Source organism: Taudactylus pleione, unplaced genomic scaffold (assembly GCF_031769625.1).
Source record: "Taudactylus pleione unplaced genomic scaffold, aTauple2 ptg000055l, whole genome shotgun sequence".
Taxonomy (NCBI): domain Eukaryota; kingdom Metazoa; phylum Chordata; class Amphibia; order Anura; family Myobatrachidae; genus Taudactylus; species Taudactylus pleione.
The window spans coordinates 5,669,635-5,741,723 of record NW_028284457.1 but is presented as its reverse complement, the minus strand read 5'-3'; positions in this window follow the sequence as shown (position 1 = coordinate 5,741,723).

Here is a 72,089-nt window from a genome sequence, read left to right as displayed (position 1 = left end):
CATACATCATAACTGGCAACAAGGACAAAACCGCATCCATCACTGCACAAATAAATAAATTATCAGGTGGCTAGCAGTGAATTGAGTAAAGTGGGGTTATGCAGTGATTTTTATAGACCCAAGGCACAGCCAGGACACGCCAGTGAATCGCTTATTACTCAGCTGTACAGATTATGTGTCACAGTTCGTGGACTTGGACCCGGAGTGAAATCAGGAGTGGATTTAAGAACAGACTTCTGATATTGGAAGGACCCTGGCTTGAGAGGAGTGCTGCTCAAGAGTGGCTCTTATATATTAGCTAGTGACTCAGACGGCCGTTTACCCAGAAAGGCATGTAGATACTGATGATAGGTAACTGAATAGCTGGAGGGGACACTGATGTCTTGGACCTTTAGCAGGGATCCCAACTGGGAAATGGAAGCCAGGAGGAGTGCTGCTGACACATAGGGGTATAACGAGGATAACTGGAGCCTGGAAACAGCAGAGTCGTAACAGCAAGCTTAGAACTGGAAACACAGCAAGGAGCACAGAGAAATAGAACTGGGAATAATGTTGCACTGGCAAAGAAAGGGCTGCAGGTCAGCCCTTAAATACCCAGAGGAAGTGCATAATGGTTGCTAGGACTCCCGAGATGCTCTACCTGGATTGGCTGGAATATGTCACATGATGAAATCCAAGATAGTAGCACCCGTGTCACGCTGCAGTGCTGCCAGACCTGTCCCAGACTCACAACGAGCACTCGGGACAGTGCGCCTCCGGAACCCCCTGGCATGCAGCGCAGACCTCCAAGTGCCAGCACCACCACCAGCGAGACCCCACCATAGTGTTCGGACAGGTAAGGTCCACTGCCCCTGAGCGCACACAGTCCTGTCACACAGTGACAGAACTACCTCCTTTATGAGTGACCTCTGGGCACCTCTTGGGTTTTTCTGGGTTTTCGGAATGAAATTTATTGATGAGACGGGGTGCGTTGACATCACCTTATTTCACCCAACATCTTTCTTCTGGACCATAGCCCTTCCAGTCCAACAGGTACTGAAGTTGACCATAACAAAATGAGGAGTTCAAGACCTGCTTAATCTCAAATTCACCTCTCTCAGTTTGGACTTTGGGATATGGTGGCATGACTTGTAAGAATCGATTAAGAACAAGTGGTTTGAGCAGAGAGACGTGGAAGGAGTTTGGAATTTTTAGGTAAGTAGGTAGTTTTAGCTTGTAAGCAACAGGATTGATTACCTCTGTGATGGTAAATGGACCAATAAAGCGGGGGGCAAACTTCATGGAAGGGAGAAGCAAATGTAGGTTATGGGTGGAGAGCCATACTTGGTCCCCTGCTTTCATACTAGGAACAACTCTTTATTTCCTATCCGCCCCTAAATTATAGCAATGGGATGTTTTCAGCAGCGAAAAAACGGATCTGGGACCAAATTTGGGAAAAGTTTCATAAAGAAGTAGTCACTGCAGGTATGTCGAAGGCTGGCAGACTTTTGAAATCAGGAATCCTGGGGTGGTAGCCATAGACCACGAGGAATGGGGTTTGTCCAGTAGAAGAATGATTTGAGTTATTATGTGCAAACTCCGCCCATGGTAAGGAATATGCCAGTTGTCTTGAGAGGAAGACATGTAAATCCTCAAGAATGTCTCAAAGTCTTGGTTCACTCTCTCCATACTCCCGTTACTTTGGGGGTGATAAGCTGTGGTGAAATTTAACTTGACCTACAGGGCTGTACATGAGGCTCTCCAAAATTTTGCCATGAACTGGACTCCGCGGTCGGACACAATTTCAGTCGGTAGTCCATGCAGACAGATAATATGGGAAACAAAAAGTTGAGCCAACTCAGGAGCGGAAGACAATTTCTTGAGGGATAAGTAATGTACCATCTTTGAGAAACGGTCGATCACCACCCAAATGGTGGTATAACCTTTTGAGATGGGCAGGTCAGTCACAAAATCCATGGACAAGTGGAACCAGGGACAAGTTGGAATGGAAAGGAGTCTGATCTCCAGCTGGTGCTTGTCGAGAAGCCTTGTGTCAAGCGCACTGGATGCAGGAGGCAATAAACTCAGTTCTCATGGCAGGCCACCAATATGATTGTTGGAGGCATTCCAGCAATTTATTAGTGCCGGCGTGTCTGTAAAAACAAAATGAATGGGCCCAGGTTAAGAGTTGTTTCCTTAGGTCTGGAACTACAAAGATCTTCCCCAGAGGGGGTTGAATACTGGTAGCTGCAAACACCTTGGACTCCAGAACAGGTGCCTCTTGAAGATCTCGTGAAAGTGCGTCAGCTTTTACATTTTGTGATCCTGGGCGGAAGGTTAAATTGAACTCAAAACGAGAGAAGAAAATTGCCCATCAGGCTAAGAGAGGACTGATGCATTGGATAGTCTTCAAAAAGAGCAAATTCCTGTGATCAGTGTACACAGTGATGGGGTATTTGGCACCTTCAAGCAAATATCGCCACTCTTTAAAAGCAAGCTTAACCGCTATCAGTTCCTGTTCTCCAATAGGGTAGTTCCATTCAGCAGACAAAAATTTCTTGGAAAAATACCCACAGGGATGTACTCTGTTATCCTCAAATCTATGAAGGATCAGAGGAGGCATCCACCTTCAGCAAAAAAGGATTCTCCACATTAGGTTGCCTCAGAATGGGCGCTGTGATGAAGGCTTGTTTCAGTAGTTGAAAGTCTGTTTTGGCTTCAGGTGGCCACTGGGAGGGAATTGCTCCCTTTCGGGTCAATGCGGATATTGGTGCCACCAAGGTGTAAAAGCCCTTGATAAATCATCTATAATAGTTAGCAAAACCTAAGAACCTCTGAATGGCTTTCAGGGAAGTAGGATGATACCAGTCGAGGATGGCCTGTATCTTCTTTGGATCCATCTCCAATCTAGACCCTGAAATGATGTAACCTAGGAAAGGGATGGAAGGCACCTCAAAGACGCATTTCTCAAGTTTGCAGTATAACTGATTTCTTCTTAAACAGGATAAGACCTCCTTCACATGATCTCGATGTTTTTCAAGGGAAGAAGAGAAAATTAAAATATCATCGAGATATACTATGACTGATAAAGCAAATCTCATTCATAAATCCCTGGAAGACCACGGGGGCATTGCATAACTCAAAGGCCATCACCAGATACTCGAAATTTCCATCCCGGGTATTGAATGCGGTCTTCCATTCGTCCCCTGAACGCACTCCGATGAGGTTATATGCCCCTCTCAAGTCTAGTTTCGTAAAAACTGTAGCCCCATTGACCCTGTCAAATAACTCTGTAATAAGAGGCAAAGGGTAATGATTCTTCACTGTGATATCATTTAATCCTTGATAGTCAATATAGGGTCGGAGGCCTCCATCTTTTTTTGGCACAAAGAAGAATCCCACACTAGCTGGAGAGGTGGAAGGTCTGATGAAGCCTTTCTTTAGATTCTCCTGAATATATTCAGACATGGCCATGATTTCAAGCAGAGACAAAGGATGCGTGCAACCCCGAGGAGGAGACTTGCCCGGAATTAGCTCAATAAGACAGTCCCAGTACCGGTGCAGTGGTAGAGAGTCTGCTCCCGCTTTACAGAACACATCACTAAACAAAACATACTGACAAGGGATTTGCGGGTTCTCAGATATTTGTATTTTCTTTGCGGGTTTGACACAGGGTAGACAGGAGACACGACAATTCTCACCCCAGGACAGAATATGCATAGAGTCCCAATCAATTTTTGGGTTATGGCTACATAACCAGGGGTATCCCAAGATGGACCCATGTGAGGCTTTGAGAATAACTAGAAACTGGATAAGCTCGGAATGGAGAGCCCCTACTCAGACTCGTACAGGTTGAGTTATGGAAGTCACAGTCCCATTACGGATTCAGCTGCCATCAACTGCCGATAGGGTGATGTCATGATCGAGTGTCGTAATGGGTATCTGTAATCAGGAGATGAGTTTGGAGGTATTGAAGTCTTCCGCTGCCCTTGAATCTAGGAGAGAAAGCACAATTTTAGAACCCTGTGTAAGTTCAAGGGAACGGGACAAAGTAGATTCTTTGGTGGATGGAGACTGAGATATGTCTCTGAACCTGGTGTCTCCAGTGCCAGTTAGGAGCGGATGTTTCTTGGATGATGAGGACAGGAAGCCACTAGATGACCAGTCCCTCCGCAATACATGCGCAAATTTTTGTGGTGACGACGCCAGCTCGGGCGTGGGCGAACTAGGGAGGTTGGCAGGATGAAACCGGTAGCAGTCTCCTTTAGTCTTTTCTACTTGTCGCTCTCGATATCTAAGATCCACTTTATAACAGAGTGAGATAACTTGATTCAATGAAGTGGGAAGGTCTCTTCTGGCAAGGTAATCCTTAATACAGTCCGGCAGCCCACTCCAAAAGGCCACGATCAAAGCGTCCTCATTCAATCTCAACTCAGAGGCAATGTCTGGAACTGAACAACGTACTGGCTCACAGGACAGCTCCCTTGGCGGAGTCGTAGTATCTCAGCAGCAGCTGCTCAGGTCGTTCTTCCAGGTTCATCAAAAATCCACCTGAAGGAGGCCAGTAAGTCAGGATAGTTCTCTAATAATGGATCAGATCTCTCCCAGAGTGGTGACACCCAGTCCAGAGCGGAGCCGTATAAGAGGGACACTATATAGGCCAACTTGGATTTTGCGGTGGAAAATTTGTGGGTTGGAGGGTGAAGTGTACATAGAGAGTGAAGTGTACATCATACACAAAAAACAGAGTTGCAGATGCACGATGCGATCATTACTGTTCACATTTAAATTTATTAAACAGAATTTCAGAGGTAGTTTGCATATCAATGGCCAATGATACAGGCCTGTCCACCAGCGTCAGGGTCACCTCATTGAGTATGTCCCTAACACTCTGGGGTTCACATCTGGGACACCGGGCACCCCAAAAGACAGCCCAGCCAAAGACCTCCCCAGGGCATCACACGAAAAAAAGGGGTGACAGTGAAGTGTTAAAGTATCAGGTGTGTAAAAGTAGCTAATAAGTGTTAAAATAATAATAAAGGTAGACTATGTGTGAAAAGATACATGAATAGTAAACAAACATGACGGTGATATACAAAGTGACTATGTGTATTAAATGGTGATGCCCTGAAGAGGTCCAGCCAGAACAGCTCAGGGGGCCCCAGGCCCAAATGCTCACCCCAAATAAACTGACACTAACAATATAAATAGGACTTACTTAAGATTATGCCTGTTGCCTGGTGCAGTCAAATGCTATGTCCCTGCTTAAAAACATATATGAGGGGGTGTGGGGAGGGGTGCAAATCTAGACTGGAGCAATCTCAAGCTTCAGATGTGTGTATAAATACACATAAAATGTAGTATAAGAAGGGGCTCTATACTGCACACCCTAATAGTAATGAAAGGTGCCATCATGCTAAGATTTTAAAGTAACATACACAAAAAACAGAGTTGCAGATGCACGATGCGATCATTACTGTTCACATTTAAATTTATTAAATAGAATTTCAGAGGTAGTTTGCATATCAATGGCCAATGATACAGGCCTGCCCACCTGTGTCAAGGTCACCTCATTGAGCAGGTCCCTAACATTCTGGGGTTCACACCTGGGACACAGGGCACCCTAAAAGACAGCCCAGCCAAAGACCTCCCGAGGGTATCACACGAAAAAAAGGGGTGACAGTGAAGTGTTAAAGTATCATGTGTGTAAAAGTAGCTAATAAGTGTTAAAATAATAATAAAGGTAGAATATATGTGAAAAAATACATGGATAATAAACAAACATGAAGGTGATATACAAAGTGACTATGGGCCTGATTCAGACCCGCTTGCAAGCGCATAGTGATGTCAATGGGGCAGCCCCCAAATGGCAGGCGTTCCTTTGGGAACACCTCCGTTTGGCCAGCCACCCCCCCTGACCCGCCTACCAAACGCGGCAAGCTGTCGATCAACATCGATCAACATTGACAGCCGCCCCTTTTGGATGCGAGCGCCAGAGCGAGTGATTTCTCGCTTGCTGCGGGGCTCGTGCACGTGCAGTGCACACCCCGCACGTGCGCACTGCCCGGCCATTGACCCGCTTGCGAGTGCATAGCGCTTGTGAGCGGGTCTGAATCAGGCCCTATGTGTATTAAATGGTGATGCCCTGAAGAGGTCCAGCCAGAACAGCTCAGGGGGCCCCATGCCCAAACACTCACCCCACACTTAACATTTATTAGCTACTTTTACACACCTGATACTTTAACACTTCACTGTCACCCCTTTTTTTCATGTGATGCCCTGGGGAGGTCTTTGGCTTGGCTTTCTTTTTGGGGTGCCCCTGTGTCCCAGATGTGAACCCCATGACGTCACCCACAATGTGAAGAGCTTGTGCAGCTGTGCGTGCTTGAACGAGTTAGATCCAGTAAGCACGGCAGCAGGAGCAACAGACAGTCTGGACAACAGCCGCGAGAAGTAAGGTAAGTACTTGGATCATGTACTTTAAGTACTGGCGGTGGGGAACAACTACAGGGGCACTACTTTAAGGGGCATAACTACAAGGTGCACAGCATATGGGCTCAACTACAGGGGGCACTGCATATGGGCACAACTATAGAGAGCACTGAATATGGGCACAGCTACAGTGGGCACTGCATATGGGCACAGCTACAGGGGGCACCTCATATGGGCTCAACTACAGGGGGCACTGTATATGGGCACAACTAAAGGGGGCACTGTATATGCGCACTACTACAGAGGGCCCTGCATAAAGGGCACTACTACAGAGGGCACTACAACAGGTGGCATTACAAAAGGAGCACTGCTACTGCATTGCATAAGGGGCACTACAACAGAGGGCATTGCATAAGAGGCACTGCTACAGGGGGTTTTGAATAAGGGCCACTGTTACAGAGGGCATTGCATAAGAGATGCTGCTAAAGGGGGCATTGCATAAGAGGACCTGCTACAGGGGGCATTGCATAAGGGGCACTGCTATAGGGGGGCATTGCATAAGGAGCACTGCTACAGGGGGCCTGCAAAATGGGCACTGCTACAGGGGGAATTGCATAAGGGGCACTGCTACAGGGGCATTGAATAAGGAGCATTGCATAAGGGGCACTGCTACAGAGGACACTGTACCCTGCATAAGGGGCACAACTACAGGGGGACTACTACTGGGGGCACTGTATAAGTGACACTAACTTGATACACATAGTTTACAGGTTATATGCTTTGTTACCAATAATCTGGTTCTATACGGACATAGAAACTGTGCAACCAATCTTGAGCTGAGGTGACAGACTGGCAAAAGTGGAGAGGAGGGTTGGTGAAGTAGATCTTTCAGGGTGGGATGTAATGGGCATTACTATGTGGCATAATGTGTAAGGGGCATTACTGTGTGGCACAGTGTGCTATTAGGGGTATTACTTAGTGTGACAATGTGTTATAAAGGGCATTACTGTGTGGCATTGTGTTATAAGAGGAATAATGTACAAGGGGCATTATTGTGTGGCATGTGTTGTAAGGGGAATTACGGTGTGGCATAATGTGTTATGGGGCATTACGGCATGGCACAATTTGATATCAGGGCATTACTGTGTGTCATTAACTCATTATGTGTTATACGTGGCATTATTGTGTGGCATAATGTGTAAGGGGCATTACTGTGTGGCATAATGTGTTGTAAGGGGCATTACGGTGTGGCATAATGTGTTATAGGGGCATTAAGGTCTGGCATAATTTGTTTTATAAGGGCAGTACTTAGTGTGTCATAATGTGTAAGGGACATTACTGTATCATGAAACCACACACCTTAAACGTCATCTTTGGGTGTGTTTGTTTTATGGGTGGGCGTCTGAGACTTTATTAGCAGGGGGGAGCAAAATTTATAGTTATGCCACTATGTAGAAAGCTGCAACTTCTCCTGTGAAACCCCTGACAATGAGCATGAAACCCCTGGCAACAAGCATGAGTCCCCTGATAACAAGCATGAGACCCCTGATAATGAGCATGAGACCCCTGGAAATGAGCATGAGATTTTTTTTAATTCCACAATACTGTAATTGGCATAATGTTAAACCACCATTGTACAGGCTGCTGCTCATGGGCTTGCCCCCCGGTCTTAAGTTTGCCAGCCAGCCCCTGGAGACAGGCAAAAGAAAACATAATCAGAGCAGCTGGCAGAATTTTCTGTCTGTCTCCTGGCTGCTAGTCACAAACATGCAGAATGAGTCCAGGTATGGCTGTTTTGTGTTTGGCTGCTTGAATGCTGATTGGAGTATGGCTCTGGTCATCCACCAATCACAGTGGTTGGATATCTCCACTCAATCAATTATCCATCAATCAGAGTTCAGAAAATCTGCAGGGAGACACAGCATGGAAATGATGGCAGCAGTGTGTGTAATATGATTGTGTTGCCCCATTCGGATCTTAGGTCTCTTTTATTAAAAGTAGAGGGAACTTTTAAAATCTGTGGCATGATTTTCAATTAGGGATGGAAGAGTGGCAGGTTTGGGGTCTATTTCAGATCTGGGCTATAATTTTATTAAAGAGGGAGAGATTGAAATTTGAGCTATGACTAATGATAGAGCATGGAGTCATATTCTCCGGATCCGGCATAGGGAAGGCCATTGACCATCAAGAGTTAAGAATCTTTGATGGTTAACTACCAATGGCTCTGCCTCCCAATGACTCGCTAAGCTCAGTCCCCTATTCTGATTGGCCCGAAGGCCACCATGCACTCCAGCATCTGTGGCCATCGAGTGGTGCAAACCATTGATGGTTCACCATAGATGGTTTTGTGCCTTTGATGGTAATCGTCAATGGAACCATCATTGGACTGCCCCCGATGGCCATTCTTAGTCTTGCACATTTCTTTATATCCAGTTCATTAGGCTGTAACGCTTCTCTGGGCTCCTGGGTGCTGAGTAGCACTGATCCCTTGGTGACAGCCAGCCATCAGGGATATTTGCCCTGCAACCCAGCCTCCAATCACATAGGGGTCAATCTTTGCGCCATATCGCTGTTACTGGACAGAAAAGCCCAGTCAGCCATTGCTGCACAGGCTCACTATGCTGCTAGCTGGTGGGAGTCAAGTAAAGTTCAGCCCAACACTGCAATAGGGTTCTCTTAAAAGTCTCCCTATTTTCTTAAAAAAAAGGGTCTGCTTACTTCTCTATAGAAACCCCTGTCCATACATTACAGTCTCATCCCCTAGTGGCAACAGTGTTGTATGTGGAGGACAAAATAGTAACCCTACTTATCTAAAGGGATGTCACTATACTTATGGAGTACCACAATAGGATTCAGATCGGGGTATGATTTTTGGAGAGGGAAATTAGATCAGGAGTATGATTTTGAAATAAGCGAGGTGTGGGCCATTGAGAGAATATCAGATTTGGGTTCTGATTTTAGGTCAGATTATTTTATAGATTATTGTATAGAGGTCACTGTTATGCTCTCTTGGCTAGTAGGAATTGCATTTGTGTATAGTTCTTTGACATAGAAATTTGTGATAGATTTACAATCACGCCCACATTAGATAAACTACACCTGCAAGGTTTTGTCCTGTTAATTTATCTGTTTCAGTTTCCTCATAAAAAAATTGCAGACTCTTGCTATATTTGCCCCTCTAAGATGAAAAGTTGCCAATATACCCCTGCTTATCATGACGTCATGACATCACATGGGCAGGGGGCAGGCCGACACAGGGTGGATTATTGCCTTTCTAAGACCCTTAAGTTAATTAGTAGGTGAAAATATCTCTGATATATCTACATATTTAGAACAGTGGGGATGATTATCTGAACACTGCTAATTTCGAGTACTGTATATACTCGAGTATAAGTTGACCCAAATATAAGCAGAGGTACCTAATTTTACCCCCAAAAACTGGGAAAACTTATTGACTCGAGTATAAGCCTAGGGTGGGAAATGCAGCAGCTGGTGGTGCCCCCAGTAGTAATTCTCCCTGGTAGTGCCCCAGTAGTAATCCCCCCTGGTAGTGCCCCCAGTAGTAATCCCCCCTGGTAGTGCCCCCAGAAGTAATCCCCCCCTGGTAGTGCCCCCACAAGTAATCCCCCCCTGGTAGTGCCCCCAGAAATAATCCCCCTCTGGTAGTGCCCCCACATGTAATCCCCCCCTGGTAGTGCCCCCACAAGTAATCCCCCTCTGGTAGTGCCCCCAGAAGTAATCCCCCCTGGTAGTGCCCCCAGAAGTACTCCCCCCCTGGTAGTGTCCCCACAAGTAATACCCCTCTGGTAGTACCCCCACAAGTAATCCCCCTCTGGTAGTGCCCCCAGAAGTAATCCCCCCTGGTAGTGCCCCCAGTAGTCCTAATAAAAATAAAAAAAAACACTTACCTGAAACCCCGCTCCTGGTCCCGCCGCTGCTATCAGCTCCTCCGGCCGCTTTGCATTATGGGAGAGATGTCGCCGTGACGTCTCTCCCATTACCCACTGCGGGAGCCGGAAGATGGCTCCCGCAGTTGGAGCAGCGGCAGCCGATGAGAGTCTGACAGACTCTCATCGGCTGCTGATTACAACAAAAACACAGCTGCTGGCGCCGACGGCTGTGTGTTTGGCAGTGTGTAGTGCTGACCGAACTCCGTCCTGTCAGCGCTACACACACGGTGCATCTGTGTCACAGAGACACAGTCTGCACCGCGGCCCGCATGGTATGCTACTCAGCTGCGTACCATGCGGGCATGACTCGAGTATAAGCCGAGGGGGTGCTTCTTCAGCACAAAAAATGTGCTGAAAATCTCGGCTTATACGGTAGGTCTCATTTGCAATAAGAAACTTTTGTGTGGTATGCACAATAAAAGTGTTAAAAATAGATTATCTGAACCAAAGTGTGGTATGCAGAATAAAAGTGTTAAAAATTGATTTATATGTGAACCAGAGCTTGGTTTAAAACATAAAATGCAGCAAATGTAATGAAAAAGGACATATTGATAGAGTATGCAGGTCAATAAAGTAATTAAACAGTAACTCACAGTGAGCAAAATAAACCTTTACAAGTACACAAGGTGACAGAAAATGAGTCTAACTCAACTGACTTCCAAGAATCAGAAACACAGCAACAGACCACCAAAAGTACTGAAGATCAACCCTGAAGTGGAATTAAGTTGAAAATTGAACTGGACAAAGGATCTGCCAGTTAATACAGCAAAAGAGTATTACAGGTTGAGTCTCCCATATCAAATACGCTTGGGACCAGAAGTATCAGATTTTTCCAGATTTTGGAATATGTGCATACCATAATGAGATATCTCAGAGATGGGACCCAAGTCTAAACACAAAATGAATTCATGTTTCATATACACCTTATACACATAGCCTGAAGGTCATTTTGTGCAATAAATGTTTATAAGTTTGTACATTAAACAAAGTTTGTGTACATTGAACCATCAGAAAGCAAAGGTGTCACTATCTCAGTCACATTCAAAAAAAATTCTGAATATTCTGTATTTCAGAATTTTGGATAAAGGAGACTCAAATAAAAAGGCAACATTACATGTATAAATGCGCAGTATACAGGAACTATGCAGCAGATAAACTCACTTTGCGAGTAACACACCAGTGCTTGTGGATTCCAAAATGTACAGTTAATTTCTAGTGAGAAATCTTTGCGTTATTTCCTAAAAGATTGCCCCTTCTAATTCACAGGGATCAATAATGTGTCAGGTTTTACGTTCTGGAATCCCCTACGGGGGGGATGTGATCTTGGTTTTGGAAGAATTTGGTGTGACAGGCCTGGATATCAGAACTCCTCATCCACAGGTCTTGGATGTTGATGAGACCTGGTCAAAGGTGCGGAGTCTAACCTGAATGGTGTCAGCCATGTTAAAGCCTCGCCTCTAAAGCTGGTAAGAATGAACTTGACTATGTTAGTAGGGGTGATCCCACATGTTGGGTCTTCTTTCATAATAGCACAAAAATACTTAAACAGCGCGAAGTACTGCGACAAATCTCCATCAAAGAGAATAAATTTAGAAGAGCTCTGAATGGTAGGAACTTGTAATGCTTGCTTAGAAATGGATAGCCGGAACTCTTTAGCTGGAACAGAAAGGTCACGTAGAGCTTCCTCTTGAGGTATTACACAACACTCCCACTCCTGGGGCAAGAAACTTGAAGCTCCATCTTAGGTACTACTTTAGATAACTTCTCTGGCGATAAAAAATGTGAAGGCTTATCCTGGGCTAAGACACCTGAAATCCCATTCAGGGGAATGAGATTTGAATCATGGACCCCCTCCCTGGGCAAGGAACTTGTAACCCCCTCTTGCGGTAAAAGACTTGAGACCCCCTCCAAGGGTGAGATTTGAAACCCCCTCTTGGGGTGCAAAACTCGAAATTGAAACCTCCTCTTGGGGTGAAAAACTTAAAGCTGAGTCCCCTTCTTGGGGAGTGAAACTGGAAACATAAACCCCCTCTTGGGGTGAGAGACTTGAGACCCCTACATGGGGTATGAAACTTGAAACTCCTGTTGCGATATAAAACCTGAGATCCCCTTCTGGGTTGTAAGACTTGAAAACCCTTGCTGGGGAATGGGACTTGAAACCCTGCCTTGGGGTGAAAAACTAGTAACCCCCTCCTGGGTTGTGAGACTTGAGACCCCCTCATGGGGTGGAACACTTGTAAACCCCTGCTGGGGTATGGGACTAGATACCCCCTCCTGAGGTTCAAAGGTTGAAACCTCCTCCTGGGGTACACAACTAGAAACCTCCTCTGGAGGTATGATGCTTGAAATCCCCTCCTGGGGTGAGATATCCAAGACCCCTTCTTGGGGTATGGAACTTGAAACCTCCACTTGTGGTATGAAACTCGAACTCTCCTCCTGAGGTGTGAGACTTGAGACCCCCTCCTGGGGTATGACATCAGAAAACCCCTGTTGTGGTACTTCCCTTGAACCTCTGTCTTGGGAATGAAGATTAGAGACCCCCTCCTGCGGTATATAACTCGAATTGGAGACTTCATCCTGAGGCAAGAAACTTGTAATCTCCATCTGGGGTGAAGAACTCGAAACGAAGGCCCTCTTCTGGGGCATGAAACTTAAATTGGAAACACCCTCTTGGGGAATGTAGCTCGAAATGAAGGTCCCCTCTTGGAGCATGAAACTCAAAATGAAGACCCCCTCCTGGGGTGTGAAACTTGTAAGCCAACCTTGGGGAATGTAACTCAACACGAAGGCCCTCTCCTGGGGCATGAAACTTGAAATGAAGGCCCCCTCCTGAGGAATGAAACTCATAACCCCTCCTTGGGGAATAGCACCAGAGGACCCCACCTGGGGTATGAGATTAGTAGATTAGTAACCCCCTCATGGGTGTGAGAATTGAAATTGAAGCCCCTCCTGGGGCATGGTACTTGTAACCCCCTCTTGGGGTGAGAAACTTGAAGTTGAAGCCCCCTCTTGGGGCACAGCACTTGGAAGCCCCTTCTGGGATAGGTCACCAGACAACATCTCCTGGGGTATGGCACATGATTCTCCCTCTTGGAGAGAGCAACTTGAAACTCTAATTTGAGCAGATACCCTCGAGACCCTCTCCTGGACTAAAAGACTTGTGACTGGGCCCCGATCGAAAAGTTGAATCTTCTTTAACATGGTAGATCTTATTCCCTAGTTCATTTGCCGAAGAGGAACAAAGTGACCTGGGAACAGGATCCCTGAAGCGCAGGCCTTTGGTATCAGAGCTAGGCTGGCGAATGGAACAGTCTCTGATAAAATGGTCGGAGCTCTCACAATATAGACATAAAAATAATTCTTTATGCCGTTGGCACTCGGCTTCAGAAAGCTTGGGACGTGGAAAACTCTGATGTCTGATTTCACTCAGTGTGGAGGAGGAACCAGAAGAATTTAAGGCAACACCTAGAAGCTCAGGAATGAATTGAAATAAATTTAGGAGGGAATCCTGAACCTAATTACTGGAAGGTAGCCAGATGTCCAGAGTTAAACACACTAGAAAGCGGGAGGGGTTTAAAGGTAGAGAATTGTTTAGCTAATGCTTGAAAATTCTGTGTAAGTAGTAGCTGTGCTACTTCCTGGTGTTTTTAAACGAGAGGCAAAATCCTGAATGGCTCCAATATCCAGTAAACCACTGACTTCCATATTTCTATGGGCCTGATCAAACTGTCAGGTTTAACGTTCTGGAATCCCCTACGAGGGGGTTGTGATCTTGGTTTGGGAAGAATTCAGGGTGACAGGCCTGGATATCAGAACTCCTCATCCACAGGTCTTGTATGTTGACGAGACCTGGCAAAGGTGTGGAGTCTAACCTGCAGGGAGGTGTTTGCCAGTGACCCCTCCAAGCAGGATATGGGCTTAGGTCGCTGTCCTTTGACCTGGTATCCAAGCCCTGTGGGAATAGAGACTCAAATATCAATGGCCCAGGGGAAGTGCCTTACAAAGGCACTACTACACAAGGAGTTACACCAGGAGATGGTACTTGAGAGATACTTTGGAATTGACACTTGAGAGGTACACTAGAATTGGCACTTGAGAGGTACACTAGAATTGGCACTTGGAAGGTACTTGAGAAATCACAGGTAACGGCATGCGGACACACTTTTGCACCACGGACTGGTACTTGCAGGATTCACAGGTAATGGCATGTAGATGCACTTTTGCACCACGAGGTGGTACTCGAGGGAATCACAGGTAATGGCGTGTGGACTCACTTTATACCACGGAGTGGCTCTTGAGGAAGACACAGGTAATGGCGTGTGGATGCACTTTTGCACCACGGGGTGGCACTCGAGGAAGACACAGGTAATGACGTGTGGACGCACTTTTGCACCACGGGATGGCACTCGAGGAAGACACAGGTAATGGCGTGTGGACACACTTTTGCATCATGGGGTGGCACTCGAGGAAGACACAGGTAATGGTGTGTGGACATACTTTTGCACCACGGGGTGCACTGGAACAAATACACAGGCAGAGATGTAATTCGCACTATTGCTCAAAGGAGTCAATGGAGACTAGGCGTACAGGCAGGGATGTTGGTCGCACTGTCGCTCAAAGGAGACACCGGAGACCAGGCACACAGGCAGGGATGTTGGTCGCACTGTAGCTCGAGGAAACACTGGAAAACGATAAAAACCAAGAGGACATGGAACAAGACTGCTAGCACACTAGGAGTGACAATTGTTGATCAGGCAACTTCCTGGAGTTCTGGAGCCGGATATATATCCAGGGGTAGCAGATGATTGGAGCACAGCGTCAGCTGACCTAGGGCCTGATTCAGAGTTGGGAATAGAGAGAGATATCTCTCTCAACTGATCATCTTGGTGAAACCATGCTGCACTGCAGGTGGGGCAAATTTAAACTGTGCAGAGAGAGTTAGATTTGGGAGGAGTGTTTCCAAACTGACATCTAAATTGTAGAGTAATAATAAAGCTGTGCAGTATTTGTGGGCTACGTACCAAATCAGCCAGTATTTACCCCACATGCAAAAAGATGTATGTATTTACACCCCTTGCATTGCAATATGGTTTGTTCAGGTTCACAGTAAAGTGCTATGTCTCTCTCTATTCCCAACTCTGAATCAGGCCCCTAGACCATGCTACCATTGGTTGGGATACTGTCACATGATATGAACTGTCATGGCGGCGCCCATGCTGGGAACTCTGATTCCCAACACACACAGCCGACCATGGAAGTCTGCAAGCACCTAAGGCAGAATGCTCAGCACCTCTCCCATCACTGCACCAGACATCTGACCGAATGAGAAGAGATGGCTGATCCTAGGCTGAACCCTGACATAATGTAATTATCCTAAAATATATCCACACTAAGTACTAATTTGTATAGAACAGGGTACACAGTACACATTTATTAAAATATAAACCAATACAGTCACAGTGCACAGGTTCATGTAATCAACAACACAAAGTGCATGAATAAAATCAGGTACATGAATATAGAAACATGAAATAGCACCTGGCTCATACCATAAAGGGCTGGTGGTGTGCATCTATAGTGTAGACTTTAGGAATCCATATGGATAGGCAGTCCAGCAACACACCAACCAGTTTGGCTAATTCTTTAGGAGAGTCCTTAGGTGTCCATTCAGTAAAACACGACTACAGCACATATTCAATAAATGTGTATTCTCTGTTCCATACAAATTAGTCTTTCTCACTATACACTCTCTGCACATTTTGGTTATGGGAGATTCAACCCGTATTATTTAGTTAGGGAAATCTCTACATTGTTGAAAACATATACTGAAAAATAAAGAACATAAAAGTTAATGTGAAATAGAAACACAGAACTTATATTTATATATTTATTAATAAATAGCGGACCTGCGTTCCTTGGCTGTGATTGGCTAAAGAAAATGTTTTAAATATTGAAGATATCAATGACTGAAGCACCAAATTATAATGTAATTGTTATGTGATGTTGTTACTTAATGGAAAACCAATATTTGAAAAAAGTTTGTTTCATTACAATTGTGGGCCTGATTCAGGTATGTATGCAAAGCCAATATTTACGTATTTGAGCAATTATCGACCGACCGCGCATGCTTCTTAGCCACAATGTGCACGAGTGGTGATAGAATTGCTATTAAATGTGACTAAGGTTGTACTGAGGATTTATTCGCAACTTATTGATAGACAGAAGCCTCATTGTGAGAAGTAACAGGGTGGCTGCAAAAACGCGGGTGTGTCATGAACTTTTTTTCATGTATCTGCCTACATCTGCGAAGCCAAATGCAGAAAATATGGTGTCAGCGTGTCAGTTTCCGCTGCCATTCTGCATGACCATAGGATTACTCAAATGGTTGATTAACGAAGGATCTGCAACCACCGCTCATGTTTGTATGCACTTGCTTGGATCTGCAAAGCAGTTGGTGGGCATTTCAATCCATTTCCAGATGGCTGCATGCTTTAGAATATTTTCGCACAGAAGCGAGATATGGGATCGCATCTTAGATTGCATTAGCGTACATATCTAAATCAGGCCCTGTCTCCACAACAAAAAATTGCCAACAAATTATGTTTCTCAGCAGCAATTTGAATGTTGGTCAGAAAGTGTTAGCATCATATTATCTAGAGTACAAATGGTGATTTTTTTTTCCACTGACAATTTGTGAAAATATACGTAATAGAACAGCCGCCATGACTTGTACTGAAATGCCCACCGAAAGCCATTGCAGCTGTACACATCTGCATATAAAAACGCATCATCAGATGCAGATCATGCAGACATCGACTCCTTGAGTGAGTCTATGGTCACTCAGAATGGGCAACATAACTAAGACAGTGGAGCCCTGTTTCCTGCATATGGGATCGCAGATGCTGGATGCGACATGCCCCCAAAATGGTAGAGACATGTCTGAGTCTTAACCGATACTCCAAATGCTCCCTGCCTGTCATTAACACTGCGAAAAAAGACTTGCAGCATGCAACTATGGTAATGTCCTTCACGCATGCAAAATGGCAAAAATTACTCCATTTGTTAAATCATCGGCATTCCATACAACTCTGAATCAGGTCCACAGTGCAGTAGTGATTGAGATGCACAGTCTCAGTAATGTATTGAGCATTCCTGGGTGGTGACCGGGACGTGGTTAGTCAGACTCACGGATATATAACGTCTTATAGGAGTGTTGCAGATGTGTTGCATAACTGGCTGTAACCTCAGATGTTTAATCGCTTACAGTGGAGGCCATAGTCTGATGGATATTCTGCACCTACAGTAGCTTGAGGCTGGTGCAAGTTTCGATGGTGCGTCCGATTAGAGTGCACTAAGCATGAGTATTGCATCTAAAGATGCACACTTGTACATCAGGGAAAGGGCTTTTACTAGCATTAGCATAAAGTCACAGATGCAACTACGGCAAAAGATGCTAAAGTGGTCACAGCAGAGTGTGACACTGAATCATCTTAGTAGTGAATAAAAGTATCATAGGCTCTGTGCACTAGTCAAGCCATAAGGCACCACTACATGTCCATTTTTTTACATATATTGTGATAAAAGCACTGGGGAAGTTATCAAATGGACATTTATATGCCCCTGGTTCTTAACTTTTGTCTGGTAGACAGTTAGCTAGTTAGCAACCTGGATTGCCAGGCCACTTGTGAGAGGCTGATGAAAGGTTGGTCAGTTTTAATAGTCGGCCTCTCACTGCTTGGGGAGCAGTTTGAGGCCTGCAGAGAAAGAGAGACCATAGCTTGTGATTCTAAGTGCTGTGTTAAATGCTATTTCGGTGAGTTCCTTCCACCTTGAAAGAGGGAATTGTATGTTAGTTAGAGCAGGCCAGGCTAGGATTTAGGGGGTGGAGCCAAGAAGTACTTGGTCGAATGCGCTCAACCATTTATGTAAGCTAATAAACATAAAAAGAATAACATCAAGAAAAGTGTATCAAGTATCGCTTGAGCAATTGCGTTAATACCCTCTATCTCAGGGTGGAAGAAGGAAATATTGTCAAGAAATAAATTAGAGAGTATGTAAATAAAGTTAAAGTTACTTTACTCAATTGAAAAAAATGCAATAGTACATGGCTAAAATCAAGTCACAAAAAAATAATCTTTATACAGTACACAGTTCATATAGATCATTCCCTGTATGCAATGCGCAATACAGGGAATGATCTATTCTACATGAACTGTTTATATGGATTATTTTTTTTTATTTGTTTTTTTTTTTCAATTGAGTAAAGTAACTTTAACTTTTTTTAAATACTCTGTAATTTATTCTTGACAATATTTCCTTCTTCCAACCTGAGATAGAGGGTTTTAACTAGAGATGAGCGGGTTCGGTTTTCAGAGAACCGGACCCACCCGAACTTCCAGATCCGTGGCAAGAACCAAGCTAGGCTCGGGTATTCCCACGTGACTCGAATATCAAAACGAGGCAAAATGTCATCCTCCTGCTGTCGGATTCTCGCGTGATTTGGATTCTATAAAGGTCCTGTTGATCAGCGCCATTTTCAATCCGGGTGTGGATGGTGAACTGAACAGATGTGTTGCTGTCACTGTCTATGTCAGTGTGTTGACCAACTTGTCCTGTTGGGGTCTGGGGCTGAAGGCTGCTGCTGTGTTGTCCATAAAGGGGCTGTGGCTGCAGTATATAAAGGAGAGCTTCAGTGAATGCTGCAGCTGCTGTGACACTTGTCCTGTCCATCAAGGGGCTGCTGCTGTGTTATTATACATAAGGGTTGCTGTTGTTGTCCTGTCCATCAAGGGGCTAGGGCTGCAGTCCATAAAGGGGTTCTGTGTTGTCCAGGGTGGGTGCTCTGTCAATCAGGGGTGCTCTTCCCCAGTGTAAAAAAAAAATAAAAGTGCTTTTTTTTGTGCGTTGGCAACTTAGCTGCGCTATTATTGTTTGGTGACACTGCCAGTCAGGTGGCAGTTTATCGTCCACATATTTGTGACTCTGCAGGTGGTCTGTCCGCACTCAGCAGGAGTGCTTTCTTGTCCATAAATAAGGGGTGCTGTCTGTGTTCTTCATCAAGGGGCTGCTGCCTCATTCAGGGGTGCTAATCCCGAGTGTAAAAAAAATAAAAGTGCATTTTTTTGTGTGTGTGCGTTAGCAACTTAGCTGCGCTATTATTGTACGGTGACACTGCCGCAGTTTATCGTCCACATATTTGTGACTCTGCAGGTGGTCTGTCCGCACTCAGCAGGAGTGCTTTCTTGTCCATAAATAAGGGGTGCTGTCTGTGTTCTTCATCAAGGGGCTGCTGCCTCATTCAGGGGTGCTAATCCCGAGTTTAAAAAAAAGAAAAGTGCATTTTTTTGTGTGTGTGCGTTAGCAACTTAGCTGCACTATTATTGTACGGTGACACTGCCGCAGTTTACGTCCTCGTATTTGTGACTTTGCAGGTGGTCTGTCAGCACTCAGCAGGCATGCTTTGTTGTCTATGAAAAAGGGGTGCTGTCTGTGTTGTTCATCAAGGGTCTGCTGTCTCATTTATGGGGTGTTCTTCTCCAGTGTGAAAAAAATAAAAGTAAAATTAAATTAATAATATCAACATCAATCAACAAAAAAAAGCAATTTTTTTCTGTGTGTGTGTGCGTTAACAACTTAGGTGCGCTATTATTGTACGGTGACACTGCCGCAATTTCTAGTCCATATATTTGTGACTCTGCAGGTGGTCTGTCCACTCTCAGCAGGGGTGCTTTGTTGTCCATCAAAAAGGGGTGCCGTCTGTCTTGATCATCAAGGGGCTGCTGCCTCATTCAGGAGTGCTCTTCCCCAGTGTAAAAAAAAATATTGTTCGGTGACACAGCCGGTCAGACTGCAGTGTAAGTTTGTTGATATGAAGGACGATCAAATGACAGGAGAGCAAGAACCACATACCAGTCTTGCAGATGCTGACAGCAGTCATGATAACTACACAAGGCCGTCAACGTCATCTACAAAGGCAGATGCCCAAGGGCTTAAGTCAAAATTAAAAAGCAATGTTTTACAGTGTTAAAGAAAAAAAAATGAAAAGCTAAGTTAGTTGCAGAGAAATGGCGATATGCCATTTACTACACGAAGTGGCAAGGACAGGATTAGGCCTTTATTTATGACTGGTGGTTCTGCATTTTATGATGATGTAAGCCCCTCTGCATGTAGAAGAGTCAAAAGAATTTAAATGGCTAAGGCACATGAACCAACTGGGTGCTCAGAAAAGTCACAGATCCCCGAGGAGAGTCCAAGTGTGTCCGCGGTTACCATGTGTGAGCCTGACCTTTCTAATACTGTACTTGAGGAAGATCCTCCTTCCACCATTTGTGTGCCCTCTGCAAATGTTGGGATGAACAGCACAAGTCAACATGCTGACGTAGAAATCAAGAATGCTTCTGTGGAATTCCACCAGGAGGATGAGGAGGATATTTCTGTAGTTGGCGCTAACAAGGATGATGATGATGATGATGTTAATGCAGAAGATGTTGTTTTTGTAAATCAGGTAACACTTGTTGCCCATGGTATGAAAAAGCTCATTGTTGTCATGCCGGGGCAAAAGACCAAAAAATCCACTTCTCATGTGTGGAATTATTTCCACCCAAATCCGGACAACAGTTGTCAAGCCATCTGTAATGTTTGTCAAGCAAGAGTGAGTAGAGGTAAGGACCTTAACCACTAGGAACCTCCTCCCTGTTACATCACTTGCAGTGCATTCATCAAAATTAAAAGTGTTTTTCAAATGTAGAAACTTTTGCTAAAAAAAAAAGTAATCAGTCCATTTTCACCTAGTTGCTCCCTTCTCTCTGGATCCAAGCACCTGCAATCTCCACCACCAACACATGCATCATCATCATCAACATCCTCAATCATGATCGGAAGTAGTCCTGCATCCAATTTCATAAGAATGACTGAATCCTCTTCTATCTGTGATTCCTCAGAAGGATCCTTGAGTGCTACGCCTGTTGCTGCTGCTGCTATGAGTGGCTCTTCATCCCAGAAGGGGACCAGGAAGAAGACTAATTTTAGTAGTTTAACAAAACAATTGACTGTCAAACAATCCTTTGCATGGGGGAACAAGTATGACAGCAGTCACCCAGTTGCACAGTGGATTACTGACACCATAACAGCTACAGTATGCTGGTATTAGATATGCGTCCAGTATCCGCCATTTGCAGTGGGTTTTTAGACAGTTAATTGAGGTCCTGGGTCCCCGCTACCATGTCCCTTCTAGATTCCACTTCACTAGAACAGCAATTCCCAGTCTGTACAAGGATATTAAAAAAACCTTATTAGTGTTCTCTGAAATACTGTTGTGCCCACTGTCCACTTAACCACAGATATGTGGACAAGTGGTACAGGGCAAACTAAAGATTTCATGACTGTGACAGCCCACTGAGTAGGTGTATTGCCTCCAACAGTGCAAACAGCAACAGCAGCAGCATCTAACAAATCCCAGCTCATTCAAAGGCAGGCTACTCTGTGTATCACTGGTTTCACTAAGAGGCATACCGCTAAGAACCTCTTATAAATCATTGCAAAATGGCTTACCCTACTTGGACTCTGTGGTTTCTTACAATGCCACCAATATTGTGTGAGCATTACATTTGGGTGAATTCGAACATGTCCAATGTTTTTCTCACACAATTTGGTGGTGCAACATTTTTTTAAAAAGGACAGGGGTGTGCAGGAGATGCTCTCAGTGGCCCGAAAGATTTCGGGACTTTTCGACATTCAGCAACTGCATGTCAAATATTGCAGTACCAGCAAGTACTGTTGAATTTGCCCTGCCATCAGCTGAAGCAAGAGGTAGTAACTAAGTGGAATTCTACCCTCTATATGCTTCAGTGGATGGAGCAGCAGCTAAAGGCCATCCAAGGCTACATAACAGCCTATGACATAGGGAAAGGAGCGGGAATGCACCTTAGTCAACTGCAGTGGAGAATAATTTCTGTGTTGTGCAAGGTTCTCAAACCCTTTGAAATTGCCACATGTGAAGTTAGTTCAGACACTGCCAGCTTGAGTCAGGTCATTCCCCCAATCAGACTTTTGCAAAAAGTGGCTAGAGAAACTGAAGGAGGAGCTGAAACAGAGTGATTCCACTAAGTATGTCAGACTTGTACATTAATCCCTTCATTCACTTCGCCAGGATCCAAGGGTCGTCAATCTCTTGAAATCAGATCACTATATTTTGGTGACCATACTTGATCCTAGATTTAAGTCATACCTTGTGTCTTTCTTTCCGATGGACATAAATCTGAAAAGATGCAAAGAGCTGCTGGTGAAAACATTGTCAGCTCAAGTGGCACGTGACATGGCAGCATCTCCTCCTCTCAGTTTCTGCGACTGTCAGAAAAAACATAATTTTCCTACGATACCCACTTCTGGTGATGCAGATCAGTCAGCAAAATCTAATGACATATGGTTGCGTCTGAAAGAACTGCCTACAATTAGTGACATGTCTACTGTGACTTTGTCTGATATGGTCACTATTCAGAGAATGGTGGATGATTATTTTAGGGATAGCATCCAAATAGGCATGTCATACAGTCTGTTTCACAATTTGCAGGAAAAAGAGGCAATTTGGAGCCCCTTACACAAACTGTCTTTGCTTTATTTAAGTTGCCTACCCTCCCGTGTGTACTCTGAAAGAGTTTTCAGTGCAGCTGGGAACTCTGTCAGTGATCGGCATAGGAGGTTACTTCCCCAAAATGTGGAAAAGATGATGTTCATCAAAATGAATTACAAATTCCACGAGGAAGACTTTTACCAGCAATTAAGTAAAAGAAATACAGAGGCACATGTAATGGTGGATTCCAGCGGGGACGAATTAATATTGTGTGAAGAAGAGGATGTACACACTGATGGGAATGATGATGATGATTTTGATGATGACATCTGATCTTTCCTATGTTGTAAAGTCAATTTGTGTATGGGATCATTGCCTCCAATGTCCACTGTGCATTGGCAGCTTGTTTTGTGGGGGTCCAAAGAAACCAATCATTTCAGCCACAAGTGGCAGTCCCTGTCGCTGAAGTGATTGGTTTGTTAAACTGTGAATGTCCTGTTTCATATATACACCATAAGGGTGGGTGGGAGAGACCAAGGACAATTCTATATTGCACCTCTTTTCTTTTGTATTATATGCTATTTGGGGCACTGCTGCCTGACATTTTAAATTGTATGCTTTATGAATGTCCAGAAATTGTAATGGCCACAGACAGCATCTCCTGTATGACCCTTTCATTAAAAAAAAAAATTCTGAACCACCAAGTTGATGGGATGGGAAAATATGAACAGCAGCACAGAGCATCTTCCTGCCAGGATGTGTGCAATAAAGTGTAAATATGTTTAATATAAAAATTAGTTGTGTATATTGGTCACATACATACATATTTACATGGTATATACAGTGCGTAAAGCAGGCTGATGTAACCTGAAGCACGCCATCTGTTGTTGACAAATAACTTCCAGTAGGCACAGCAAACATCACCGATGCTGGGAGTTCTAGTTCAGCCGGAGAACTTCAAGCTGCTTTCCTCTGATGTAAACAGCAAGTCTTGGTCCCGTTATCCCTAACAACCTCCCTGAGTGCAAAGTAAACATCTGTTTACAGTATGTTCTACCAGCACCTTCACAAGCAAGGCCACCTCATTTCTATTAGATGCATAAAAAATTAAAAAACCTCCTCAAGATCAAAGATGTCTTTTAGGAACTGAAGAACTTGATCCCAGATTGATCTTCCCTCATAATTTTTTTTAAGAATCAAAACATTAAAATAAATAAATTAAACATGAATCAATCCTTCCGTCCTTTCCCTGTCTTCAGTCCATAAACATATTCCAACTCCGTCAGGCCTCTGACCTAGTTAAGGAAAACATTCTTGGTTTTTAAAATTCCTAGGGGTTGTATAGTTTATTAAACTGCCATCCTATCTACCACTGCAATGCCATTCTGTGCCATGTTGGAAGCTGAACTGCCATATGTTAGTGCCACCCACTGCTGTCGCTTAGCTTAGTCAACCAGCTAGCTGGATGCAGCCTTTTGGCCCTAAACTAAATGAAAAAAATCAATATTGTGAGCTGCGGGTTGGTCAAAATTGACTGGAAATGACTGGAAATAAATGTTATTGAGGTTAATAATACTGTAGGAACAAAACAGGCCCAAATTATGTGATTTTAGCTGTTTTTATGATTTTTTTTAGAAAAAATACAGATGCAAAACCAAAACCAAACACGCAAGGGGCAGTTTTGGCAGAACCAAATCCAGATCCAAAACACAAGGAGATACAGATCCAAATCCAAAACAAAAACACGGGGGTCAGCGCACATCCATAATATTAACGCAATTGCTGAAGCGATACTTGATACTCTTTTCTTGATGTTATTCTTTTTATATATATATTAGCTAACATAAAGGGTTGAGCGCATTCGACAAAGTACTTCTTGGCTCCAGCCCCTGATCTTACTTTTAAAGGAAAGGACAAACCTCTCCGAATAGCAGCCCACCCTTTCTCAACCTTAGTGCGCAAGTGTTACTCCAAATAACCCATATCTACAGGCTAGGATTTATTTTTACGTATTGTTTATTTTGTGCTCTCAAATAAAATTAGCTGTGGTTACTTCTATCAAGGCCCTGGACTAGTGTGCTACTACTTGGCTACTGCGTGCAAGGGTACAACAGGAGATAGCAACCCTTACCTGATCTTTTGACTCATGGTGGAGACTGCAAATATTGCATTTCAGCTAGCCATAAACATGTATGTGAAAAATGTAAATACTTCCAAGGATGTTATAAATAGATCTAGCTCCATATGGCCTAGTCAGTTTCCTCAAAAGATGACAAAGAACAATGATATTGACGCCTATTTAATATCTTTCAAAAGAACAGCTGACAGAGATAATTGGTGTAAATATGAGAGGGCAGACTTTTTGGCATTCTTCCTGTCAGGGGAACCGCAAATAGCATATTATGTCTTGAGCCTTACTGATGTCAAGGACTATGACAAGCTAAAAACTGAAATAGTAACTATTTTGGGTGTCACAATGTCTGTTCGAGCTCAAGTTACTGGGGATACTAAGTGGATAAACCTCCATGCACTCAAATTTAAGACCTCATCCATCTCACCAAGAAATGGCTACAGCCAGAGGCTCTACCAGGGTCACAGATAGTGGAAAAGGTCACTATGGACTGATATATATGGTCCCTGCCCACAATTCTGTGCAAGTAGGTGAGCCCCTATAACAGCAGACCAGCTTGTGGAAATGGTGCAGAGGTACTGTACTGCTGAGGAACTGTTGAATGTACCCCAATGTATCCTAGTCCTGCAACAGCGATCTCCAGTGACTTCTTGTAAGTCTTTTTCAGAGTAAGAGGGTGCTGGCTGGTTGAATTAACTTAAATATCCAGAAACTGTAGGCTTGAAACCAGGAGATTGGCCAGCTGTGCCAGGAAGGTTCCAACCTTGTAGAAGACTTGATAAAAAATATGATCAGATGTTTGTGATGTAATGGCTTGGGCCATGATGCTGTTAATTGTCCTCTTACCTCTGAACCAATGCAATGTGATTCTGCTTCTGTAAATCACAGAGTATCTTTCTTGGATCAGCTAGCTTGCACTGCAGACCAACAGGCTGAGCCAGATAAACAAATGTGTACAGTATAATTACTATAGAAAGCAAACAGGTACAGGCACTGTTAAATTCTGGTAGCCTGGTTATTCTTGTAAAAGTTGAGTTGACGAGCACCTTAAATTGTCAGGGGAAAACTGTTCATGCGCAGGAGCCAGCATAGGGGGTGCTGCCTTGGCACTTCCCCCTCCACCGGTTCATGGACTACCCAGCCCCCCCCTCCCACCGGGACATAGATTACTCACCTGGATGGCCAGATGAGTAGTGTATGTCCCTGAGGTAGGGGGGGACCGGGCAGTCCATGACACAGCGGAGGGGGAAATGCCAAAGTGGCAACCTCCTGTGCTGACTTCTGCACACACCTATACGTATAACCTGTATATACTGTATGGGGCTAGTTGGCATTATGATACTGCTGAAGTGAACATAGAAACACAGTGTGATCTTACAGTAGTCACTGTGTGATTTGTTCCTTATTTGAAGTTTGATGCTATATTGGGGAGACATTTTTCCCATTTCTGGAAGCTGTGAGAAACCCAATTTGTTACAGAAATAAATAACACAGACTGGTTTGATAATGTTACTGATGAAGGGGCAGTGGGAGTGTTTCCCGAGTCTGCAGTGTTCTCTATTACAAGCATGGTTGGGGAGTTAGAGAATGTTGAGAACAGCAGTTGGGCGCAGAATGATGTATCTCCTACTCATGTAGAAGATGTTGTTGAACCAGTTGACTATGTGCCTGATCTTGAAGTAAGAAAATAGATCTTTGCCTCAGAACAGTTAAAAGAACCTAGGTCCCCATTTATCAGTGAAGCATAATCCCTTTATCACTCGCTAAAGGGGTTATGCCAGCCTTTCTGGATTTAACAAACAGCGGTAATCTAAGATTACCGCTGTTTGTCAAGCATCGCTCCCGCCATCTTTTAGATGGCGCAATGCAGTCCCCATTGCTAGCAATAGGGAGACCCGGCGGTGTCTTTCAGGCTTTAGCAAAGCTTTCCAGGCACTGCCAGGCACTGTCGCAAATGCATATAATACTGGAGCCCCGTTGCTGGCAGTGTTGAGGAGGACTTTGCAGAACCTCACCGGAGGGATAAGTATTGGTAAATACCAGTAAATTTTTTGTTTGTACCACAGTGATACTAAACAAAAAATTGCGCTGGTGTTTACCAATGTTGATATATAGGGGCCTAGCTCTGGTAAAGGCTAGAGATTGTGTAAAATTGGTTGATGGAAACCATTAGAGCCTGATAGTAGATTGTCATACCTGTAAAGATTTGTTGCACAGTGCCAATGGCCTAATACAGTAGAGGATGCATTAGCTATCGCAGCTGCTAATATATTAGCACTGCGATAGCTGTAATATGGTAATGTAGCAGGAGGCGTCATGCCCATACTTGCCGACAATCAGCTCCAGCCTTCCGGCAGGGAGCTGATTGTCGGCTAATAGCGGGGGGGGGGCGGCCATTGGGGGCGGAGCAGCCATTTTGGGTCACACTGGGGGGCGGAGCCGCACGATCGCGTCATCGTGACTCCGCCCCCTCTTCACAATGCCGTGATTTTCGGCATTGTGAAGCAGGGGGCGGGGCCACAATGACGTGATTCTGCGCGAATCACGTCACCGGGCCCCCCGCTGCGGGGATTTCAGTTTTTTTCAGGGGGGAGGTGGGGAGGGTGTGAGACTTCCGGGAGGCTTGCCTGCCTTTCCGGGGGGCCGAGAGCGGCACCCGAAAATCGGGAGGCTCCCGGCCAAATCGGGAGGGTAGACAAGCCTGGTCATGCCTCCTTCATGCATTACTGATCCGAGCTGTGCCCTAGGCTGCAGAATCAGATAATTTGCAATACCATAGACCACCTAAGTGACCCATGGGGTCAGGGGGGATCACATGGGCAAACCAGCCATCGCAGATGCACAAAAGAGGCCAGAAAATCTCAGATGACAGAGATCCTGGTCTCGTGGCAACACACCTTCGTTTTGGGAAACAGATGACTTGGGTAAAGTGAGATTACCGGGAGTTTCTAACAGCTACCTCTCTCCCTGACTTTTCTGTTACTTCCTCTTTGAGGTTACCAGAGATTGTGATACTCCATTTCTTGAATGGTCACTATGTGATGCTATATTCTACTTTATGAATACCGACTATAGCATACTATGATCCTATTTAAAGGTTTTTTTCTTGACATGATTATGTTTTATTCTTTGATAATTCGCCAGATGTTCAGTTTATGTATTGTCGTTAATTTTGAACATTTATATTGAATTGTTTATGGAATTACGTCTCTAACATATGACTTTATTCTAAGTTGTTAGAGGCATTTATACTTTCAGCCGTCATTCACAATTTTTAGCAATCTGAAGGAGGCGTTACATGTCAGTCCATCTATATGAATATTTTTTTGTATAATATTTTGTCTTGCCAGCATTTAACCATCTTATTGCTACACCCAGTAGTTGGCAATGGTCATTTATTCTAATTGTAGTAATAAAAGTTATGTTTTAGTTAATGACATCATTTCAGAGAGTGCTCATGTCGCAGAGTTTTTCTTAGTTTGTTTGTTTTTCCTTATTTTGGTTCCCACGGTAAAAAGTAAATTTTTGGCCAAGTGGCAAGGACCATTTCAAATCATAGAAAAAGTGGGTGAGGTTAATTTGAAAGTGTACCAACCTGTGAAATGAAAGGTAGAAGAGATCTAGAGATCTACAGTACCATGTAAATCAGCCAACCTGGTCCCTCCGTTAACCACAGTACCTTTGATTCCCAAAGTAACAATAGCCAAAACCCTCTCAACTATTTAACAGCATGAGGCTAAAGAATTTCTTGTAAGAAATAGAGATTTATTTTCTGACATGTAAGTACCTGGTAAAACAACAGGCATTAAACAGGACATCATCACTGAACCAGAAGATAAGTTTAACCTAAAGTAATATAGAATACCAGATGTCCAATGGGAATCGGTGTGTCTAAAGAAATGTAAAAATTTATGGATTTAGATATAATTGAAAGGTCACATAGTGAGTGGCCAAGACCCATTGTACTCATTATTAAATATGACGGAACTTCTGCTTCTGCAATGGTTTCTGTTACTTGAATAGTGTGCCTAAGTTTGATGCCTACACAATGCCTTGTGAGGATGAATTTATTGAAAAACTGTGAGCAATACAAAAGAAAAGACTGCTTGTTGTGCACCAGCGGGTCTATTCCAATATAAGAGATGGAAATTGTATGTTAGTTAGAGCGCGACAGGCTAGGATTTATTTTTAGATTTTGTGCTCTCGAAAAAAAAAATTAGCTGCGAATACTTGTACCAAGGCCCTGGACTATTGTGCTTCTAATTAGCTGCTGCGAGCAAGGTACTGATGTTTACCCCAGGAGTCGGCAACCCTAACCTGATCTTGCAACAATATGTATTTCTGGGGCTCTCTAATTAAATTAGAAAATTAATAAATAATCTCAGTTACTGTAAGGGATGTTCAATATTTGCAAGAAAAAACATTCAAGTTTACTTCTATCAGGACTCACCTCTCACCCTGTAAGCTATTAAACATTAATGTAGACAGTAAAGGAATGAGGGGTTAGGTAGAAGGTGAAAAACATTCTTGCTGCATGTGAAGCCAATAGGTTTGTAGCCTTGTGTGATTTATTTTTTAGCAAACACCATGTGTCCAAAGCGGTAGGACAACAGCAAGTAAAGGGGGTCCCTTTCTGAGGAGCATCATCTGGCACTGGTTCTCTGATCAATTCAGAATTAAATTATAAAAAGGGGAGATATTTTCTTGTTTAAGATTCCAAGATAAAATATATTTTATGGACACTTCATCCCATTGGCACTTTGGCCGGCCATTTGGTCAATGATGTAAGATCCTAAAAATTATAAGCATTGGTATTGAGATTCCTTAACTGTCTATATTAAGGCCCCCATACATCAACAATTGATTGCAGCAATTGTGCAATTTGCAATCAATTGTCTATAAAAATCTTTCCCTTTTTTAGTCGATTGCAGATTGCAGATTGCAGAATTGCCACAATCGATTGTGTATAAAAATCTTTCCCTTTTTCAATCGATTGCAAATTGCAGAATTGCTGCAATCAATTGCTGATGTATGGGGGCCTTGACACAGAGGAAGATGAGCTAGAAATGACAGCTGACCTTTTTATTGAATGCTGCAGCTTTGTCCAATTAGGAGTCAGCTGCCATCAGTAGCCAGTGCATTGGAAATCTTCATTATTTTTAGTGCTGAAAGATGTTTACAGACATTTACCCACTGATTCCACCACTGAACGTATCAGGACAACTAAACTGAGCAGATTATTGAGTTCCAAAAGAAAGGTTGAATTCAATACAAAACTTAATATAACTTACTTTTTAACAGATTGATGAATTAAAGTGACAGAGATTATACTTATACAAGAGAGAAAAGTAATAAACCCTCTCTGCTACATAGATGTTTAAAACATCCTTCCTTGGCAGTAATACAGCTATAAAGAAAAAGAATAAAGATTTTTTTTTTTAAATATATGCCAAATCCAATGTCTGCTGCATTCAGGAATGCTAAAATATTTAGTGAGTATTAAAGAAAAGCTGTAGGATAACAATTTATAGTGTCAGACTATGTTGGCGGACAATCAGATGCTCTAAACATATAGAAGATTGATATTGGGGATTAACAAAAGAATGCTGGAAAAGAACACTATGCAAAGTTTAGTCTACGTGGTCACAGAACAATTATCTTACAAGACAATTTTCACTGAGTATGGTTTTAATTAAAATGAAGATGCATTCTCTCTAACATTAACAGCTACAATATGTCTTGTAAATCGAAAAATATGTCACTTGTGGTGCTTAGATACAATCAAAAGGTGAACTGCTGTTTTTTAGTACAGCTTCCACTCTAAAAGAAAGTGTGCCAACTATCACCAAAACTTGTACATAAATAGAAATATTGGCTGCGCACACAAAAATACAGTAAAAAAGAAAAAGCTATCTCCCAAAGCTTTGAAAAAAGAAATTTAATGACGTATATCCAGGCCCAGCACAATGCAGTCCGTGGGATCAGCATTGCAGGGGGTCGCCAGGCTGGAGAGTTGTACCAGAGCCGTAACTAGACTATTTGGTGCCCTGTACCGGAAAGAGCATAGGCGCCCCTCCCCCCCATTTTTCAAAGGGACACAACGTACCCAAAAAAGGGGAATGGCCTTATGGGGAAGGGCCAGGGAAGAGATAGGGGAGGCCAGGAGATGCTGGGGATGAAATAGTAGGAAGCTACAAGTGAGAATGATAATAAACAGAAAATTGACAGGCCCAAACAGCGCCCCCTGACCTGCGGTGCCCTGTGCCACGGCACCGGCCGCACTACCCTAGATACGGCCCTGAGCTGTACTCCCTGCACTGCTGCACCTGTAACAGGCAGGCTGAGGCAGCCAGTACAGCAGTGTCATGGGCGGGCCTGGCAGAGCGAAACTAAGGGGTGCTCCGGGAGTGGACTGGGCAGCTGCAGAAATAAATTACATTTAAATTCAGGTGGATCAGTGATCTGGCTAATGGGTGGTCCGGACTCAGCACCACCTATTAGCCAGATCGACGATCCGCCTAAATTTAAATATAATTTATGTCCGCAGCCGCCCGGTCAGGAACTGATTTTATTTCCCAGCATTGCCTGCCCCTGAGCTAGTTCATTCCTCTGCCTTGTTAAGTAGCTATAAGCAGCGCTGCTGCCAGCAATAGCATGTAAACCAGCAGTTTACACTTTACGTATGCAATGACATCATGCCATGCTCACGCACCCGCTCTCTCTGTGTGTGGTGTGCTCTGCCCAAGAAGAGGAGCAATAGAGAAGCTGCCTCAGCTGCGCACTGTAATGAAAGGAGGAGGACCCACGGAATAGTGAGAGAGAGAAACAGCTGGCAGCTGCCTGTCCCTGACGGAGGTGAGGAGGGAGCAAATTTATAGTTTGCAGGGAGGCGCAGAACACCCTAACACCGGCCCTGCGTATATTTTTTAAATAAAATATCAATCAACCATGTGAATAATAAGATACAGAGAAAAAGTTCATATATAAAAAACAAAATGGATAAATGAATGAAAAAGTGAATAAAAACTGAATAAGCAGCTAATGGGTTTTAAAATTGGGAGACTAGATTTCTCAAAACTATGATAGTATAATGAGCTTGATGGCACTCAAAGTGTTAATATCAGTCACATGTAGCGTAAAAGTGCACTATTTTGGATGTCAAAAATGTGTTAGGAAGTGTAGGACTGTAGTCGCATTGCAGGAGATTTTTGCGCGAAGATAATTGCGCAGGAGATTCAGAATTCAGATGTCTGCATGTATTTTCAATCTCTGGAAGTGGACAGGGAATCCACCAGGCACTTACTAGGTAGTTACATAGGCTATTGTGAACCTGGTTTGTAATCTCTGTATTTGATCCCTGCCTCTCTCCCTAGCAATTAACCTTCTGTCTGCTGCTGTTTTGGATTACCTGTGCACTGACCCAGCTGTTCCCTGGACCACTATGTTTGGATTAACCGTGTAACGATTTGGCTTTATTTCTATTTGACTTTGTAATATCCGTGTCTAATTTCTCATCAGCAGCCTACTGAATCCTGGGGCAAAATGCAATAGGGTGCGAGAACTGAAAAAAAGGTGCAAGTTTATCACACAAAACTCTTTAAAATTGCATTTTCACTTCTCAAATGGCCCAAACTCACATCCAGATGTTTTCCTATTTAAAATATACAACTCACCGGATGTAATAGGCTGTAAGTATTAAACTTGCACAAAACTAGTAAAAAAAAAATTAGCAAAATAACAGATCTGTTTCATGCTATCGACTTTAGCCTCAGCAGTAGCATGTTCAGCAAAAGCCTTCATAGATCAGTGAAATCCGTGTAGGCTTTTGTGTGTAAAAGGGAATAAAAGAGTTGAAAAAAAAAGAAAAAAATTACGTAAGCCGGTCCTGGCTGTGAATATACGGGGGGGGGAAAACATAAGGTTTCCCTGCATTTTCATCAACCAATATCAAGCTCTGTGAGCCTGTCCTGGTTGTGAAAATGCATGTGACAAAATGAGAAGGGATCCCCTGTACTATCCACAACTAGCACTGGGCTCAAACTAGCAGGGGTGTAATGCCACAGCAGGGAGACACACTTGACCGTGTCCTGGGCCAAAACATTCACAACCCCACACTAGTCAGTCCAGGCTGGGGATTACATGGGAGTGGGGACCTCCCCAATAAAGCCCCCCCCCCCTCCACCCTGGGGCAGGCCCAGGCTATTAGTCCAGGAATATCTTCCACACATCTGGATGATGGGTGCAGAAGTGATTGTGTAAAAAATAGAAATAATATTTTTCTTTACAGTGGTACTAGAGGTCCCAGCCGGCCTGCCCCTCTTGTTAGTACTTGGAGAACCAAATGTGACAGCAAGTCTGGGCATTAAGGGCCCGCTGGTAGTCCAACTGTAACAGAAATATTAAAATAAAGACAATACACACACAATGAGGGTTATAATATATTATTACATGCAGTACTAACACTCTCACACACACAGTAAATACTTACCTTTCCTCCCTGGCTGCGGTCAGTTCTCTTCTCCAAGAAGCATCCCGTCTTTGAAAAATAAAAAAAATATCGGAGCCCACCGGACATATGGGGGAGATGTACTAAGCCTTGAAAAGTGATAAAGTGGAGAGTGACAAAAGTACCAACCAATCAGCTCCTGTCACTTTACAGGCTGTGTTTGAAAATGACAGGAGCTGATTGGTATTATCACTCTGCACTTTATTACTTTTCAAGGCTTAGTACATATTCCCCTTCGTACTGTACTCTAAGTACAGTACTATGCTAATACAGCTACAGCCATGGTGTTTTCCATAGAAATCTATGGGTGGACCGTTGATTGGCTGAGAGAGCCGAGTCCCGGGCTCTCTCAGCCAATAAATGTTTCTCCATAGACTTCAATGGTGGGAAAGGCCAGGTTATATATTGATAATTGTGTCTTTCCTGTCACCAATGGCTCCCACTGCTTGGGAGATAGGATAGACATGCATCGAAGAGACAGACTAGGAATGGAGTATGTTTAGTAGCGTGGAGTGAAATGGAGCAGTGGGGATGTAGATGAGATAGAGAGGTGTGGGGAGGTTGACAATAATGACACGCTGACTACCGGATAACAATCTGATATATCAGTGACTTAAATCACTGTTCTCAGGGATACAATACATAAACAACATTACTTTCCTTATATAGCCATTGTCCACCATGTGAATGAGAATGCCAGCAGTCAAATACATAAAACTGTTAAGAGATGCACATAGTTACATTCCAATGCTGAAAATGACAGCAAAGTAATCATTGATATGAAGTGCTATTTAGCATTAAGGTAAAGCATAGAACTTTTAAATATACAAATATAAGTATATAGAAAAGATAATTGCACAAGGGAAAAATCCACAAATAAATATCTTTACAAAATACAATGCAGACCTTGAGTTTCATTTAGTCCACATGGTGCAAGAGCATCCAGTCTGAGGATCCATCGGATTTTGCATTAAAAAGTGTTTGTTTCTATTTCCCCCATGCACAGTAGGCGGGATATGATCTATAATAATATAATATGTGTCCAGAGTCAGACCATGACATGCTTGAACAAAATGCCTAGCAATAAGCTGCTCACTGGAACCCAAGTTATTATTATTATTATTATTATTATTATTATTATTATTATTTATATGGCGCCACAAGTGTTCCGCAGCACCTTACAATGTACATAACCAAAAAAGTGACTAACAGTACAATATAATAACAAAACAGGACAAGGACATGTGTAATATACATTGGTAAATAGGCGACCATAACACCCAAATAAGCAACAGAGCATAAGCAACCAAGTGTTAGTGGGGAGTAAGAAGTAGATGAAACTAAAGTAAGGAGAAACACAAGAGGATAGAGGGCCCTGCTCGCAAGAGCTTGCATTCTAAAGGGGAGGGACAGACAAACAGGCGTGACACAGATGGGGTAGATAGGGAGGAGGGAGCATGTAGCAGCAAGTTAGGATGAGAGCTGGAAGGTGTTATCTTCTGGGTTGTTGGTGGACCCGGGGTGGTAGCAGGAGCGATCACAGAAGCGGGTTTGAATATAAAACTAGGTTTTTTAATACGTGCTTGAGTAGACATAAAATATGGCAGTAAATAAAAGTCCAGGTATATATAAAAGGGCACTAGAGTTCTGTGGTGGGAGTAATGGGTTAATGTCCAAGTAGAAACAAATAGAACTGTACAGATGTGCAGGTAGTGAGACTGAAAATAATCAACCAGGTATGCATGTAGTGAAGCAGGAAATAATAAGCTAGGTATGCAGGTAGTGAACTAAGGCAAATGAGCAGGATGTCAGCAGGCTCAGGCACTCAGGTATGGGCAAGGGTGATGGAGGAAGCGGGGTAGTCCAGCGGAAGCTAGGAGCTGACAGGCAGACTGGCAGACAGCGAATTTCACAGGAACAGGATAAGCACAGAGAACTCCCTCTCAGCTAGGCTGAGATACACGTTGCACTGGCCAAGAAGGAAGGCACTGAACCTTCCTAATTACCCCATGCCGTGCTGTTACTGGCCGGAGGGAACATGTGACTCACCAGGATTGGCCAGCCGCATCACATGGCCAGAAGGCAAAATGGCGGTGCCCATGCCAAACGGAACGGAGACGCCGCCAGGCCTTACCAGCGTAGAGTGACAACAGGCCCGCACAACAATGCGTGCAGCCAAAGCCCCCAACCAGACACCAGCTCCACCACCAGACAGCCCGCGCTACAATGACCTCACAGGTAACACCCGCCTAGCGCCATGCTGAATTACCCTGGCCGTGACAATACCCCTCCCCTTTTGAGGTGGCCTCAGGACACTCACCAGGCTTCTCCAGATGGGCAGAATGAAATCTCCTGATGAGCGTGGACATCACGAGCATCGGTCCAGCAACGTTCCTCTGGATCGTAACCTTTCCAGTCTAGCAAATACTGTAGATGACCTCTGCGTAGACGAGACTCCAAGACCTGGGCGACCTCAAACTCAACTCCTCTCTCCGTCTGGACTTGAGGAGAAGCAGGTAGAGCACTGTGGAACCTATTCAGAACTAGGGGCTTTAATAAGGAAACATGGAAGGAATTAGGGATTTTTAGGTATGGGGGTAACTGTAGACGATAAGCCACTGGATTAATGACTTCTGTTATGGTGAAGGGACCGATGAAGCGTGGTGCAAATTTCATTGAAGGAACTCTCAGATGAAGATTCCGGGTGGACAACCAGACCTGGCTTCCAACTTGCATGCGTGGAACTATTCTACGCTTCCTATCGGCCTGGGTCTTACAGCGAGAGGATGCCTTCAGCAAATCAGACCGTACTTGAGTCCAGATGGCAGCAAAATTCCGCACCGTGTCTTCCACGGCCGGAACATCAAAAACAGGCAGGCTTCGGAATTCGGGAACACGAGGATGAAGGCCATAAACAACCTGAAATGGCATTTGGTTAGTTGACGAGTGGTAGGAAGCATTATGGGCAAACTTGGCCCATGGTAGCAAGGCAGCCCAATTGTCCTGTGAAGATGTCATAAAAATTCTTAAGTCTCTAGATCCTGATTAACTCTCTCGGTGGAGATGTTGCTTTGCGGATGGTAGGCCGTGGAAAAGTTTAACTTCACTTGAAGAACAGAACACAAAGCCCTCCAGAATTTTGCAGTAAACTGCACACCACGGTCAGAGACAATTTCAGCAGGAAGGCCATGAAGATGAAATATGTGTTGGACGAACAACTGTGCCAGGTCAACTGTGCCAGTGGACCATCTTAGAGAATCGGACTATTTCAACCCAGATAGTATTGAAGCCTTGAGAGACTGGCAGGTCTGTGACGAAATCCATGGAGAGATGCGTCCATGGACGTGATGGAGTGGGTAGTGGAAGCAATTCCCCAGCTGTAGCTTGTCGTGATGATTTATGCTGGGCACAAGAGGAGCAGGAAGAGATAAAATCCATTATATCTGCCTTCATAGAAGGCCACCAATAGTGTCTTTTCAGGAACTCCAAAGTCTTCCGAGTGCCTGAGTGCCCTGCGAAACGAGAGGAATGTGCCCAAGTGCGAAGCCGCTTCCTTAATTCCGGGGCCACAAACGATTTTCCTGTAGGAGGCTGAACCTGTAATGTGGCGAAAACTCTTGATTCCAAGACAGGGCTATTGCTTTGATTTTCAGATTGATCATCACAAAGGAGAGATCTCAATAGGGCATCAGCCTTCTGATTAAGTGCTCCATACCAGAAGGTCAGGGTGAACTGAAACCTGGCAAAGAATATTGCCCAGCGGGCTAAACAAGGACTCACACATTGAAGGTTTTTGAGAAATAGGAGATTTCTATGGTCCGTAAATACAGTAAATGGAAACTTAGCACCTTCTAGTAAATATCTCCATTCCTTCAACGCTAACTTTACAGCTAGTAGTTCTTGCTCACCTATGGCGTAGTTCCTTTCGGCAGGTGAGAATTTTTAGAAAAGAACCCACAAGGATGGACTTGATTGTCCTCATAACGTTGTGACAGGACTGCTCCCACAGCTTCAGATGATGCGTCTACTTCCAACAAAAAAGGCCTGTCCAGATCTGATTGTCGAAGAACAGGTGCTGAGATAAAGGCCTGTTTTAGAAGTTGAAAAGCAGACTCTGCCTCAGGTGACCATTGGGCAGGATTAGCACCTTTGCGGGTCAAGGCTGTAATGGGAGCCAGCAATGTAGAAAATCCCTTAATGAAGTGTCTATAATAATTGGCGAAGCCCAACAATCTCTGGATGGCTTTCAGTGTCTGAGGTCGGGTCCAATCCAGAATTGCTTGTACCTTCTTGGGGTCCATTTCCAAACTGGAGCCAAGAAAAGGTACACTGGGCATTCCAAAGACACACTTCTCCAGTTTGCAGTAAAGGTGGTTCTCTTTCAAACGGGTCAAAACTTCTTTAACATGTTCATGATGCGCTAAAGTGGAACTGTGTAGCGGTACCTTCTTTTAATCCTAAAATACAGCTTATTGGATATAGTTCCTTATTATACACTTTTCTTACAAATGTCTCTGTGTATCAGTTTTATAAATGTCTTTAGTATGTACAAAACTCTCTAAAATGTCAGGGTCAGAATTAAAATGTATTAGGCTCTACATGTGAACAAGTAGGACCACAGAGCATCACCCCTAAACAATGTGGTTGTTTATCCACATCACATGATATGCAGTTGTTATATTGACATACAGAATGTTGACAGCAGAATGTGGACATGAGGCCTGATTCAGCAATGATTACACACGCAATTGGCCGATTGTTGCGAACTGCGCATGCATCACAGTGCACGTGCGCTTACACTTAACTGCAATCGGGACTGCGATCACTGTGGTTACGCAGACTAATCGCAGAGTGATTGACAGGAAGTACCGATTGGGGTGGTGACGGGGGTTGGTCGGTGAAACGCAGATGTGCCAGTGCGTGTGAATGCTGTTGCTGGGGAGTGCATAAAATAGCCACTGCGATGCCATATGCAGCCTGAGTTCTCACTGCGTACCGGAAAATTAGCAATTTCTATAATGTCAGAGCTTCTAAGTGTGTGTGTCGCTGCGATGGTACTCGATGTTACCAATGGTTCTGCAGTCTTGCTAAGTATTACGGATGTGTGTAAGGTAAGTTGGACTTCCTTTTGTTGTGCTGTGACGATATAGCGATCACAGAGGATTAGCATATGATCGCAGTGAGGCTGTGTGCGTTATCTCTATTGTAATTGTATCTGCGATCCGTGTTGCATTAGACCCATGGCCTGAATGTAAAAATGGTCAAAATTTTGACAGTGAAAATGTCAACATGGACATAATATCGACTTTACAGGTTCAGGTTTGGGGTTAGGCTTAGGCTGCAGTTAGGGTTAGGGTGCTGCTAGGGTTAGGTTTAGGGTAAATGTTATGGTTAGGGTAGGGTTAGGGCTCCAACAAAGAAAAACTATATATTGATTTGCACAATATTACCACGTCGACTTTCTGGTGTCGATATTCTGGATGTTGACATTTTGTAACACACCCCCACAGCACTTCATGCAAATTAATGTATATTAGAAATTAGAATGTAAGCTCTCACGAGAAGGGCCCTCTGCCTCTTGTGTTACTCCTTATACTGTCATCTACTCCTCACTCGGGTGCCTAACACCTGGTTGCTTACGCCCTGTTGCCTGTTGCTTATTTGAGTGTTATGATCACTAATGCAGCAATATATATAAACCTTGTCCTTGTCCTGCATTGTATTGTAGTATAAGTCACTTGTTGCTTGTTCACTTATTTGTCTATGTACTTTGTAAGGTGCTGCGGAACACTTGTGGTGCCATACAAATAAAGGATAATACCTGTAATAATAATAATATTAGAAAGTGAAGTGAGTTTAATTAAAGGTGAGCACCAAAGAGGCAATACTATATTTAATTTCAGTTCTGCTGAGCTGATAAAGAATAAGCTTCCATCTCTCCTATGGTGAGTGCCTCATTATGCTGTAGATTATTTGATAGTTGGTAGTTTTACCAAGAAAGTTGAATTGGAAGTTCTGCCAGTATATCACTGAAAAGACTGCTATTGCCTCTTCTTCCTTATAAAGGAAAGAGTGGCATTGGTGCTTTCTGAGATTGGAAGGGGTAGTTATCTGTGCCTTCTTCCAGCTTAAGGACTGAGTGGCTACTCCCTTTGGGTTTTTGGCCCTCATTCAGAGCCGCTCGCTATTTGCGTTCGTTCGTTCAAAAACAAGGGGTGGCTATTCAAATGATCCGTTCGCAAATTGCAGTCTGTTCACACCTCTAAGTCTGAACGAGCGAGCAAAACATACGCTCATTTATTTGATAAAAACGCCCCCTGGCCGCTCGCACCATATGTCATGTCCGCTATTTATTAGATTAATCGAGTACATCGTACAGCGTATGAACTGCTCGCTATTCTTGTGGTTGGTTTTTTCAACCGCTATTTTGCGAGCAGTTCTGAGTTAAAAAAAACCAAGTGACGTGGTCAATGACGCTGCTGTATTAATTATGCACTCCCTTAAAATGCCCGTTTTGACCTTTAAGCACGCCTGCGTTCGAATTCCACTCCCCCGTTTTCAAGCACCTTCCCCTGTTACCACCCACATACGCCTCATTCTGTCACTCAAAATAGCAGGCACTCGCTATATAGCGTACAAACAATTTTCGGCCGCACTGACTGGTTCGCGCATGCGTACTAAAAACCATACGCATGCGCAGATGTGCAAACATCGCTCGGAATGAGCGTACTGCCGCTAGCGAGCGGCTCTGAATGAGGGCCTTTGTCCTTAACCTTATGCCAACTGAGTCAAGTACGTCACCTCAATTTCCAGAATGGTAGGGGTGGATAAAGAGAGACCAATATATAATTGTAATTATTTTTTATTTAGTAGACAACTTACTACTACAGCTTGGCTCGCTCTGTGACTGGTATATTTTGTCCCTTTAGTTTAAAATGTAAAGAAAGACCAGTCTTCATAATTATTGTGATGCAACAGTTAGCCAATACGGTGTTTCAATAGGGTTATTATTGGTATAACAATTCACATAAGTCTATAAAGCTGCAAATCATCATCCCTAAGTAAATAAAGATTATTTACACTGTCACTTCCTGAGTTCAAAATTTATTTGACCATGTATAAACTCACTAAATATATCATAAACAATAAAGTGACTAGAAACTTGAGTGCTAATAATACTTCCATGCATGCTGATGTCTAGGTTCTATAGTTGCTGTGGAGGTCTAGATTTAGATGGAAATGTTAGTGCAACAAATACTTTGAAAACAAAAAAAAGGAAATTAAGGAAGAAATATAATTCAGAATGGACTTTGCAAATTGAGTTCATTTATTTTAGTTCAGTCAACTATAGCAAAGACTGATAGGAGGCCCAGAATACTTAAAAGAAAGAAAAAGAAAGTAAAATATTGTATACAACAATCACAATGACAGAGGTGGTCCAGTGCATAGTCAGGACCCTTAGCAAATTTGGTTTGAGGAACGTTGATGGCATATTAGCCACTAGGGCCCCCTGCTCTGCTCCAGGGCCGGATTAATAATGGGGCTGATGGAGCTAAGCTCCAGGCCCACCACCAGAATAGGCCCACAGCAGCATCTGCTGTGTGGGCCGTTGCAGGCAGGATAAAAAAAAATCCTGCTTCATACCTTCAGCAGACTGCCAGTTCGAGAACCCGCCCCCTCAACCCTCCTCCCCATGCTCGGACTGGACTAATTCCCCGGTGGGCTGCACGGCATTGTGGCCACTCCTCTTTCTATGAGAGGGTGGGGCTTAGAGGGCCATGAAAGGGGGGGCGCTCTGCCAATAGGGGTGGATTAACAATGGAGCAGCTGTGTTAAGCTCCAGACCCCTGCCCCTACAACCCCCTGCCGTCCGAAGCCCCGCCCATGGCAATGAAGCTCCGCCCACCAGCATCATCTGAAGCTCCGCCCACTCATGGGTAGGCAACCCAAAGTTTCGTCCATTTACTTAAGCAAATGTGAGCACTAAAGAGACAAGGCAAATACCGACCATCCCCAGAGGTCAGTGTAATATGATCTGTTGCTGCTTTGATCTTTCCCAGTGACTGTGTGCAGGTTTTAGTATGATGACACCAGCGCTGAGGTGCCACACGTGACGTCATTGGACTCCCGTCGGGATGGAGCTGCATGGTGTCTGTACATGGGGTGTGGAATATTTAAGGTATGCTTACTCTTCTTGTTCTGTATGTCTTGATAAAAGTGTCATTACACTGAAACGTTGAATCTCAGCACAGTTGCGTTCTTGTGGTTTATTTAAGGAGTCTCATTGAGTGCCGCCCGTCTTCTACCCTGTACATTCCTCCCGTTTGGAAGGGCACCGGAGCATTGTCTATACAGATTGAGTGCCGGGTATTTTTTGGTTGCTATATATATATATATATATATATATATATATATATATATATATATATGTACAGTCAGGTCCATAAATATTGGGACATTGACAGAATTTTCAGATTTTGGCCTCTATTCACCACCACAATGGTTTTGAAAAGAAACACACAAGATGTGCTTTAACTGCAGGCTTTCAGATTTAATTTGAGGGTAATTACATCCAAATCAGGTGAACGGTGTAGGAATTACAACAGTTTCAAAATGTGCCTCCCAGTTTTTAAGGGGCCAAAAGTAATGGGACTATCAACTCAAAAGCTATTTCATAGACAGGTGTGGGCTATTCCCTCATTATTTCATTATCAATTAAGCAGGTAAAAGGTCTGGAGTTGATTCTAGGTGTGACATTTGCATTTGGAATCAGTTGCTGTCAACTCTCAATATGAGATCCAAAGAGCTGTCACTATCAGTGAAGCAAGCCATCATTAGGCTGAAAAATCAAAACAAACCCATCAGAGAGATAGCAAAAACATTAGGTGTGGCCAAATCAACTGTTTATAACATTCTTAAAAAGAAAGAATGCACCGGAGAGCTCAGCAACACCAAAAGACCCGGAAGACCACGGAAAACAACTGTGGTGGATGACAAAAGAATTATTTCCCTGGTGAAGAAAAACCCCTTCACAACAGTTGGCCAAATCAAGAAAACTCTCCAGGAGGTAGATGTATATGTGTCAAAGTCAACAATCAAGAGAAGACTTCACAAGAGTGAATATAGAGGGTTCACCACAAGATGCAAACCATTGGTGAGCCACAAAAACAGGAAGACCAGATTAGAGTTTGTCAAACAACATCTAAAAAAGCCATTACAGTTCTGGAACAACATCCTATGGACAGATGAGACAAAGACCAACTTGTACCAGAGTGATGGGAAGAGAAGAGAAGGAAAGGAACTGCTCATGATCCAAAACATAACACCTCATCAGTGAAGCATGGTGGTGGTAGTGTCATGGTGTGGGCATGTATGGCTGCCAATGGAACTGGTTCCCTTGTATTTATTGATGATGTGACTGCTGACAAAAGCAGCAGAATTAATTCTGAAGTGTTTCGGGCAATATTATATGCTCATATTCAGTCAAATGCTTCAGAACTCATTGGACGGCGCTTCACAGTGCAGATGGACAATGACCCGAAGCATACTGCAAAAGCAACCAAAGAGTTTTTTAAGGCTAAAAAGTGGAATGTTATGCAGTGGCCAAGTCAATCCCCTGACCTGAATCCGATTGAGCATGCATTTCACTTGATGAAGACAAAACTGAAGGGAAAATGCCCCAAGAACAAGCAGGAACTGAAGACATTTGCAGTAGAGGCCTGGCAGAGCATCACCAGGGATGAAACCCATTTATGCGTTCCAGACTTCAGGCTGTAATTGCCTGCAAAGGATTTGCAACAAAGTATTAAAAAGTGAAATTTAGATTTAGGATTGTTTAGTTTGTCCCAATACTTTTGGCCCCTTAAAAAGTGGGAGACACATACAGAAACCGTTGTAATTCCTACACCGTTCACCTGATTTGGATGTAATTACCCTCAAATTACATCTGAAAGTCTGCAGTTAAATCACATCTTGTTTGTTTCATTTCAAAGGCATTGTGGTGGTGAATAGAGGCCAAAATATGAAAATTCTGTCAATGTCCCAATATTTATGGACCTGACTGTATATATATATATATATGAAATATTAGAGAACAAAAAGTGGGCCCCACATCGTGCATCAACGATTGATGCACGATGTGGCGCCCCCTTTTTGTGCTCTAATATTTCAGATTTCTACCCATTCGTATCTGGGTCTGTGTGAGGGGAAAACGCCGGCTGATTGCTGTGGCTGCTGGCCTGTGCACTATTAAGATTTCAGTTGAAACCAAAAAGACACAGTCCAGTGTGTCTCTGTGAAATCACTTCAGGACTGTGGTATCCTGTCCTATTTCATTGACTATTTTGTACTAGCGCACTGACTTTTTTTTGTTGTTTTATATATATATATATATATATATATATATATATACATATATAAATATATATATATATATATATATATACATACATAAATATATATATATATATATATATATATATATGTATATACACATTATATACATATATATATATATATATATATATATGTGATATAAAATGGTATAAGTGGCGCACAAAGCTCATAAACAGTACATGAGATATAATCAAAAGAAATTGTGAAAAATAAACCACATAAAATATCTAAAAAAACACTCCCTATTTAAGGTGGCTGCCGCACTTTCCAAAGTGTGATCTATTCAAAAAAAATCAACTAAATAATGTAAATAAAAAAGGGTGAAGGAGCGGCGCCTTCAGTGTAACAACTTTTATAGCAGGGATATTATGACCAAGTCCATAAGGTCTGAACACACAGTCTATCCTTGCAGTGTCTTCGTGTAAATCCCACGATGTAAATCTCAAAGAAAACAGAAAAACAAAACAAACATAGTGTAGTCTGAAATGATATAAATATATATATACACATTCAAAAACTGCTGTCGTGCAAAAGTGGTGACATAGATAATAGCCGTGTATTAGAAACACTCCACTCGTGTGTATACAACAAAGCTCCAGCACCCGAGTATATAAAATAGCCTTGTACCAGCTCTTTACTTGTCTTATGTCAAGGTAACAGGTATCTTTCTTTTGGTCCTTTTCTAGGTCCAGGAACTCTGTAGTGGTTATCAGTGCCTCCACCCAAATCACTCTTGGATCTTCAGAGTAGTGTCTCACCACTAAACACTGTGACACAATGTTTGCTCATAGCCAGCTGGATGCGAAGTTCAGTGCAGATGGTCATCTGGGAGTGGTGTCCGATCACAGCACGACCTCAGCGCTAGCTGTTTGTTCTGGGTCACCTTCCCTGGGCCGGTCTCTTGGCTCTCTACACAGTCTCATACAGGATGCTCTCTCCTCAGTAGCTTATATATATGTATATATATATGTATATTGTATGTATGTGCGTGTGTGTGCATATTTCAGAGCTCAGGCTGCCAACACTGTCCACCCGCCTACTGCCCGCAAAGGTTGCATATTGGTGCTACACAGAGCACAGAACCAGCGGTAGCCAACACTGTCTCTGTAGCGCTGGAAGTTGCTGAAGTGTGTTTGACTACCGCATATCTTCAATAAATAATTCCGCACAGCCGCAGCATGGGACGTGGCTGGGTAGAGCCCAGAAGAAATGGGATGAAAATACCAGCGGTTGAACAGATGGGCGGTGGTAAGTATGCTAACCCTCCCCTCTCCCCCCCTGACCCTAACCTCCCCCCCAGTGCCTAACTCTAACCTTCCCCCCTAGTGCCTAACCCTAACCTCCCACCAGGGGTGCCTAAACCTAACCCCCCCTCCCCATCCCTAAACCTATCCCTCCAGGGGGGGTGCCTAACCCTTATCTCCCCCCCAGGGGTCCCCAAACCTAACGCCCCCCATCCCCGGGCTAAGTGTTATGCTTACCCACCAGAAGACCGGAATGGCGAGGGTTGGTCTTCTGGCGTCATGGATCAGAAAGGTGCCGGCATTTCGACGCCTATCTTAAGTCCTGTGTCGGGGCAGAAATTGCATCTGCTGGTCTATTAACTACATCCCGACAGACACAGGCGACATAGAAAAAACAGGTGTGATATGAATGACCGCTGGATATCAGTCCGGCGGTCAAAATCACGACGCCTGCAGCCCGATGAGTGAAGATCCCGATAGCGCAGGTAAGTACACTATCCCTCTCCCTTCCCCCCCCCTAACCCTCACTTAGTGGTGCCTAACCCTAACCTCCCCCACTAGTGCCTAACCCTAACCTCCCCCCAGGGGTGCCTAAACCAAACCCCCCCTACCCGCACCCTATACCTAACCCTCCCAAGGGGGGGAGCCTAACCCCCCTTCCCCTAGCCTAACCCTCCCAGGGGGATGCCTAGCCCTAACACCCCCCTGGAGCCCCTAAACCTAACCCTCCCCCAAGCATAACCCTTCCCCCACACATCCCGAAAAAACAGTGTCTCAAGTTTAATTAGAGTTGGGGACTAACGCTAGGTACACACTGCACAGATATATCTGCAGATCGCGTGCCGCACCCCCCTCCCCTCGGCTGCCTCTTCTTGTCGCCCGTACATACTTGTACATAAATTGTTATAGCTTCAGTATGGGGCAGATTCAATTAGCTTTAGTTAATGCTCCCAGAGCTAGACTTTTTGGTGCCCTATGCCAGAAAGAGCATTGGCGCCCCCCTCATTTTTCAAAGTGACATAATGCACTAAAAAAAGGGCCCTGGATTCATGGGGAAGGGCCAGGAAAGAGATAGGAGAGGCCACGAGATGCTGGGGATGAAATAAGAGGAAGCTACAAGCAAGAATGATAATAAACAGAAATTTGACAGGCCCAAACACCGCCCCCTGACCTGTGGTGCCCTGTGCCATGGCACCGGCCGCACTACCCTAGCTACGGCTCCATCCTGCTATTCAATGAAGGGTCACTACCCTGCTATTCAATGAAAGCTCCATCCTGCTATTCAATGAAGGGTCACTACCCTGCACGTTAAGCCCAGAGGGTGCACTTAATGCAGAAAAATCTGAGTTAAATGCACCCTCTGGGGCTTAACGAGTGGGGTAATCATAGATTCCAGACACCTAATGCGGAATCTATGGGTTGACAACACAAGTTAGCTACAGGTTTACCGCGCAGGAAAAATGCATATTAATTGAATAGTACCGACTATTAAATCCGGAGCTTTCCCTGCACAGTAAACACCATGGCTAATTGAATCTGTCCCAATAAATTAAAGTAGTTGAAGGTAGGCGCTAACTATGCCCCATGAAACTAGCCAGACCCCATAGCAGAAACTAGACATCCTGTTCTGACCACACTCGCACAGCACTGGTCACGCTCCCACATCATTAGTCACACTCCCTGTAGTGGCAGACAATAGGTCTTTAATAAATTTCAGCTCCAGGCCCATGTGGACCTTAATCTGGCACTGCTCTGCTCTCAAAAAAGCAGTGTAGGGGCCTCTTCTGGGCATGTACCAGACATGTGCAGATTATTGGGCCTAAATGGGAAGTAATGGCTTTAGACTGGTGAGTCAACCTGGTTTTGTCAGGCTCCACTCACCTGATACAGGTATTTCCAAAACTACTATGGTAATGTCTGTTGATGGGTGAAGTCTGGAGCCCAGAGTCATAATGGGACAAAGTGCTTCTCCATGCAAATACATTGATTAAAGTATGATCTTGAAAATTGGTAAAGTGATCTTACTGCATAGTGTGATCTTCTTACATATATGCATATTTCATCAAGACTGCCAATGGATTTTCCAATGTCCAATGATTGCCCAATGATTCCCAATGTCATAGCAGTCAATGGGTATTATATGTACAATAAAAATATAAACATGTCAGCATTTAGGAATGATATTCTGAGATGCACAGGTGCAAATATTAAATGACAGGGAAAATAATTGAAATCTGAGAACCCGAGTAGCTCAGAGTTAAACTATCTTGATAATAAAATATGCAAGAAGGTTTAAAACAGCTAGTATCATGACAATACATTTGGGAGAGTAACATGACATTTAACCCAACCCAATATATACACTACAGCAATGTGATATTAATACAAGCAGGTTGTTTCTCTTTGTTTTTTTTAACAAAATACTCAGTAAAACCTAAAACATGTTTTGTTTGCGACATATGAATGAATAGCTAGCTACAATGATTACACTAGTAGCTTTTATTATTACTTTCTACTTATCCACATTATTATTATGTTTCCCCTTTTCACCACAAACATGTATTCTCATTATAAAGTCCAGAATTACTAAAATGTAAACTTGATACTGTATTTATTAAACACTGTGGATAAAGGACTCCTCCTCACATCTGTTTTCTTTACTGCATATGTGGGAATGGAATAAGTTTGCTTTATAAGCAGTCGCCATCACAATCCAGAAAAGGGATCAAGATGTTCAATTTGTTCAAGCACGATCAGTGCCAGAAAAAAAATATTAATATCACAGCACAGACCACTACTAACCGACTTATTATAATGCTATTTCTTTTGATAATTAAAATGCATTATTAACTTGTATAAATGTAACATTTGAAGAAATACTAGTATCCAGCAATAACATGCTTAGTAACTAGCCTGTGTGCAATACATGAGGATTATTTTTTGCAAAATATCTTTTTGTAAAAGGGTGAAAGTGAAATATAATGTATTATGCTAAAATATTAGAAAATTCTGAAAATGTAAAATAATATGAAATCAGATTTCATGTACATTTTTTATTACTTCTAGAAAGTTAAGCAGTCCACATATTTAATATTAACTTGTGATCAAATATTTTCTGTAATTAACTACAATTATCATTGTATGTATATAAACTGATTGATTAAAAACAATGCAACAAAACACAAAATTGTTCAGATATTTGGATGTTTACATTTGACCACTGCTTAATAACTATTTACTGTATTATTATTTGCCTAATTTCAACCCAGAAACAATGTACAGTACTTGTGCACAAGTTCAAAATCTCAAACTTTTGTTCAAATTAATGATAGGATAATTTGTAAATCAGATTGTTCCCATTAACATTCAGAAAATTGTGTGTAGGCAATTTATTTACAGGTTACAAATGGAAAATACATTGCAACTTAATCTACAAATTAAAATAAACACATATCTGTACAATAAATGTATATAATGATTAGCAAACAAATTGCTTGTTTAAATAAGTGCATATTTAAATGGATGTTTACAGTTTACACAATCCTTCACAATGGCCAAATGTCTATGACAGGGAAATGGTTAATGATCAGTGTTAGTGGGGTAAACTTAAAAAAAGGTACTAGTATTTAGTTAATCAAATAAAACAGTAATCAATATATTTTGTATTTTCTAAGACATTTTAAAATGGCATTTTATTCTTTAAACTGTGGCATGTCTATTTGGATGCTTTCCACTGCAGAAACAATTTAAGAATGATCACATCAAAATAAATACACTGAGTTCATTATTGCTAAAATACCAGCTGGTTAAGCTTGGCAGTAAGTAATATTAAAGTAAACATCTATTGTCCTTGAACTTGGTTGCAAAGTACACACAAACCACATCTTATTAAACTGAAATTGAATAAAATTATATATATATATATATATATATATATATCAATGTAAAAAATAGAGGCCCTCATTCAGAGCCGTACGCTCTGAGCAGAGCGCACGCTCTGAATGAGGGCCGCCCTCCATAAAAATGGAGCGTCCTCCTGGACGCTCGTATAGCTGTGGGACACCACCCACAGCCTATACGAGCGTGCAGTTTGATGGCCGCGATGGTCGTGACCATCGCGACCATCGAAACTGCGAGCTGGAGCCTGCGGTTGAGGTTTTCAACCGCAAGCCCCGGAGTGTTTTTGGCTCTATCAGAGCCAAAATCACTCCCACTGACATCACTAGTGATGTCAGTGGGCCGGCTTCTGATGGGAGGCATTCCCGTGGGAACGCCCCCGTCAGGGAGGCACGCCCCTGGCACGCCCACCAAAGGGGGCGTGCTGTCAATCAACATCGACAGCACGCCCCCTTTGATCAGACACAACGAGCGAAGGACTTTCCTTCGCTCGTCGCGTCTGGCGCATGCACACGACGGAGCTCCCTCCGTCGTGCGCATGCTCAGTGCAGACCATCGACCCACTTGCGAGCGGACAGCCGCTTGCGAGTGGGTCTGAATCAGGGCCAGAGTTCACTCAACAGGGCATCTTCAGGAAGGAAATATGTAATCAATCACAGTAGAGCCCCTTATTGACATTACACCACAGTAGTACCCCTTATACATATTATGCCACACAATAATGCCCTTTACATATTATGCCACACAGTAATACTCCTTACATATTATGCCACACAGTTGCAGGGCTGTGTGGTTACAGGTTGCAAGGGTGGAAGTTACAGGTTGCAGTGTGTCACTTGTATAGGGAACAGGGAACAGTTACAGGGTGTAGAGGTGGCAGATGGAGGGGGTGCAGTTACAATGTGTAGTAGGGACAGTTACACTGTGCAGGGGTGCAAGGTCCAGGGGTGGCAGTTACTGGGTCCAGGGATGGTAGTTACAGGGTGCAGAGGTGGAAGGTGCATATTGAATGGGTGGAAGGAACGGAATGGGGGGGGGGAGTAACCTCTTAGTCTTATCCCTACATCTCAGAAAATAACAACCTCCCAGTCCTGCACCACACCCCTCCCCCACATTTCGCTTCTCCTTTACCTGCTGCTGCAACATATATTAACTTTAGTGGCTAGGGAAGAGGGGGTTGCTATGGTTACTTACTGCTGGTGGAACTCTGCTGCTGCAGCTGCTGTAGAGTGAAGAAACAGCATTTCAGTATCCAGAGAAGAATAGAGGGAGCGGAGCTGGATTTGATGCACCCGAGCGATGACAGGAGGAGCTTTGTTAGAGCTCAGAGACCCTCCGTTGCGCTGTGGGCCTCTGGCAGGCTGCCAAATCCATGACATATTAGGATGCTGAGTTACACACGACTGGGGGCAGGGCTTCATACTACATTTGGCCCAACAGTCCGGCCAGAACGCAACCTTCCTGGTTTCCTGGTTAATTTAATGCCCAATCTTACGACAACACCCTAGCGGGCAGGGACGGATCTAGGGGTGTTCGACCAGTGCGGTCGAACAAGGGCGCACACCTCCCCAACATCCTGATTTCAGCTGGACAGTACTGTCCTGATGTTCCACCCGTGGGCCGAAGTGGCCCGCGGGTGGTCAAATCGGGAGGATGGGGACCCCCACTGCTGCAGCTGTGCCGGACCCCCAGAGTGTGAATGGATGCAGTGCGCATGCACGCGGCATCCATTGACTGATGGGAAAGCCCAGCCAGTGGCAGAGGGCTGGGCTTTACCCACAGCCTGATGTTATTTGGAGGCGTGCCATGCGGGCACGCCTCCAAATAACATCATGTAGGGGGTGTGACCTATGATAATGAGGCCACGCCCCCAATTTCGGTGCCACGCGCGATTAGATGGCGCTGCTTACTGGGCCGGCACAGGGTGCTCAGACCCCTGGAGCCGACCCTGCTAGCAGGCGCCCGACAAATGCACATTGCAAATACAATGCCAGAGCAGGGCACTGTGGGAATGGACTGGGAGAGACGTCATGACATCACTCCCAGTCCCAAGAGACACTGCAGGAGACGGGGATGGGGCAGACCAAAAGGGACAGGCTGGCTGCTGCTATGTGTAATGGTAGCAGTGCGCCCGGCAGAGAAGGAGGAGCTGGACGCACCATTACTATTATACATTGCAGCAGGCGGCGGTACACACAGACAAAGTTGAGTGAGGGTGGATGCAGGCTCTGTGCCGGCACACCGGTCATACCACCCTAGTTACGGCCCTGCACACAAAGAGACTATGCTCAGTGGAACCTTATTTGTGATGTTAGATCAATATACATATGTTCAGAAAAATATATCTATATACTGTTGACTTTTTGTAAAAATAGATTTAATAAAAATTCTATACATTGATTAACAGAACAACAATAATAAATACATGTCGCATAATATGGAACTGCAGCTTTCACCAGATTAATTAAGCTGAAATACAGGCATTATAAAAATCATACCCGGTTCATCCATAATTTCGCTATCAATATGATTTTTATAGTGCTCGTATTTGAGCTTAATTAATCTGGTGAAAGCTGCATCTCCATATTATGTGACATTTATTTATTATTGTTGTTCTGTTAATCAATGTATAGAATTCTTACTAAATACTTATTAAATATATTTCACAAAAAGAGAGTATATATATATAAAAATTTCCCCCTGAACACATAATCAGCAGTGCACAACCCAGCCTGGCTGCCTGAGCCTATTTCCAGCTGTCACTGTCACTCACAGTGACTCACTCACTCACTAGGAGTGGCAATGGCCGGGACGGGCTGCTGGCTACTGCTCTTGGATACCGCCGCCCCACCATCGGCCCCTGTCTCTAACACACTGGACCTCACCTGGCAGGACAGGTTCTGTTATCCAGTGACCACACACACAGTGCTGCACCACTCCCTTCCAGCCTGACCCCAACCAACCCAACAGCAGCAGGCAGCTCATCAATGATTTCACCAGAGGAACTATGGGAGACTCATGCAGGGAGACATCATGATGTAATGTGGTGTCTCCCATCCCATAATTGATGCAGGGCTGTTGGCCACTGGGACTCGGGAGGTGCAGTCATGCTGTGTCACAAGTAGGGTGGGGGAGGCAGGCTGTGTGGCTGTCCGACTCCTCTGTAAACAGTGCTGCGCATCCGCGCATCACACAATAAGCAACGGCCCCCCAGCGCCAGCGGAGAGAAAAAGGTGGGTGGCCGGTGTTCCACCCTCAGTGCTGTTGTGTTCTGTGCGGTGGCACCGACCGCCCAACCATATATATATATATATTCTAACGAAAAGGCAGCACTCCCCGATTTTCATAAAGACATAGCAGATCCAAGTTATCACCGTTTCACTGTTTAATAAATTTTTCTTCAAGGATACACATAAACTAGCACGCTTACCTTAAGTAGCCTTCACCCACGTGCTGCAAATGGCGAACTTGGAAAATAGAGCGTCATGACATCATCCATCCTCCCGGCACCAGGTTATATAAACAAATATTAACAACAGAGTGACCGGCCTGGCGCCGAGATGACTGATGATAGTCTTTTAACTAGGGGTCTATTTACTAAGCAGTGTTTGAAGACAGAGCGAAAAGTGATAGAAAGTGATAAGTTGCCAGCCAATCAGCTCCCAACTGTCATCTCACAGGCTATGTTTGAAAAATGACAGTTAGGAGCTGATTGGCTGGCACCTTATCACTTTTCACTCTGTCTCCTAACACTGCTTAGTAAATAGACCCCATAGTCCACTGTGATATCACCGCTGACACACCTGTGCTACTGGTCACAGTGGTTAGGCCACTGTGGCATACTGTCTTTGTCACATCACTGCTGACACACATGTGTTAGTGGTGACAGTGGTTAGACCACAGCAGTGTGAGCAGTTATTGGCTGAATTGAGTTAAGAAGTGGGAGATATATTGGTGCGGCAGAGGACCCTTATTCAAGTTAGACGGTAACTTTCATTTATCTTATATAAATAGACCTTGCTATACTGTATACATATTCAAAAGAACCTTGTGATCAACATCCAAGTGGAACAACTGTACATCTTTTACCCATCGTGCTTTTCCTGATTTAACAGAATTGGTTTCAGATTAATAGAATACAGTAGGTCTGGGTATATTCTGGTAATATAATTTGATGCATGACATCTGCACAGTGCAGTATGTAGTTTCTTTATTCTTGATTACCTAATACTTGGTAAGGAGAAAACAAATGTATACAAGTAAGTACTAAGATGTGATATATTAAGAAGGGAGTTTTGCAATCCACTATACTTGACAGATTTGATGCTGAAATTTAAAACCTCATGTAAAATCAGGTGTGTTTTACATTTAATATTATTGCTGCTTTAAATTTAGCAATTTTTCAAAGTCCGCTGGTTAGTAAATCTAGTCCACTGAGTTTTTCTGCCATTGGGCGGTACAGATGGATCCCTTACATATGGGGCTGGGGCCCACAAATGACTAGTTACGCCACTGTGGGTGCCCTCTAAAAGTGGGGTCTCATCGACATCACTCACCTGAACATGTATACAATAGGAACCAATGGCCTTATATAACATTCCTGATACAAGTTCTCATTTGTTTTCTTGTCACATCTTTCTTAACTTTTCAGTGTCCCGAGGAGTACTAATACCATCAGACAGACACTTTTCCTAATGTTGTGTGTTTAATACTTTTATATATAAAGTAGTGGCTTTTAATCATTGTTACAAAAAATACAGTGTAATGCTACTGTTCCACATAATTGGAGTTACTGTGTGTGAAAGTCCTCTGTGTTTCCACAAGAACCTTTCACAGCAGTCAGTAAAAGTGACAAGTCATTGATATTGGGGCTCAGCAAAGCAGTGAAGAGTCAGTTTGCCAGTGTAAACACCAGCAAAATGCTCTACTACCTCTTCTTATTTAACAAATTATGATAGTTCTTCAGCCTTACCCCACATTCCAGACAGCCTAACTCAATTTATTGAGCACAAAAAGACTAGCTTTTCTGCACTAGGTTACTTAAGACGGAATTACCTATACCCAGGAATAGTAGACCAGCAAAGCTAGAGAGGATCCACTCAGGGTCAAATCTCAATGCATATTAAGTGAACCCTTTGCTGGCAGTGTTAAGCTGCCTGTGTGGTAAATAATGGACAAGGGGCCTGATTCAGCAAGGATCATAGTTGCTAATCTGCACGCAATAGGCCGATTGTTTTGCCCTGCGCATGCATCGCAGTGTGCGTGTGGGAACCGGCCACTGCGATCGGCTACGCAGACCAATCGCAGAATGATGGGGGGGAGGTCGGGGTAACACAGATGTGCCAGTGCATTGGAACTCTGTTACAGGGGCGTGCATAATTAAGCCCCAGCGACGGCATATGCAGCCAGAGGTCTAGATACAAGGGCGTTTCAAGAGAGGAGGGGGCCCGTGTGCAGTTTCCGTCATGGGCCCCCTTTTCTCAGTCCGGCGGCCGGCAGCACACTGAGCGCAGCGCCGCAGTGATAGACTCTGGGCACTTAAGTGTGTCCAGAGTCTATAGCGCATGCGAGAGGTCACCGGGAAAATGGGCGTGGTGGCCATTTTCCCTGTACTGCGCATGCACAAAATGACAGGAAAATGGGCACGGCGGACATTTTCCAGGCCTTTTTACAGTGCTGACACCGGCACTGATGTGGGACTCCGGAGAGGTAAGTATAATATGGCACCGCACACCCTGCACCCATTATAAATACGTCCCTGCCTAGATGGCGACAGGAAGCTTTGCAGGTTGTGAGTCATGTCAGCCACAACTATGCATATGGGTCCAATGTTACTCAATGTTTTCGCTGATTTGCAGATGTATGTATTGGGAAGTGGGCAGCTTTATAATTTGGTGGGCGTCTTGGTATAGTGCTGTGATCGCAGTGCGATCGCATTCATTTGCATATTTTCACAACGTTCGGGTGCGTGTGATTGAAGACTTGTGATCCAAACTGAATGATGCCCAAGCTGCATTCTATATTGCTGTTATGTGCAGTGATACTTAATCAGCTACTAACCTACCAATGGTAAATAGAGACCTAGGAAAGAAACGCTACAGAGATATTAAATAAAACTTTATCATAGCGTAACATTTTTTAACTTTGCTGCAAAATTAAGTAAAATATATATTGAACTATAAAAATCAATATTAGGGCCTGATTCAGAGCCGCTCGCTCTCGCTGTGCGTTTGCAAACAGCCCGATGTTCTGCGTACACTTCATTCTGCGTGTGCGCAAACTACACACTGTGATCGCAACCCTCTCACTCACCCAGCAAAGACAGCCCAGGGTAATGAGTGACAGGAGAGGCCATTTGTGGGTGGTAACAGGGGCAGAACACTAATAACGGGGGTTTGGAGATGCGAACGGTTTCAACGCCGTTTTAGAGGCGTGAATAATTAACAGGCAGCATCATAGTACACGTCACTTGCCATTTTTTTTACACTGATTTCCTCCCAATGCTTGCGGTAGGGTAAAGCTACCTCAAGCACTGTGTTCACATCCGATGGTGCTTGATGTATCAATGTTTTAATACACTTCCTGGAGATGACAAGTTGCTGGTGGGTGGCTCTGCCTGTGCGATTGGGTGTACGCATACACAAAGTGGCCGCTCGCTAAGACATGGTGGGCGTGCTTATGCCTTGGCGAGCGATCGCTTCCCGTGGCGTCACATTGAAAAATTTGCATACGCATCTAGCGAACGGGTCTGAATCAGGTCCTTAATGCATAATTAAAAACTTACCTTTATCCCCATGTATTCCCTTTTCCCTTCTCTTACTCATGTGACTTTTGGGGCCCTTGTTATGTGTATTGTATCTATTTTGACTGACCATTCAAAATAAAGAATTATATAAAAAAAAAATATTAACTTTGTCTTGCAACAAAAATACATTTAATCTATAAGTATAGTGAGGAGCCAGCTTTACAATTACTGATCATTGAAAACTAAATCTACTATTTAGTAATTTCTAATGTAGTCGTCACCCTGCTGTAACATAACAATCCTTGTAATAGAGCCCATCCTCTCTGCCAAGGTAATTATTATTAGCTTTTATGTATGAGACACCACAAAATGTCTACAATGGAGCATAAGTACAATTTCCAACAGGTGACCATAGAGTAAGTACAAAACATTACTATAACACCACAGGATGGGTAGATATGCAGGTGGACAGCGATGGGGGCAGGGCCAGAGTATCAGTGTCATTTGGCCCCACTCCCTTATGCTGAAATGCCGCAAATCTTGCACAGTTGAATAGGGATGGGATAAAATTACGTGATTATCATAGAATCGCATCATTAAGCCCTCCCCCTGATGGGCCACGGATTCCCGGTAATATTCTCCCTGTTTCACCCACTTCATTAGGAAATGGGTGGGATGTGGGAGAAGTGCCTACTCTTCTGGGGGTGTGGAGGGCTACCCAAACAATTGTGAGCCTCCCACAAAGTAGACAAGTATAATCAGTGATGGACAAACAAGAACTACACAGAGGTTACAGAGAAAAGACAGAAAACCTGGCGGTGTCACCATTCTAGTGGGAGGGGGAATTGAGAGACAAAGGAGCAAGGGGTACTTATACTCAGTGGTCTAGATAAGTAACAGAGGAGATGGAAGCTAAGCAATCAAGGTTGCAGGGGAATAGGCTGAAGTGGTGGTAGGTCAGGCTGAAGTGGGAGAGGATATTGGGCAAGTAGGATTGGAAGGAAGAGTGACAGGGGAGGGAGGATAGGACAGAGGGGAGCATGATGGGGTAGTATGGAGAGACACGGAGAACAGACTGTATTGAGGCATGTTGGGTAGAAGTACATGGCAAAACAGATTAATAACAATGGCCCTCATTCAGACCCACTCTCGAGCGGCTGTCCGCTCACAAGTGGGTCGATGGTCCCCACTGCGCATGCGCACGACGGAGGGAGCTCCGTCGTGCGCATGCGCGAGACCCGACGAGCGAAGGACTTTCCTTCGCTCGGAGTGTCTCATCAAAGGGGGCGTGCTGTCGATGGTGAGTGACACCAAAGGAACGCCTACCGTCTGAAGCCGGCCCCACTGACATCACTAGTGATGTCAGTGGGAGTGATTTTGGCTCTGATAGAGCCAAAATCACTCCTGGCCTTGCTCGCAGTTTCGATGTCTTGACCATCGCGACCATCATCCTGCACGCTCGTATATGCTGTGGGTGGTGACCCACAGCTATACGAGCGTCCAGGAGGACGCTCCATATTAATGGAGGTGGGCCCTGATTCAGAGCGAGCGCTCTGGTCAGAGCGTCCAGCTCTGAATCAGGGCCTATGTTAACATATAGCAAAATGAGGTAGGACAGAATATAATAATCATAATAATAATAATAATGATTAAAATTAAATGCTTTACATGCAGGTCCAGCCTTTGCTGGCGTAACCCTCCTAGTCTCTCTATCAGGTGTCATTATCACGCTCTCCCCTGACCACCAAGCCCACTGCTTTGATTGACTTTGCCATTAGCTTTAGTCCATACATACAGTCCGTGCACAGTCTTGTCATATCCTCTTTTACAGCATTCCCAGATTATGCGCCTTTCTTAGCCCAATACACAATTCTTATCTGTTCTCTCATTACGACTACTGCAACATCCTACTATGTGGCTTTCTCCTGACCCATCCTTTACAATCCATTTTAAATGTAATTACTGTATGCTCAACAGCACAGACCTTTGCAGTGTTAAAGAAAAATAGAAAATGCAGCTTAATAACAGTGCCCCCAAAAGTGAAAAAGCACCAGTGTTTTTGTCGCGGGCTGGCCACCGCTTATGTTGGGTGATGAAAATGCTCACAGACATCTCGCTAAGGACCTGATTCTGAGTTGCACGTAATCCACACGCAGTTCTGTTGTTCATGTTGTTAAGCGATTTTTAGCAACTATGCATGTGAGAAAGTATTAGAAATGGGGTAGAAAATTGATGGATGTTCCTGTGCGGAGACTGGGAGGTGGATACAAGGGAATGCAAAACCAGACTGTCTCATGGTCATGTTATGGAAGTGTCGTGGGAGTCCCACTGAAAGCCACTGCATTCCCAAACACACAGGGGCCTATTCATCAATTGGTAAATGGCCCGGTAACCATGCGGAAACTCTAGTTTTCGCATTTTTAAGTTACCGGGCCATTCATCATTAGGCATCCGATAGAGGTATAACGAGTGGGAGAAAGAGAAGAGATAATAGTAAAGGGGGCAATAAGTATGGTGAGAGAATGTGATGAGAGCAGAAGGGACCACAGAGGATTGGTAGTAGGGCACAATAAGAGGGGACAGTGAGCATGTTAGTATAATATAATCACAGTACAGGCTATCGGAGACAGTACTATACTGTATATACATTAGGGTTTGATACTTACACTGTTGTACAGGGCAGTTTATCAAAGACAGTACTTATTATTATATGACTGCTGGGAGGTTATCATCAGGTATTAGTTTTGGACAATCTAGTTCTAAGCATTAGTTATTAAATAAAGGACTAGTTATTAAATGTAATCAGCGATAAACAAATAAGAGCAAACCTGTAAATAGTCACGTGTTCTCAGGGGCTGCTGAAAAATTGGAGGAATCCAACCTCCTACAAATGCATACGCAATAGAGAAAAATACACAACACTACCCTTAGTGTATTTGTATGGTGCAGTAATGTTTTGCTGGACCAGGACCAATAAGTGTGAATAATTGAATAAAAATTTAGTTCAAAAAAGTTTTTTAATAAACAACTAGAGGTCTAATTCTGAGTCTCACGCTATGTTGATGTCGCACTTAGTTGTGCACATTTTTTTACTGCACATGTCTAAGTCACACTGCACAAGTATCCCGATTGTGGGCCTGATTCAGAGACGAACGCTAATGCGATCGCAGCTGCGATTTTGCATGCAACACAGCAGCGAAAATATGCTAATGTCTGCAAAGATCACCCGAGCATCAGGACGCCCACTATTGCCTTCCTAGCTGCGAGCACCTGCATAAATATCGGTAACATCACCGCACATCAGTGGCCATCTTGGCCTTGCAGCCGGTCTGACCTGTGACGTAGCCTTGGGAGCTCTTTAGACATGCAGAGCAGCGTATGCATGTAACGGCATTTAAACGGACAGACACGCCTGCATTTCTCAAACCACACCCTGTCACCACTCCCAAACGCTGACAAGCGGTCACTCACTCTGCAATGGATTTGTATGTGCATCCGTGATCGCAGTGCGATCACTGCGCACATGCAGTGCAGCTTATATGCGTGCACGATGGAAAACAATCGCTTGAATGTGTCTATCTCTGAATCAGGCCCAGAGTCTCAGTTGCAATTTTAAAAGAACAAATGGAGATGTGTATTGTGTGAGTGCCGCTGAAATGGTTGTGAACTCAGACTATTAATTGCTAACATAGGAGGCCATATTCAGGATAATCAAGTTGCAAGTTTTGATGGTGCGACTGATGGTGGCATCTATAGATGCACCAAGCACAATTGCAGCATCTAAAGATGCTCAAAGTAGGCATCTCAGTCCTTGCACATTAAGATGCATTGATGTACACCAGGGAAGGGTGTGTAGCAGTATTAGAATGAAGTCACAGACGTGCGATCGGCACACACAGATGTCACTGCCCCTAGGGCTAGCGCTGTGAATTTTTTTCGTCTATGGACTAGTTATTAGAATACAGTGACTTAGTGACCACATTAGTTTAGATGATACCTCGATGGCAGGGTCTCGTGCAGCGCTAGTATTTATACACCACATATGTCCATGTTTAACAGGGTAAATCCCACAAAACATGGTGCGCTGAAGTTGACTGATTTAATTTTTATACAGGACGAGCAGTTCTGCACCTATTACAAAAAGTAATAAGCATATAGTAGTCACAGTGAATAAGAGTGGCGTTTTCATCCAATATATGGCCTGAGGGTCTGATTCAGATGTTCGGGAATCTGCGCAGATGGATGACACCGCTCGCAGACTATCAGCAAACTGTCAGTGATTGACAGTCTGCTGCCGTTTGTGGGTGGAGAGGGGGTGGCGACGCACTCCGTTCCCTGTTGAGGGTAGGGAAGAAGCCAGGATCTCCGTTGGGTGTTGGAGATTTCCTGGCTGCTTCATTTCAACTGCGGCGGCCGGCTGCGTTACTCCATGGGTCACCTTAGACAGCCGATGTCTCGCAGCGTATCCGATGCTGCATTGGACAATTCCATCTGAATGTAAATCAGACCCGGAGTCTGTATCACATTAAAAAAAGTTTGTTATACACATACATTTGTAAAAACACTTAAAAAAACACTCAATAGATATTTTTTTATATATTGCAAAAGTGTGACAACACAATAGTAGGAATATACTACTGTGGTGAAGTCAATTATTGTAAATGGAACTAGACTAAACTAAAATCGAAAGTATATTCCAGGACTAACATCCATTTCAAGGAGTGACTGTCAATATAATTATAATTTAATATAGTAGATAGAAAGGTCCAGCTGATCAAATACACTAACCACAGACCAAGCTTTCACTGTGGGACCTGTATTGTGGACAGAGGGAGCCCTTTGCAAATTCTGGGTCATAGAAGGAAACCTCTAACGTGGGCGCAGGAGTGTCAGCTAGTGACATGTGTCAGGCTGCCTGCAGTTCCAAACAACATCCAGTGTCCAGCTGTAGGTTATGAATTGTATTGCTCAGAAAAGCAGTGGCTTGCAAACTAGTAAGTATATTAAATAGACATATCAGTGTTCCCTGGTCCGATGATCCGGACAACTCAATATGAAAAAGTGCTGTCAAACTCAAGGCCAATAGTGGTCGCTCTTAACAAGCAAAAAGCCGGGGACACTGAGCAGCCAGATTGACTGCCACATATTCGTAGATTTTTAAAAAAACCTGAGGCTGCTATTCCAATGGGTGCACATCCAGACCACCCTTCGGTTTTGCCTATGAGTGGGAGATATCTAGAGGAGAAATGGTTCTTCTGAAATCATTTATTAAGGGAAATCCTAGCCAAATAATCCTGGAGAGGAAGTGGTATGGGGGATGGAAGAAATGTAATAATAGAGTAGGTAGCAAACAATGCATCCTCCATGATTTGTAGGTGATAAAAATCATGGGTGATAAAAATTTAGAAAAGAACAATAAGATACAGAATTGGCTTATTCTTTAGAATTTGTGACTAAGTCTTGCCAGGGTTTTGTATCTTATTTGCATCAGTAATGCAAAAATAGTACAATGCAGTACCCTGTTGGACACTGTTGGTGAAATGGTTCAGGGCTAGTAATCAGTCCAAGATGCACTAGAACACTGCACTATAGGAGAAGGAGAGAATATCAGGAAGACCCAGGTCACAAGTCCGTTTGAACTGAATAAGATGGTTCCTTGCTAAGTAAGGTTTCTTGTGATGCCATATAAAATGAGAGAAAGCGGTTGTGCATTATAGATACGGTAATCTTCTTTGCTATGAAAGATTTGGGAAATTTACCTAGGAGAGAAAGATGCAGGTCTGTCCAACAGGTCAACTGAGAGAGAATTCTATTAATTTTGGTATATAATTATATTTATAAAGGTTCCTGAGCGAGGATGGGTTTTAGACACCCAGGTATTTCAGTTCATAAAAAGTAATATAGAATTTAGAGTTCATGGTCTTTTCATGACGTAGACGTCAGGGTTAGTTAAAATGAAATTTTCTGATTAGATACATTGATCCTATAGTCAGCAAAATAACAAAATGAGTCAGTATATTGTAATACAACTAGGACAGATTATGAGGATCAGAAATAAACAGCTGCATGAAGCTCACTATACACAAATATATTTAGCACTCGCAATGCGATGCATTCTGCCAGTCATCGCATGCATGCTGGCATTGGTAACGCCAGTATGCATGACAATCCCCACAAAGGACCACTGTGTTGGTAAGAGCGTCCCTATGCGGTGGAGGGTCGTCCGGGTCTATGACCCAGAAGCCCCTCTGGTGTCTTTCTGCACATGCGCAGAAGGACGTGTGTGTCACGGGGGGTGCTGGGAGGGATCCAATTGGATCCCTCACAGCACTCTTCGGATAGAGGTCCATAGGGTTCTATGGATAATGCCATCAGTAAGATGGCGTTACCCATGCATATGAGAATTGTGGTCAAACCCACATTTTCTGGGTTTTATCCAATTTCTCAGTTTACTGCATCCCACCCTGTATCATGTATCTTACAATTGTTTTTTCCCCTTAGATCTGGTTGTTGCTGAAAACACAGGCAATATGAAGTGGTGAGTAATTATTTGAAAAATCATAGAGCCAGAGTCTGCTTGTATGACAAATGACAAATGATATTTTAATATGTAATTTTTTAATTCAAGAATTGAAGAGATTAGATCAATATCTGATCTCTTCATTCATTCTATTCATTGGATACTGAGGGCAGGCCACAGTATCCAATGAATAGAAATAGTATAAATGATAAAAGCCTCTGACTGTTCCTATAACTGCCAGAAATACTCTGAGAGATAAGTGCATTCACCACAATTTCATATGCTGATTATTTTATTATTTTAACCCTATTATTAGTTATAGTGGGATTGGAATCTGCTCTAGGTAGAGTGGCTCCAACTCTTATCAAGAAGCATCATATGGACTGATGAAAAGTTCTATCTATGGACATGACCAGTATAAACCAGACATTCCCATTTCATACCTCATACTAAAATGAAGACACAACACTTGATTGGCAGTTAAAGGCGATTAATTAATTATTGACAATAATATAATCCAGGGTGGCAGAGAAAGCAATGCCAACAATCAGTATGGCAGAAAAGGAAGATGTAATAGAATGGCATACCTCCACCCTCACATAGACTAGGCTGTGTGAATTACCAACTCCCTTCCAGAACCGGCATGTGTGTTTCTCATGGACCTGCCCAGGTCCACTCTCAAAAGCTAGACCATTCATCTTACTTCAAAGAAGAAGATGCCTCACAATCCTACAATTATAACTACTGCCACTGAAAAACTGTACTTTTCCACCAAAATCCAGATTCAAAGGAACCAGAGTTTGTCACCCAAATGACCTAAAACAGCCAACCTTCAAAAGAAAAACAAGCTATCGAAAACACAGAATAATCCTGTGTTTTTGATATCTTGTTTTGATAGCTGTAATCCATACAGATGAATGTCATTAGGCCTGTTCAAAAACATAGCAGTAAAGGCTACAAGCCACACCACCAAGCTGAATCACAAACTTGGCCACCATGGAATTAACCCACCTTAAGCAGCTTTTTAATGACAACAGGACTGTGTGGAAACCTGCAGACCAGCTTAGGAACAAGTCAGTCCATACATTGCATACCCTCATCCTCCAATGACAGATCTCAGCCTGGTCATACTATAGTGGGGGATGAGGTCAATGCCCTCACATTTACTAAATCATAGCCAATAAAGTTGAAAAACAACCACCCAGGTACCCAACACTGCCACTCAACAATCACTACCAAGCCATTCCAACATAACCCCGGAACACTGAACTAACAGGATTGCGGGCCTGACAAACTGAGTGGTGATGCTCCACCTAATATATGACCTACAATAACCTACAAAACACACTCATTCCTGGGTACGTAGCATGACTTGCAAAAAAACAACCTCCACAAGGGTTGCAAAACCACAACAGCATGCAAACAAACACATCAACTCATATCACAAGAACACAGCAAATACAGGAAGAATGAGGAACCCAGCTGAATGTAAAACCAAAAGCCTCTGAGGTGAAAAAAATATCAAAACCCTTCAAGGCCTCCACTAAAACAGGAAGACAGTTTAGGTATGGACAGATATCTTTGAGCCAACCAAGGACCTAAATGAAGCTGATGGTAATGCTATTAAAGGCAGATAGCAAAAAGTACTTTAGCTGAAAAATTATCTAGACCAGCAATGGCAAAACCAAGGGAAAATCAACCCTGACCATATGTATAGCATGTGCCCAAAGAGAGGAACAGTAAACAACACACCCAACCACACAGCACACGTTGGAGACTGTGAGGGCAGGCCACAGAAAGAAGCAGAAGACCCATAACTAAAGTGTACCTTCCAGAATCAACACCCTGCACACTAGCAGACACAATACATGCAAAAAAAGAAGTAAATATAGATGGTGGAATCTGGCATTGCTCTGCAGCTGAGAAAATGGACAGTGTTGGGTCCCAAAGGAAAAGAATGGAATGAAAACCAGAAAGAGAACCAAGGGAGGTGGGGCAGAGGTTTCCATCCATGCAGTGACTATATTCATGACTCTACCCAAGCAAGGATAACTAAGAGATAAAAATGGGAATGTGATTTTGAAACCTAACCTAGCACAGACAATGAATGACAAGGTAACTGGGAGGCAGGGTAGAGAGCAAGACTGAATACTTCAGAGGCTGACCTGATCACAGTGTCCAGAATTAATTCTAAGAGAAGAGGGAGGTGTTACTGTAGCTAACATGTAGAAAAACACACTATCAATAAATTATGAATTTGCACAGAAAGTGTTAGAGAGTCATGACTGACAGTCAACAAGAATCAACAGAATACTGGATGGCAGGGCTAAGGAAAGGTGGGCCGAAGTGGGCCCCCCAAAAAAGGGAAGGAGCACAGGAAATGGGAAACAGGCAAAGAGGTCCATAAGGAGATCCATGTATATGACCAAAATATTAATGGTGATTCTCCAATGAACACTGGTATGTGCACACATCAACCCTGTTCAACTGAACAGGATGCTACAACCACCCCACAGCATCACCAGCTTCTGAACCCGATGAATAATGTAAGATGTGGGGCCTAGTCATCAACACTAAAATTGCGTTTTTAAGGACATTTTCCTTAATTACCGTTATTTTAGTTTTCATGAAGAGTCTTAACACAGGAGATATCACTGATATCTCCTGGTTAAGTCCCCCTGCGTTAATTTCCACACTCCCCATACATTAGTACATTAGTATGGGGATACGGAAATGGTATTCATCAAATTCCGAAAATTATGTATTTGGAATTTGATGGAATTACTAGCCACCCCTCTGAGGTGGCGAATAGCAGGTGACACTTACCTGCTTCCAGCTGGGCAGGTCCCCTGGCATTTTCCTCCGTCGCTCTGGTCCCTCCTCTGGCTCCGATGGCTACTCCGACACTGTGTTCTCCCAGCAGAACACAATAAAGTTTAGAAAAAAAAAAAGTTTTTTTTCTTCTTCTAAACTGTACTGTGGTCTGCTGGGAGAACACATGTCAGAGCAGACACCAGAGCCAGAGGTGCTGCAGCAGGCAGGTAAGTCGTGGATGGGAGGAGGTATGTGGAGGGGGAAGGAGGTTGGTGGACACACACAAAATTGCCGCAGCAGTAGGCAGTGTTGCGCATGCACTGGTTTTACGAATGTAACAGCGCAAATGTGTCATCGCAAAAATGACAGCTTTTCGAAATAGATAGTTATGAAGAGGAGGAATGATGAATTCCTCCGGTAATTAGGTAGAACTCCATGCGAGTTCTAAACCTAATTACCTCCATCAAATTTTAAGTTATGATGAATAGGCCCCACAGCAGGCTACAATAGACACCAACATAATTTCTAAAACATTGACATAGGCTGCAGAAAAGTCCTACACTGATTTCAACAGGGGGTAATCTTTTGAAATTCCTCCAGCTGTCTCTACTTACCTCCGGCAACTGTAGGCTGTCACCAGTTCCCTCCTGTGCTCCTGCAGGGGTAGCCCCCGAGGGGGGAGCTTGTGCTACAGTTGACAGAGGTCACAGCAGGGGGCGCTCGGACAAACACCGCCAGTGTGTATATGTACACACACATTGGCCACCCACTTGTACTGCAGACACCGGCGGGGGTGAATTTGTTACAGGTGGCGGGAGGATGTGCGGCGGAGACCACGGTATGGGGAGGAGCACTGGGACAAATAAAGGCAGACGGGGGGGAACAGACGCAGTGTGAGGAAATCCTTATGGATACCTCATCTGCATGGGCAAGAGTATTACTTTTCCGAAAAGCTTTTTGGAAATGATACTTTTGTTAATGAGGCGTGATGAATGTATACAAATGAGTTTTTAAACTCGCAGCGAGTTTAAAACATAATTATCAGTAGTGCTTATTATGTAATGATGAATAGTGAAACCATTTTTTAAAGGGTTTCACTTATTTTGTTTTTATGCCAGTAAAATGAACTTTTATGTCATATAATGTATTGATAATTCCCACTCTGTATTTCAGGAAGATAGCGTGTCTGGTGATTGTCTGTGGTAAGTCCTTGATTATATGTATTATCTATTAGTGCTTGGTGCACAATGAAATCTAATTTTATACTTTTCATTCCACTTGGAAAATGTTGATAGTGTTGATTATATGTAATTACTGCCTTTAGCATATTGCTTTTTCTCTCATTAAACACAAAAGCGTAAGAAGACAAAGAAAGTAGTAATCACGGCCATTTGTGGCTTTATTTTTACAGAAGCAGGAAGGGGAGAAATGCGGTCAAACCCCGAAAGTGAGGGTTTGACCACATTTCTCATATGCACTAAGCCCCGGAGTGCAATGCACTCCGGGACTTAGTTGCGGTGGGTAATTCCATTTTCCTGACAGCGTTCCGTAGAGTGCTGATAGAGGGATCTAATCAGATCCCTCCCAGCACCCCCCGTGGCACACGCATCATAAACCCGGAAGTCCCTCCTTCGCAAAGGCACGCTCTTACTGACAGAGTTGCCTTTGCGGGGATCTTCATGCATATCGGCGTTACTAACACGGACATGCATGCGATGACTGGCGGAATGCATTGCATCATGAATGAGATACGTCATGCATCCCGTCCACTGTCCTCATGCTGCTGTATGTGCCCTGAATTAGCCAGGCTCATCATCATCAGCATGTATCTCTGCACCACGGCTAGAGTAGCTACAACATATACACCTGTAATTCTAAGCAGGCAGCAAATTTAGGGGCCTTTATTGTGCTTCAGTTGTGCTTTCACACACAGGATTCACCTCTCCGGATATAGAGGCTGCCAGGGCGACTTACATGACAGTTTAAATTCCACTTTGTTTTATTGCATATGTGGATATTTGTGCCTAAGTTTTTTTAAAAACTTAGGCACAACTTTAAATCAACTTTAAATTCAACTTTAAATCAGGCCCATGCATGTTGTTTCATTGAATAATTTGAGGGCTAAAGAATAATTATATAAACTTCTTCTTAAATGTATAATTCAATCTTAATTTCTCATTTTTAGGAGCCATAATTTGTGTTGCACAAATTTGGTCCGTTTTGTCTGAAGACAAAAAGATAATTGAATCTATGCAGGTAAGTTGATATATTAGATTTCCACTGCTTGATTACTTTAATTTCCCACCATCATCATTGTTTATTTATAAGGCACCACTGATTCTGCAGCCCCAGGCAGTCAGCATACAGATAAAAGGGAATAACATAAAAATGTATGGCTATGCGAGTTTAAGAACAAATACAACAAGCATAACAGCAGATGTGTGATACATAACATAAGTATGAGCTATGCTTCAGCAGTTACAGGTAGCACACAAAGCAAGTAGGCATTCTGTGTATAATAAAACAATTTGCATAGGGGGTCACATAGAATTTAGCATAGGACATCACACGAAGATAACTTCCATGGCAGCTTATATGCTACAGATTTCTGCAAAACATAAAAAATTATAGCAAATCAAGAGCTGGTCTAATAGATGAACTATGGAGCGATATGGCAGCCAGCTGATAACCCTGATCTATAAAATGTTTTATTTTTTTTTTATGTATTATTATAACAAAATAAACAATGATACAGTAGGTGGACACTGTTGTGCATAATTAGATATTACTGATCTGAGCAATATTACAATTGATAAAGCAGTGGACCCATGTGTGGGCTGTCATCAGTTACAGTATAGATAATATATTACTTATATTATGGAGTCCACCATAACTGGATCATCATGTTTAGAGTAGCAGGCAGTGACACCACAGGGGTCAGTGTCACCCAGTGTGCTAAGAGTCCCACACTTGCCTGAAAAGGGGCATGGCCTTGCAAGCAGGGGCGTGGCCTTATGACACGTCTGCCTGGTATTACTCTAGGGGTGTGTTCAGCACTCCCAGAGATGCTGAGCTGCCCCTAGAGACTCACCCCGCACTGTAGGCTCCTCTTCAATGACTGGGAGCTGGGCGCTGCACAATAACATCGTAGTCTTTTGGTCACTTAGGAAGAACCAGCAATTTGGTGCAACCCCCTTGGATGGTGATACCATACCATCTAGTGATGCCAATGTTATTAGAAACCTATTTCTAGTGTATATCTGTCACATACACAAAATAAACGCAACAATTTTGACTGCTGAACAGGCTGGTTCTAGAGTGAAGGCCAGGGCAAGAAATTTCTTTGAAGCTCCTCCCCCCTCTCACACATGCTGCACCCATAGCTTCACACACATGCTGCCCCCCCCCCCCCATAGCTTTACACACATGCTACGCAGGGATATCCAAAATTAATATTTATATCATTAGGGTGGTTTGTTATAGGGTTTGTACACATTGTGAGCTATGACATTAAATACAGTGGTATATTGTTTATCTTAAGATAAACACTCTAGGAACAAAAAAAGCCCAGATTATGTGATTTTAGCTTTTTTTGGCAATATGTGTAAAAAAATCCAAATCCAAAGCCAGTCACGGCAGGTTTGGCAAATCCAACTCCAAAACCGGACAACGAATCAGAGCCAAATCCAAATCCAGCAAAAATAGTCAGATGCACATCCTTAAAATGAATGAACACCTAATGTTCCTCCTGGAGTGTGTCAAACACAAAACACTGCTGTCAGTTATAGTAGTAGCAGTCAGACTTTCATTGTCTGATACTCAGTCAGCCAACAGGGGCAGGCACCGCACACCGCTGAATTTCCCCCCAGGGTCCAGGCCGCATTTAATTTATAAATGTAAACTATCTCCCACCTTACACTGAGAGTACAGGGGCTCTGGGAGCGAGGCATGCGAGGCACTGAGATGCGGCAATGCGGCTCCTCTCACCACGCTCCTCTCGAATGGCCTGTATGATGATGTCCAATAGCATGACATCATGCCCGATATTCTGGGAAGAGATAAGGAGTCCGGACCGGCGGCAGCGGGCAGGTATGACCTTAGCAGACAATGATTCATGATTGACTGTGATAGTCAGTGCCCAGCTGCCAGACTAGATTCCACCGGCACGGTGCCCCCTGGGCATTAGCCATGCCAGCCTGTACCTTGAACCACCCCTGCTGCTGAACCAATATTTATGAGAATGCAGCACAGTGATTCACTAGGAAGGACCCAGTGACCAGTGTTATTTTTCAGCAGGAACAAGCAGGAATGCTGTTCCTGAACCTCTCATTAACTATGACATAATCAGGAACGGCATTCCTGAACTTGTCATGGGCCAAATGTTGGGTACACACTGAACAGATATATCTGCAGATTGAGTGACTGCAGATAAATCTGTAGATGATGGTCATTCATACACACTGAACGGCCATCATCTTCCAGGCAGCCGCAGGTCCCGCTGGATGGGGGCAGGTCAGGGGCATATCCCCCCCCTCCCCGCTGCTGCCGCTGCTCTTGTCCTAGGAAAATGCATATTCCTTTATATCTTGACTCAGATAAGCCATTACTTTATTCTACTTTAAAACGTATATTAAACTCATGTGTATCTATCTTGTTGTTTTTTTGGGGTGCCACCAGAGAGCTGGGGTCTGATTTATTAATCAGAGATTAGGGCTATTAAAACGCTAACAGATTTTAATGATCAGCACTATAACACCACTAATTTTGAGGACCTTCATTTTAAAGGGTTTGCATTTTACAGTGGACTCTAGATTTAGTATTGCTTGGTACTTTGGGCCTGATTCACTACGGATCACTATTCTGCTTATACACATAAAACTGCGTTGCTAATATCAGCGGTGACATGTAAATGTTTGCATTTGCATTGTGATTGCAGCCTGACATAAGGATGCTCACTTCCCCTTACTCACATCTCTATACTTTCACAACATAGCAAAAAATTGGTAACATCGAGTAACATTGGACCCATACGCACAACAAAGACAGGTCAGACCTCACTCAGGGAATATATATGTAAAAAAGCAAATAATAGCCATAAGCGCCAGTGGCAGTGTATAAATCTCACTCCCCTGCTTGTATACAATGCTGCACCCCAACAAGAGGCTTTGCCAAACCTCTAACAATAGTGAAAAATAAACAGAAAAAGCAGGTGGCGCTTAGTTCACACAGCAAGGGGTAATATATACTGCTTTTATTTAAAAGAATATACCATGAATAATAATAAGCAATCAACATTAATAAAACTCCCGGAAGTGGGGATATACTGTACATACATCAGTATGGTTACAATAAAATTACAATAAAGAAAACAAAAAACACAAATCCGGAATAAAATATCCACAGATATAGACTGGCTTGACGCAGACTGCTGCCAAATGATGTAGCTGGATACACATTTAACCAACACACTCTTCTAACAACCAGTGTTATGGAAATGTAGCAGTTCTCCTTAAGAGCATAAATGCCACTGGAAAAGGCAACAAATGTAGCAGATAGTTATTGTGGTACCACGCTCCCAAACAGAGCTAGATGATTCCAATAACCCACAGTGCCCCAGAGTGAAATTCAGAGTAGTTAGAATGTAACAATATGTGGTGTGAACAGTTCAGTTTTCCAGAGTACTCACTATCCTCCTGCATGCCACACCGCTCCAGCGGGTCTCACACTGTATGTGCTTGGGCAGTGTGAATATTCCTCCAAGAGCAGTATTCGGACGTCTCTCTCCACGGGTCTCTCCAAACACAGCTCTCTGAGTCTCTCACTCCCACAAGGCTGTGCGGGTCACGTGGAGTGCTGACTGCTGCAGATGGGTTTCATGGGGAAGCTCTGTGGTGAGTCCTGGATTGTAAATGGCAACTGTCACAAGGCCAGTAACACCGTATCCTCAACGCATTTCACCGCACCCCGGCGGCTTTTTCAAGAGGCGGAAGCACTTGTCAGTGAGCCTGGTCCAGGCTAAAAAGGACCAATAATCAATTAGTTTCAGGTGGTAATAATCTAGAGGCTGTTTAGCTCACATAAAGTGCTCAGATACACAGGGGGAGATGTACGAAGCCCAGAAACGGTATCAGCGCACGTTATATGCGCTGATACCGCTTCTCCCCGATGTATGATCGGGGGTCTGGGCGGTAAATGACAGGGGCGCCTACCGTCTGGGACCGGCCCCACTGACATCACAAGTGATGTCAGTGGGAGTGCTTTTGGCTCTGATAGAGACAAAAGCACTCCAGGGCTTGCGGCAGATGAGACCCTACCACAAGGGTCTCGTCGCAAGCCCAATGGTCGCGATGGTCCTGACCATCGCGACCATCTTTTTGGCCGCTCGCTATAGCTGTGGGAGGTCACCCACAGCTATGCGAGCGGCCAGGAGGCCGCTCTAAAATCAGGAAGGACGGCCCTGATTCAGAGCAAGCGCTCTGTCAGAGCGTCCGGCTCTGAATCAGGGCCAGTGCCCCCTGACCTGTGGTGCTTTGTGCGATGGCCGCACTACCCTAGCTACGGCCCTGCCTAACCCTAACCTCCCCCCTAGTGCCTAACCCTAATCTCCCTCCGGGGGTGCCTAACCCTAACCCCCCCATACCGCTCCATAAACCTAACCCTTCCGGTGGGGTGTCTAACCCTAACTTCTCCCTGGAGGTGCCTAACAATAACCCTCCCCCCTAGGGGTGCCGAACCCTAAGCACTCCCTCGAAACCTAACGCTAACCCCGCTAATGGCCCTAAACCTAACCCTCCCCCCCCACAGCTAACTGGACGGGCACCCTGGATTTACCTCATTTGGGCACGCATCGTCCTGGATTCCAATGTCGTGATTATGGTAGGCATCGGTATTCGACACCCATCAAAAAT